This window comes from Sciurus carolinensis, chromosome X (genome assembly GCF_902686445.1).
Source record: "Sciurus carolinensis chromosome X, mSciCar1.2, whole genome shotgun sequence".
NCBI classification, from domain to species: domain Eukaryota; kingdom Metazoa; phylum Chordata; class Mammalia; order Rodentia; family Sciuridae; genus Sciurus; species Sciurus carolinensis.
Window position 1 is genome coordinate 96,322,888 of NC_062232.1, and position 72,089 is coordinate 96,394,976.

The window sequence follows — 72,089 nt, forward strand, 5'->3', positions numbered from 1 at the left end:
GCGGCGGGCAGCAGCATGGAAGAGGCGGGCGTGGGGAGGCCGCGCCGGGACAGGCTATGGAGGGGAGCGCGGCTCCCGGCAGGTGCAGGGGGCCCGTCCTGGGCGGTCTCGCGGGGCCCCAGAGGCAAGGTCCAGTAGCCAGGGGGAGAAAGAGGCGAGGCCAGGCCGGCGGCCGCCAGTGGGCCGGGCAAAAGCTAGGGGCAGTGGGCCTGCGGAGGCGGGCCGGTCTGCTGGCCGGCGGGGGGCCAGAGGGGAAGGGGTGGCCCAGGAGCCCGCCCGCCCCGGGGCAGCCGGCTGTGTGAGGGAGCCGGGTGCTCCTCTCCCGAGGGTTCCCGAGGATGCCAGGGGTCCGGGGCAGGATGCCCCTTGCCCAGGTCTGGCTTGGGAAGGGGGAGTGTCCCTTCAGGTGGTCCCAGGAACCGACCAGGGCACCAGCTCCAAGGGTCCTGGGCTCATCCGCCCCTCACGCCCCTTTCGGACCCCGAGCCCCAGACCCGCCCCACAAGCAACCGCAGGCCCACCATGCCCGAGACCGCTCCCGGGGAAACACTTCCTCCCTCACCCGCCCCCCCACCCCCCTCATCTTCCACAACAGATCCTGGGACGCAGGTGCGCGCGCAGGGGTGTGTGTGTGTGTGTGTGTGTGCGTGCGTGCGAGCGTGTGTGTGCGTGTGTCTGTGTGTGTGTGTGTCTGTGTGTGTTTGACAGAGAGGGGGCGTTCTCCAGTGCGTGTTGATGCGGGGGATTCGCGGAGGCGTTTCCTTCGTTCCTGGGCGGGGTGGGCCTTGCGGGGAGTGGCGTGTGGTAGTGGTGGAGCGGGGGTTGGTGATAGGTTGCTGGAGTCCTGGTGGTGGTGGTGGTGGTGTTGTTGTTGCTGTTGTTGTTGTTCCCGGCTGCAACTGGGGTTTGGGGAGCCAAATGTGAGAGGGCAGGGGCGGAGTCCCGAAGGGAATGGGTCCCCGTCCAGGGGCAGGTAGCCAGATGTCCTGTGGCTCCCATCCCCAGCACACGCGGCGAGGATGGAAAGGCTCGGGCGTGAGCAGTGCGTCGGCCTTCTCAGCCGGTTTCACGGAGGGCACTGGAGCCTTCCTCCTGCGAGTGGCCCTGGGCGAGCCCGTGCGGGATGTCAGGTGCGCCCCGGCAGAGGCCGCGAGTCCTTCGGCCGCTCACGGGCGGCAAGAGGTCCGTTGGGCGGGGACAGCGCCCGGGCGAGTGGGCGCGCCTGCTTGGGGACCTGCCGCCCCAACTGCCGCCCCGCTGGGATTCCTGGTGGCTGCCGAGGTCTTCCTGCTGGCCGCTTGGGGTGTTGCGGGAAGGAGTCCCCGGAGTGAGCAGAGTTTTGGCCTTGTCCCAGCGGTGGTCCCTCGACATTGAGATTGGTGCCAGTCTGCAGGCCGAGGGGCTCCTGGACGTGACACGTGGGGATGAGCTGCTTCTCAGGGGTGGGCAGTAGGAGCAGCACCTGAGCCTCTGGAGTCTGGCCCCTCGGGGGACGCTCCCAGGAGGCAGGAAAGGTCGGGAAGGGGAGACGTGCGGAGGCACACGCTTCCGGAGAGCAGGACCCTGGAGGACGGCGGGTCCCCCGCGGGCTCACGGGCATTTCCCTGGGCACCGTGTCACGATTCCGGGAAACACACGTCGGCTCCCTGGCTCCAGTGCCTGTGTGGGCCTGCCCTGGAGGAAGAGGACCAAGCCACAGTGGTGGCTTGGGGGAGCGTGGGGGAAGGAGGGCGGGGCGCGGCCAGGGGTCCTGGGGTGCCTTGGGCATTGGTGTGGGGGACCTGGGCTCGGGCTTCCCTGGGGCGTGGCTCCAGGAGTCTCTGGGTCTATTCTACCGTCCTCCCTGAACCTTCCGGGGCCAGCGTCCTGCTGAGGTGTGAAGGGGTCCTGGGCTGGGCGGCAGGAAGAGAGCCAGAGACACGAGAGGGTCTCCGGCTGGGGGTCCGGGGGAGTGGGGCGGGGAGGAGAAGTAGCAAAGGGGAGGATGTTGGGGGGGGGGGTTCGCCCGGGATGGGGTGTGTTGGGAGAGGAGAGGAGAGGGAGGAAGGGAAAGGTGCCAGGCAGAAGGGCCCGGGTCCCACACGTGTGGTTTGCTGGAGAATGGCAAGGAGGAGGCCTGGGTGGGCCTGTCCGAGTGCAGCAAGGGGCCAGGCAGGCAGGCAGGCAGCAGCGGCTGGTAGTGCTGTCCTTCCTTCTCGGGACAGTATACGTCCTCCAGGCCACTGCTGTGGGAAGCCCGTCGTGTCCCGTAAGATGAGCACGTGTGGTCGGTCTTCCCGGGTATCACACGCGGCCCAGGCAGGAGGAGCGGGCTGTCCCAAGTCCAGTAGATGGCCCAGCGGCAGCTGGCAGTGGGGTGGCTGCGGGTTCTGCCTTGGCTGTCCAGCTCAGGAGTGAGGTCGTTGAAACAGGAGGCCTCAAGGGTTCCCGCTGGTGGGCCCGCTGGTAGCTGGCCAGGGAGCCACTGAGAGTAGGCCGGGGTGGGAGGAGCGTGAGCGTGTGTGTGAGCGTGGGCGTGCGTGTGCGTTTGCCCTGGTGGCCCCCCAAAGGACAGACACTTGGCTGAAGGGTGTGTGGGGGTGGGGGCGGGGGAGGGGCCGGCCCCCCTGGTGCTGGGCGAGGAAATGGGACCGGGCAGCACAGTTTCAGCACACACCGGCTCCTGTGGGTGACCGTGCCCGTCCTTGAGCCAAGGGTGGAAGCGGCCCCACAGGGTGGCCCTGGAGCGTCGGAGTCCCGGTGCAAGCCGGGAGGGCACACGGTGTCCTCGGTTGCCACCGGCTGCCCGGTACTCCCCGCAAGCTGCGCGCGCGTGCGTGCCAGGCCCCGTGCCGGAAGCCAGGGAGGCGCAAGGCTCAGGCCTACTGGCTGTGCCATCGCCATCGGGGGCCATCCTCAGGCTTCCCGGCCTGGCAGGCCAGAGCCCAGGACACCTGGATGTGGGAGGCCGGGACAAGTGGGGACCTGGCCTGCCCGCGGTTGGCCAAAGCGGCACAGCCGCCGCCATGTCGGACAGCAAGAGGGACTCCCAACATGGCGCTTCAGCTGGGCAGCGGGCGGAGGGCGGGTGGCCCGCGGGACGGCGGCTTGACCTCCGTGGAGCCATCGTGCCGTCCAGAACAGGCTTCTGCCGTGCCGCCAATGCGGCGGGCAGCAGCATGGAAGAGGCGGGCGTGGGGAGGCCGCGCCGGGACAGGCTATGGAGGGGAGCGCGGCTCCCGGCAGGTGCAGGGGGCCCGTCCTGGGCGGTCTCGCGGGGCCCCAGAGGCAAGGTCCAGTAGCCAGGGGGAGAAAGAGGCGAGGCCAGGCCGGCGGCCGCCAGTGGGCCGGGCAAAAGCTAGGGGCAGTGGGCCTGCGGAGGCGGGCCGGTCTGCTGGCCGGCGGGGGGCCAGAGGGGAAGGGGTGGCCCAGGAGCCCGCCCGCCCCGGGGCAGCCGGCTGTGTGAGGGAGCCGGGTGCTCCTCTCCCGAGGGTTCCCGAGGATGCCAGGGGTCCGGGGCAGGATGCCCCTTGCCCAGGTCTGGCTTGGGAAGGGGGAGTGTCCCTTCAGGTGGTCCCAGGAACCGACCAGGGCACCAGCTCCAAGGGTCCTGGGCTCATCCGCCCCTCACGCCCCTTTCGGACCCCGAGCCCCAGACCCGCCCCACAAGCAACCGCAGGCCCACCATGCCCGAGACCGCTCCCGGGGAAACACTTCCTCCCTCACCCGCCCCCCCCCCCCCCTCATCTTCCACAACAGATCCTGGGACGCAGGTGCGTGCGCAGGGGTGTGTGTGTGTGTGTGTGTGTGCGTGCGTGCGAGCGTGTGTGTGCGTGTGTCTGTGTGTGTGTGTGTCTGTGTGTGTTTGACAGAGAGGGGGCGTTCTCCAGTGCGTGTTGATGCGGGGGATTCGCGGAGGCGTTTCCTTCGTTCCTGGGCGGGGTGGGCCTTGCGGGGAGTGGCGTGTGGTAGTGGTGGAGCGGGGGTTGGTGATAGGTTGCTGGAGTCCTGGTGGTGGTGGTGGTGGTGTTGTTGTTGCTGTTGTTGTTGTTCCCGGCTGCAACTGGGGTTTGGGGAGCCAAATGTGAGAGGGCAGGGGCGGAGTCCCGAAGGGAATGGGTCCCCCTCCAGGGGCAGGTAGCCAGATGTCCTGTGGCTCCCATCCCCAGCACACGCGGCGAGGATGGAAAGGCTCGGGCGTGAGCAGTGCGTCGGCCTTCTCAGCCGGTTTCACGGAGGGCACTGGAGCCTTCCTCCTGCGAGTGGCCCTGGGCGAGCCCGTGCGGGATGTCAGGTGCGCCCCGGCAGAGGCCGCGAGTCCTTCGGCCGCTCACGGGCGGCAAGAGGTCCGTTGGGCGGGGACAGCGCCCGGGCGAGTGGGCGTGCCTGCTTGGGGACCTGCCGCCCCAACTGCCGCCCCGCTGGGATTCCTGGTGGCTGCTGAGGTCTTCCTGCTGGCCTCTTGGGGTGTTGCGGCTAGCAGTCCCAGGAGTGTGGGGAGATTTTTGGCAATAATCACATGCCGGTTATATATCTGAAAAGTTGGAAGTCATTGAGAAATGGGCCTGTAATTTAAGGATTAATTGAAAATATTGTTTTCACATAGATCCTAAGAATCATGGAGAGAGTCCATCTCAGGAGGGCCAAGTGGAAAATAGCGAATTAACAATAGGCCCTTTTGGAAAGAGATGTAGTGAATGGTTGGTCCTAAACCATGAACTTCCTCCATTGGCAATTTGTCAATCAGCCCTAAATACCAATGGCACGTTTGAGTAATGATATCTCGGGTGTGGACTGTTTATCTCCCCAGGCAACAGTGAGTTTCGTCTTTTTGATAAAACCTCCTAAATTAACGTTTTAACCTGTTCAAGTAACCCGTAACAGTGAAAACTGCACATAAACAGTTCTCCCAATGATTACCTCATTGTACCCTATACAAACAAATCCCCTCTGTAAGTGATGGTCAAATCTGTGAAGAAATAAAGCCTTTTGTGAAGCTGTTAAGGTTTGGTTTTTGTCCCTTTGCTCTTATAGTCATGGGTATTGGATGGTCTATCCCAGGTGTGGAGGGTGGTTGGAGGGAATCTTCTGGCTTCTCTGCCTTGTAAGCCAGATCCTTGGAGAGGGAAAGTTTTTTCAGGGTGTGTGTTGGGGGGCAGTGTTTTCTCATGTTGGCTTTGGTGTCTCTCAGGGACCTCTTCTCTTTTGTCCTGGAGCCCCAGGCAACAAGAATTCTCCAGTTTGCCAGCCTTGGTGGTAACAGCCCTGGAACCCTTAGTGTGGCAGAATAAGGAGAAGGGGCGTTGTGGCTTCCCCAGGGTGGCCAAGAACTTTTCTCCTGTTTGAGTCTTAGTTTGTGTCCCCTGTCAATCTGGTTGGCCTTTTTTTTTTTTTCTTTTTCTGTTTTCAGTAAAGGGCAGTGGGCCCATACCCAAAGGAAGAGCATGGTAAGCATTCATGGAGCAATACTGCCATCAAGAGGAATGTTTTTTGCTGGCCCTCCAAAATGGCGGTTGTCTCGATGAATCCCGTGATTGGGAAGCGTTCAGACTGGCTTAAAAGGGGAATGTGTTTCTTTGCAGGTTCAGGAAAACTGTCCCTTGGAGGTGGATTCTAGGTAGAAGCCAGGGAAGATGATGCAAAGCCACAGGGGGCTCCATAAGCACAGTAGGCAGACACCCATTTTGGCTAGTAGGTCAGACACCGGAAGCCTAAGCTGAGGACTCCATTAGCAGCCAAGAGGGAGAAACTCCTAAGAGCTCTGAACATTGTAGGAACACCATCATTTGTCCCCCCTGACACTTCCCCCTGACACTTCCCCAGAAAGGAACCCACGAGTGTTGTCGGAGTGGCAGACTAGTTTCTATTATTGAGAGTATTGCATCAAACATGACAATCAGGCGTGGTGAGGCATGCCTGTAATCCCAGCAGCTTGGGAGGCTGAAACAGTTCAAATTCAGTCTCAACAACAGCGAGGCACTAAACAACTCAATGAGACCCTGTCTCTAAATAAAATACAAAATAGGGCTAGGGATGTGGCTAAGTGGTGGAGTGCACCTGAGTTCAATCCCTAGTACCCCACCCCCAGACATTTCACCGAAGAAGATATACAGGTGATCAACAAATATATGAAAAAGTACTCATCATCCCTAGTAATTAGAGAAATGCAAATTAAAACCACCCTAAGATTTCATCTAACTCCAATTAGAATGGCTATTATCAAGAATACAATAATAAGTGTTCGCGTGGATGTGGGGGGAAAGGCATGCTCATACATTACTGGTGGAGTTGCAAATTGGTGCAGCCACTCTGGAAAGCAGTATGGATATTCCTCAGAAAACTTGGAATGGACCCACCATTTGACCCAGCTATCCCACTCCTTGTTTTATACCCAAAGGACTTAAAATCAGCATACTACAGTCATGCAGCCACATCAATGTTCATAGCAGCTCAATTTATAATAGCTAGATTGTGGAACCAAACTAGAGGCCCTTCAATTGACTAATGGATAAGGAAATTGTGGTATATATACACAATGTAATATTACTCAGTCATAAAAAGAAGAATAAAATTATGGCATTTGCTGGTAAATGCATAAAGTTGGAGAACATCATGCTAAGTGCAATAGGCCAAGCCCCAAAAAATCAAAGGCTGAATGTTTTCTCTGATAAGTGCAGGACAATATATAATGAAGGGAGGTGGTGGGTGAAAGAGAAGAATGAAATAACTTTGGATGGTGCAGAGGAAAATGGGGTGGGAGGGGGTGGGGGACAGAAAGTTAGTAGAATGAAACAGACAGTATAACCCTATGTATATGTGTGATTACATGAATGGTGTGAATCTACATTGTATACACTGTAGAAATGAAAAGTTGTACCCCATTTGTGTACAATGAATCAAAAGGCACTCTGTAAAATAAAAAAGATTTTAATAAAAAAAAAGACAACCAAACAAAAAAAGAAGAATAAATCAAATTAAATAAAGTAAAACAAAACAAAAAAAAAGAAACAAGAATGACAACTCACCCTTTATTCCAGGTCTACTCCTTCTGCCTCCCAGGGACTCCTTAATGCCTCCCCACTTCCCCCACCCGCCCTTGACCCCAGCATCTGTGCTCAACACCCCTTGGATAGAGGAACACATCTCAATTCAGGCTGCCAGCACAGCCACCAAAGATCTTTGGGGCTATGATTGAACTTATGTGTGAGAGTGTTGGGGGTTGAGAGATGACACCATGGCCCTTGGTGGGGCCCACTGTGGAGAATAATTCCAGCTTATTCTAACAGAAGGGTATAGTTGGTAAACAGTCCAGGCACTGGTGATCCATCCAATCCTCACAGATCCTCAAAGATCCCTCACAGAGGAGCCTTCCACAAGATCCAGAGCCTAGGCTTCCGTGTTGGACTTGCCATTCAAAATGGCTTTCCATTTCTGCCCACTGCCTGCTTCCACACCCCACAAATGGCCAAGGGTCACCTCCCTTTACCCCAAACTCCACCAAATCCATCAGGGGTACCTTCCCTTGTCTCTCCTAAGCCCCATCCCCCCAAGACTTCCAGTAGGATTGGGAGGATAGGCAAATTATTTCCTCTTGATGACAGTATTGCTCCACTAATGTTAAACTGCTTTTCCACCAGGTCCTCTCCCTCTGCCCTTTGTTGAACAAAAAAATGCAAATCCGTGTCCAAGTAGTTTCTAACATGGCTGCAGTTAGCCACTACAGGCACCCTGGAGAGGCATAAACCCCACTCTCTCACTTCTCCCACATTGCAAGGTAGGGACCTAAGGGTCCTCACTTTACCTTGTTGCAGAACAAGAAGGGAAAAGCTACCCCCCAAGACACCCTAGCCTTGCATCTGAACTTTGGTATTCCTGACTATACCCTCTAGCACATGTAGCTTTCAGGAGACTTCAGGGAAAGGCTGGACACAGGACTCAGAGCTTGTAATTGGAAAGAAAGCTACCATGTGCCCTTCGGGGAAACACTGTGACTTGGACACTCACACAGGAGAGTGAGGGGCCATTTCCTCCCCAGGCCCAAGGGTGGTCCACAGACACACAGGAGCAAAATGTGTGGTGAAAACATGGTGGTTCTCCAGGGATGGTCAAGGGTAGGTTACGTGGGAGCATACCCAGATGCCCATCAAGATACCCACTGCTGTCTGGCACAGGGCCTAGGCTCAGTAAGTCCCTATACATCTCCCACCAGAAAGTGCATGAGTGAACATACAGAGGCTTGGCAGGCCTCCTGTTTGAAAGTCAGGAGCCTTGGAGTAGACAGTCAATGCAAAAGTATGTTGGTCTCAAGATAGACCCCCTGGGTTTATATTCTCTCATGAACACTTCACACAACATCAAGAGGATTTTGACAGTCCACTTCTTGTGCCTGAACCACATAAAAGCCAGAAGTATACTTAACCCTCGCTGAAAGATCAGACTGTCCACAAAAGGCCTGGAGGAATTACTACACTGTGAAAGAAGAAAGACTGCCAGGTGCTGTGGTGCACATCTGTAATACCAGAGGTTCGGGAGGCTGAGCAGGAGGATCGCGAATTCAAAGCCAACTTCAGAAAAAGATAGGTGTTGTGTCCTGCAAATCAGTGAGATCTTGTCTCTAAATAAAATACAAAATAGGGCTGTGGATGTGCCTCAGTGGTCAAGTACCCTGAGTTCAATCCCCGGTATCCACCCCCCTTCCCCCACAAAAAGAAGAAACAATATACTGCAATAGCTGCCTGTCCATTCCATTCCTGGCCTTGGACCACCAACTATTCATCCTTATGATTCTCCAGAGAAAACAATACCTGTATGTCCAGGTCCCCTAACCCTGCAATTCTCTCTATAGTTATCTTATTACTCTGCTTTGCCAAGCTCATCATTTCTATGTTTCTTTCTTCCCTGGCAATACACCATCCCTTACTCGAAAATGGGACACAAGTGTTGGAGGTTCTTAGAGGAAGTTATAACAGACTGGGTCTCCTCCAGACTTATATCAAAAACCCAGAGACTGTGAAGACATCACTGTCAAGACAGCAACACTGGCTTGATGCCTTTGCCCTCATATCCCAAATACTACAAGTCAAGTCATATTTGACTTGGTCCTATAATTCCTGGGAAGGCTGTCCCTGCCACTGGAGTCAATGTGGGTTTTGGGCACAGGGTGAGGAGAAAAGGGATCTTCACAAACTGTGAAAAGAAATGACACCACATGGTATTCATATCCAGACAGATATTCTCCAGAGGTATGGGACACTGAACTACTCTTTGGGACCATTTTGGCCTCATTCCATCCCAGGTCAATTTGACACCCAAGACGTGACCCCACACCAAAATCAACCTCCTGGGGAACTGTCCTGAGGGACTCACATGCCACTCCACACACATACTTCTATATCACACTAAGTCAAATCTCAATGGGTGCCTCTAAAATTCCTACTGGGCCTGCCTGGCAGGACACCTACAGGTCTTTTGTTGGGATACCCTGATCCCTGCAGTGGACAGTCAAGGCAAAAGCATACTTTGTGTTTTACTACTACCAACACCACCCCGACCCCTTCCCCAGTTGCTGCAATATTAAGTGGATTTTGACAGGTCACTTCTTTTCCCTGGACAACATTAAAGCTGGGAGTAACACCAACAAGTGCTGAACAGACAGGACAGGAAAGGCTCCCCACAACAGTGGTCTGGAGGAAGTACATACTCAAGAGAAGGATAGCACATACCAGCTGCTACCCGCCAGGCCTCTTCCTACACTTGGACCCCCAAATATACCTCACTGCCATTCTCCAGCAACCAACATGTATTGGACCCTAGCCCTGTCTGTCGGTCTTTCACTCTCCTCTCCTGCCCACCCAACCCCCCACCTGTTCCCCTTCTTCGTTCCCCATATCCATCCCTGTAGTACTTCTCTTTTTATCATCCAGCCTGAGATTCCCTTATCTCTGCTTTCTTCCTTTCACAGGACCCCTACAACACAAAGCAAGACACAGGCCATGGAAAGTTCAGAGAGGAATTTAGAGTACACTGAGACATCTTCAGGCAACAGGAAAGAAGAAAGAAACCACATCCCCATCACCAGTGCCAAGGCCACCCCATCAAACCTGCCCCACACCTCTTCCTCCTTCCCCCAGCCTCCCCCATTTTGACTTGGTCTTGTTCCTTCTGGTAAAGTAGATCCGCCACCGCAGCCATAGGAGCCATGGGGCCAAGGCGGGTGTCTGTCAAGCAGGAGTCTCAGATTCTTCTGCAGGGAGTGTGTCCTGGAAACAGCGCTGACCCCGGCACACGTAGCCCAGTGGATCCCAGTGGACCTTCTCTCGGGTGTGTGCCCCCTGCACCCCCCCCATCATCCTTTCAGGGGGTCTCTTCTGTCTCCTTGGCTCCCACCAGAGAAACCTAGTTTCTCCTCACGGGTCAGACTCCACAAGCTCACCTACTCCTTCTATTCTACACCCCCGAGAAATGACACATCCCAAATTCTGGACTCAAACATCATCTCAGAGGCCCCTTGGGGTTACCTGAAATGCACCTGCATTCAAATGAATAACTTGTAACGCGGTTGACACCACTGATGCTCGTGCACCCCCCCGGTGGCCAGGGCCACGGGTCACCAGCCCCCTGGCTTCTCTGCCTGGCCTCCAGAGCTGGAGGGACCTCCCAGGGAGGCCGCCCGCGCACCCACCCCGAGCCACACTCCCCTCCTTAGCCGGCCCAGGCAAGGGCAACCCTTCCCCACCCGCTAGTGCCAAGATGGCACCCGCCTCACTGGCGGGAAGGAAAACGAGTTCCTCTTGATGGCAGTATTGCTCCACGAATGCCAGCTGCATATGCCGCAGGGCGCTCCCTCCGCCCTTTGCTGAGTGAAAAACACCATCCGGTGTCCAAGCGGACACCAGCGTGGACTCCAACATGGCGGCGCCTCTGCCATCTTGGCCGGCCTGGGGAAGCCAGATGCTCCCTCCTCCGGCCTCCTTCGCATCCAGCCAGGGCTCTGGGTCTGGGGCGCGCCAGGCAGGGACGCCAGGGCAGCCCCGCCTCCCAGGACCTGGGGGACAAGAAAGGAAAGGGGCCCCTCCCACGCACCCCAGCCAGCACCCGTGACCGGCCAGCCTCAGGGGCCACACCTCCTGGCCCGCCACGGGGGCTGGGGTGCTGGTTTATGGGCTAGAACTTGCCCCTGAGGGCCCTATTCCCTTCTTGACAGCACTCCTGCCCTCTCACGATAACCTATCCAAACTCCACATCCACTTGAGATCCCTGGGGAAGCCCACCCCGAGGTCCACTAGAAGTAACCCAGCAGACATTGTCCAACACCCTTGGATGGAGGGACACACCCCCAAGACACCTCCCTCATGAACTCAGACACCAGTTTTCAAGAATCTGTTCAGCATGGTGAGGTGTCACGGTGAGGGATCCCGGGGAATGGTCTGGTAGCAGACTGGGAGTTGGTGGTCCAGCCACGGCATCTGGGATGTTAGACTCGGGTCTCTGAGACTGTCTGTAAAGACACGCCCCCTTCCTATGCCAGAAACGGTAAGGGGCGAATTGCCCCGTCCCCCAGGCCCAGAGTCTTGGATCCCTGGGATCCCTCGATCTCCCCGGGAGGGGTGCACCCCGATCCCTCAAACGAGGAGCTTCCACAGGACTCCTGAGCCTGGGCTTTTCATGTTGCATCCACCGCCATAATGGCTGACTCCCCTGGCGCTCGTGCACCCCCCGGCGGCCAGGGCCACGGGTCACCGGCCCCCTGGCTTCTCTGCCTGGCCTCCAGAGCTGGAGGGACCTCCCAGGGATGCCGCCCGCGCACCCACCCCGAGCCACACTCCCCTCCTTAGCCGGCCCAGGCAAGGGCAACCCTTCCCCACCCGCCAGTGCCAAGATGGCACCCGCCTCACTGGCGGGAAGGAAAACGAGTTCCTCTTGATGGCAGTATTGCTCCACGAATGCCAGCTGCACTTGCCGCAGGGCCGCTCCCTCCGCCCTTCGCTGAGTGAAAAACGCCAGCCGGTGTCCAAGCGGACACCAGCGTGGACTCCAACATGGCGGCGCCTCTGCCATCTTGGCCGGCCTGGGGAAGCCAGATGCTCCCTCCTCCGGCCTCCTTCGCATCCAGCCAGGGCTCTGGGTCTGGGGCGCGCCAGGCAGGGACGCCAGGGCAGCCCCGCCTCCCAGGACCTGGGGGACAAGAAGGGAAAGGGGCCCCTCCCACGCACCCCAGCCAGCACCCGTGACCGGCCAGCCTCAGGGGCCACACCTCCTGGCCCGCCACGGGCATGGCGCGGGCCGGGTTGCTTCAGGGAGTCCTCGGGGAAAGGCTGGGCTGACGGCGCCCCTTTGCGGCCAAGGCCAACGCCTGTCCTGGGGAAGCGGAAGCGTGCTGGCCAGGACACTCACAGGGCACAGTGGGGGGGTGGGCGGGGCGCGGGGGTGCTACCACCCTGGGATCAAGGACGGGCGCAGAAACCACGGGACTCAAGCCTGTGCTGAGACGGTGGTGCCCCCAGGACATCTGGTGGCCCAGGAACCCCCCAGGCCCCCAAACCTACCAAGGGCAGGTCCCTTGCCAGGATACCCGGGTGCCACCACAGACCCCCTCCCCACGCGTAGGCAAACACACACACACACACGCACACGGACACACACGCACACACACACAGGAGAAATGCTCCCAGCCACCGGGCCTGCTCTCGGTGGGTTCCTCCCCAACTCCCACCAGGCCTGCCGGGCTGGACTGCTAAAGGCCTCCGGTTTGGAGGCCGTGCCCCCGGGGGGTGGACAGGGGAGGCAGAATCCGATACTGGGTCTTCTTTGCTACACTACCACCACCACCACCACCTGTCCAGCTGCTGCTCCCACATCAAGTGGGCTCTGGCAGCCCACTTCTGCCGGGAGAATCCCAACACACCCTCGCCCCGTGCCCCACTCCTCCTGAGGAGACAGCACCGGACCATACAGAGTGCCCACAGGGCAGCCCAGAGGAAGTGTGGTGTCACGAGTAGAAGCACATTACACACAGGCTGCCGCCTGCCCGGGCTCGGCCTGCCCTCACACCCTCCACTAGGCCTCCTTGCCTTCAGCCCCTAACCAACATGTTCCTCTCCCAGGTCCAACCCTCCCGGTTTTGCCTACGGGCCTAGTCTACCTGTGTGTCCGTCTGTGTGTGTGTGAGTTTCTCTCTCTCTCTCTCTCTCTCTCTCTTTCTCTCTCTCGCTCTCTCGCTTCTTCTCACTCTCCATCCCACCCTGTCTCTCTCCCTTTCTCCCACCGCTTCTCCCTCCATCTCTATCTCTGGGGTAGTTCCTCTGCTTTTGCCCTGCCTGAGACTCTGGTGTCTCTCTGGCTTTCTTCCTTTCCGGGGACCAGAGCAGGACCCCCTCACCCCCAAGTAGGACACAGGTCGTGGAAGGGTCAGAGGGGCCTTTAGAATGGACTGGGGGAAGCCTGGAGGCCATCCCCCGCCCTGGCCCCATACCCAGAGCCCAGGTCCCCATCACCACTGCCAATGCCTCCCCAGCACCCCTGCCCGCACCTCTGCCTCCTTCCCCCAGCCCCCCTCAATCACATTTTCACTAGGTCTTGTTCCTCCTGGGTAGGTCCACCGAGCCACTGCAGCCTCGGGGGCCGTGGGGCCCAGGCGGATGTCCGCCAAGCGGGAGTCTCAGTTTCCTCTGCGGGCCGTGTGCCCCGGGAACAGCACCGACCCGGGGGGGCACACGCGCCCAGTGGATCCCAGTGGACCGTCCTCTCCGGGTGCGAGTGCCCATCATCCCTTCCGCAGGGCATCTTCTGTCTCCTTGGCTCCCACCACAGAACCCCGGTTCCCCTCACAGCTCAGACTCCACAAGCTCACCTCCTCCTTCTACTCTGCAGCCCTGAGAAGTGACCTACCCCAACCCGGGGCTTCGAGAGCCTCTTCTGAGAGGCCGCTTGGCGCTCCAGAGTCCAGGCGACCTCGGAGGGCCCTCGGAAGGTGGAGGGGCCACCCACAGGGTCGGCACGCAACTCTTCTCCCTCCAAGGAATCACTCCCTACCACCCACACCCACCCAACGATCTCAGAGGCCACCAGGAAACCCACCCGGGCGGCCCGGACCTGGGAACCTCCAGGTCGGATGACGCCCGGTGGGAAAAGGGCCAGGCGGGCACGCTCGGGCACGAGCGCGCGCAGGCACGACCACGCGCACCCCGGGGCGCTGTCCGCAATGGCCAGGCCTGTGGATGTGGCACCGCAGGACTCTGGGCCTAGGGCGGCCACCTGAGCTGCCGAAGGGGAGAGCGCAGGTGGAAGGTGCCAGTGCTCAGCGCCCATCGCCGACGGCCGCCAGGAAGCCCGGGGCGACTCCTGCCGTGTGCCACCCTCGGGGTCCTCTCCCCACACCCCACTCCCCCCTCCCCTACCCTCTGGACCTTCCTGTCGGCCTCGCCACGACAGCAGGCGGAGGGGAAGAGGAGGAACGCCTCCCCGCATCACTGATGCCCAGCTCTCTGCCCTCCCCTTTGGCGCTCCTGCCCTCTCCGCTAACCCCCCCATCCAATCTCCACATCCAAGGCAGACTCCCCCCCCTTCCCAGCACCCCGTGACCCGTGCCCCGTGCCCAGTTCCCCGGGGGAGGGGGGCACAAGGGCCAAGGCCCTCACGCCTGCTCACTTGGCCCACCCCGCACCCAACCCACACATACCCCTCCTGGACCAGGAACCCAGCAGACGTTGTCCACCCCCCTGGGATGGAGGGACACAGCTCCGGGCCACCCTCCTGATCCACTCAGTCAGCATCCCCCCAAGGGATCTGGGGGACGGGAGGGGGCAGTCGAGGCGGGGCGAGGGGCCTCGTGGCCAGGGGTCCCGGGAGGGACGCCCATGGCGGGGCCGAGGGGTGCCGGTTGGTGGGCCTGCGGTGGTGCGGGGGCGTGGCGGGCTGGGCTGAGCCAGGCTGTGCTGAGGACCCTGCCTAGGCCCCGACCCGCCTGGCGGGTCCCTGAGACCGCCGAAAGGACACTCCCCCTTCCTAAGCCAGAAAAGGGGTAAGGGGCGAACTGCCCCGATCCCGAGGCACGGAGCCCGGGGAGCCCGGGGAGCCCGGGGAGCCCTCGGAAATCTCGGTCCCCTCGGGAGGCCCGCACCCCGAGCCCTGAAAAGGGCAGACGCCACTGGACTCCTGAGCAGGGGCTTCCCGCGTCGCACCCGCCAGCCCCAATGGCCGCCCGACTCCCCTGGCGATCGTGCACCCCCCGGCGGCCAGGGCCACGGGTCACCGGCCCCCTGGCTTCTCTGCCTGGCCTCCAGAGCTGGAGGGACCTCCCAGGGATGCCGCCCGCGCACCCACCCCGAGCCACACTCCCCTCCTTAGCCGGCCCAGGCAAGGGCAACCCTTCCCCACCCGCCAGTGCCAAGATGGCACCCGCCTCACTGGCGGGAAGGAAAACGAGTTCCTCTTGATGGCAGTATTGCTCCACGAATGCCAGCTGCACTTGCCGCAGGGCCGCTCCCTCCGCCCTTCGCTGAGTGAAAAACGCCAGCCGGTGTCCAAGCGGACACCAGCGTGGACTCCAACATGGCGGCGCCTCTGCCATCTTGTCTGTCTGGTGAAACTAGATTCCCCCTTCTCCTTCTTGCCCTTCATCCAGGTCTCTGGCCTGCAAGACAAGGACCCTGTTAGTTGCTTTCTTTACCTATCCCTGGGAAAGAAAGGAATGGTTCCCCTTGGAGGTACCTCCGGTAGTGCTTGTAATAGTTGTTCCTCCCTGGCTCCACCTTGTGGCTCTTGTTTCTTGGAGGCGCCTTCTTTTGGTGTCACACATTCATGCATTAGCCAGAGTTGGCCCACCCAAATACATAGTGACTTGAATCTTCCATTATTCAGTATGCTCTTATTTGTTTTAGCATCTTAGTCATCCCACAGTCCCATTCAGTGTGTAAACAGTGTTCTCGACTGCTTTTTTTTTTTTTTTGTCTATTTGCTCTCCCTTATTTTTACAGTTGAATGGGGAAGAGTTATGTTCTCCACCAAGGGCACTCTTCTTTTTCATACTTTACCGTTAATCAATCATTCTACAACCTATATCATAATTTATGTAGTGTAAAGCACATATTTCCATGTGATTTTATGGATTTTTTTCCCCCTCTGAAAGGGAAGCCAGCCAAGACAATTGAGGAACAGTGAACATAATAGTTTGACTTAAAAATCAAGACAGGGCTGGGGACACAGCTCAGTTGGTAGAGTGCTTGCCTTGCAAGCACAAGGCCCTGGGTTCAATCCCCAGCACCACCAAAAAAAAAAAGTCATGACAATCTGAGGTAGCAATACATTAGAGTACACCTATTCCTTTCAGTGTTTGTTACCATACAGATTTATATTCCCCATGGAGACTTTGAGAAGAAAGTACACCATGTCACTTACTATCCCAACAGAGTAAACCCTATTTCTTGAACTAGGTTTTCTTTTGGATTTCCATTGGTACTTTTTTCATATGCCAAGAACACAGGGAAAACCTTGAAAACAAGGGTGACTGGCATTTCTAGGGCAACACTGCCAACAAGTAGACACTTTTAGCATGTAGCTTCCAACTCCTCTGCATGTATTCAGTGAGGAAAGTCTCTAATATGAGGAAGATAGGTTGGGGGCACTCAGGATATTCTGGGACAGGTCCTTGCTTCTACACCACTCACCTCAGAGTCAGTATGGAAGTTGCTGAGCTAGGCCTTCTCCCCAAGGACCCCAGGGTGGCCAGGCCTGTCAGGCTCAGGAAGTAATGAGGGCGCCTTGGTGGTTGCCATGTTTAACAATCATGAGACAAAACCACCTCAGGGCATTTGACTCCTTGATCCCTGGGCTTAGAGCAGGAGCAATGTTAGTCAGTGAGTGCCCTGCCCTGGGGTTCTCAGAGCAACAAGAAACCTGGAGTTCAACATCCCAGTAGAAGACCCAGGTCCAGACAAGTAAAGGGAAAGCTGGGGTGACCACCCTGTCAGGAGTAGTTTCTTGTGAAGAGGAGAAAGACTTTCCTGATTATCGAGTACTAGTTTGAAACAAAGAATAAGGCAGGTGCATTATAGTTTAAGTTTTAGCTTGTTCTTATTCCCTTCAAAGAAAGTCTGGGTCACAGATGCCAAGGGGATGCCACAGGATCAGAAGAAAGGGCTCCCTACCACGTCACCCTAAGAATGCAACTAAACATATCCAACCACAGTTTTATCTTTTCCCCTGACAATTGGATGAGATCATAGTAGCAACTTTAAAAAAAGCTGAATCTCCAAGAATGATCCCAAGTAGCTATTTGGGTCTAATGTTCAGAACGGAGCCTGGTAAGCCATTTATTGATTGCAGGGTCACATAGTACTTTGTATTTCTAGAAGGACCACAACTAAGCTTTGTGACCTTTCTGGCCCTGTTCCCATTCTAACTGCAAAGATAAACAGTCTCTGGACCTGACCAATGAACTACATCTGCATTTCTAGTAATATGTAAATGTTAATCAGGAATGGGTTTGGTTACTTACCTATTTACATAAAACAGACTAATCAGGATTGAGCACAATTGCATCCTTCATTTGCATAAGCCAACTAGAGCAGGTACCTGGCCCTTATATAGATGGAACTTAATCTATATAAGCTAGCCACTTTGCTTTTTTATCTAAGGCTGTCTCTCTCCAATTTACAAACTTTTCTGTTTTTAAAAATAAAATGTATCTTTTTATTTTTTATCTTAAGCTTTTTTCCTAGTGAGTTTTCATTGATAGTAGGTTCAATAACTTGACTCTTGGTACAAAGTTAGAACCAAGCTCAACCACTGCCCACCAAGGAACTTTCTGATTTGGGTATTCTCAGGAGTCACGGAAAGGCCTGCTTGACTATGAGGTTTCAGGAGGCCAGAAACAAAGGGCAGAGGCCCACAGATATCAAGAATGGGGTAAAAGCAGACTATTTCAAAGCCATGCAGACTAAGCACATAGCTCCTCTCCCATTGCTGTCTCCTGGTTTTCAAATACTATTGGTCCCACACTTAGACCAGTCAGGAGAGGAGCCAGAGGGCACACTAGAGTCATCTGTCCTTGCATCTGACCCAGGTTCAATCAATTATCTTCCATCAGAAGGCTTATAGTAGAAAACATGTAAGATGTACTGTGCTTCTGAGAACTCTTGTGTTTCATCTTAAAATGGAATGGTACATTGAAACATTATGCTTCTCTAGTTTCCCTGGTACATCAAGAGATAGACTAAGGGCCATGGAAGAGATTGGCCTTAAACTGTGCATGTGAGTGGATATCCCCTTCTTCAGCAAAGCATCCTCTTAATAGTCTAACAAGAGTAAGCTCCCCATCCTGACTGACCTGGTGGAGGGCCACAGTGCAGAGAGCTGTGCCAAACACAGATCACAATATGATAGGGGGAACAGTCATAGGAGGAAGGGAGCTACAGTCAATGCCAGGAAGGCAAAGGCCAAAAAGACCTGGCTCTCTAGGATGCCTGTTCTTTGTTTCTGAGGCATGTGGGGCCCAGTCATCTCTTTCCCAGGGTCAGGTGGGAAGTTCAAATGTTCTGTCAGTAATACATGGCCCCACTGGACCCAGGCACAAACCCTTTCCTCTCCCCACTACACTGTAGAACACTGGTCTTAAGTTCCAGGAACTGATTCCAATCCCCTTAGGTGGACACACATTCCCTGAATAATCATCCATGTGTCTCCTACTTTAGGTCTCACCATAGAGACCTCACTCAGGAGCTTTTCTATTAATCATGGCTGAAAATTCTGGAAGACAATACTATTGCCCCTATGCCAGAAATCTACCTACCTTGGCAGTCTCTCCTTACTAAGGAATGCTGACATACCACAATGATTACAGTTTTCATAGGATAAAATAGACAGTTTTTAAAAGTAGAAGGAAGAGATCAAAGATAACTCACCCACAATACCAACACTCAGAGATGATCCAGGATCACAGTGGCCTCCTTCCTCTCTGTGTGCTATTTCACCCTGCAACAAGACACCAGAATGTCCTTCACTTCACCTGGGACCACTAAAGTGATTGGTGGTCAAAAGGTGGTATTGTACATATCACCCAGCCAACCTAGAGAGTGCTTTCAGGCTACCATGTTGGTTTTTGGGTCAATTGTGATTTCTGAGGAAAGCATAGCAAGAAATCTACTCAACTTTGGGAATTTGTACGGATGCAAGTTGGGTTTTATTTTTTTGAAAGATGCAGCACAAATGAAATGGTACTTTGTAAAGTCAGATTATACACTGCCCTAAGATCTCATTTCTATTGGGAACCAAAGCCATTCCCTTGGGTATATCCTTAGAGAGTTTCCCTCCTCATCCCTGTATTTGTAATGATCATAGTTGAATAGCTATCAGAATATCATCACAAGCCTGTTTCCTCCACCACTCTAAAATGGAGAACCAGCCCTTGGACTGACCAGCAACTCATCTAGTTCACAGATGGATGAAGGAAACCAGGTATCTCCACTCTGGCTGTACAGAGATCTGCTGTGCTGACTTTCTATGCAAGGGTAAACATGTAAGGATTGAATGTGTCTCATTCTATCAGGCTACTCATTTCTAGTTGCACAAGGACATTATACCCATTGCACACACACTTAGTTCCTGTTGGAACTAGGACTTTGTACACAACCACATAACTAGCTCTATTTCTAAAAAAAAAGAGGAGAGAAGGCTGTGTGTGATAGATACCTATAATTACGGCAACTCAAGAGGTTGAGGCAGGAGGACCACAAGTTCTAAACCAGTCTCAGCAAGCTAGAGAGACCCTGCCTGAAAAAAAAAGAGAAAAGAGATGGAGAGGGAGAGGGAGAGGGAGAGGGAGATGGAGAGGGAGAGGAAAGGAGGGGGGAGGGGAGAAAGAGAGAGAAAGAGAAAGAGAGAGAGAGAGAGGAGAGAGAGAGAGAGGAGAGAGAGAGAGAGAGAGAGAGAAGAAAAAGAGAAACTTACTGTCCAGAGAACCAGAGAATTAGGACACCATAAATACACAATGTTCCCAACCCCAGGAAAAGACATGGGCACCCTGAGCAGTTGTTGGAGGGGAAATGGAAAGGATCAGTAGGATGCTTACCCTGAACAGATATTTAAAACCAGGAGACAAATATTTTATGAAAACAGTGAAATATAACATTCTATTATTTGTGAGCTTTGTGAGATCAAAGAGAAGGGCAAAAGTAGACATACCTCTATATTTGCTTAAGGAAAATTACATCTGGTTCTCCCAGTATGCAAGACAGCTGGAAGGGAAAGGGATAACATGAGAGCAGTCACACTACAATGTTATGGGCTATTGTAGGGGTGCCAGGCTAGCTCAGGTGCAGGTAAGGGCCACGGAGTCAAGACCCCAGACTCCAGGAGTTGGGTGAAAGCAGGCTTGTGGCGAGCAACCTGCAAACTCGTTTATTGCGGGAACAGGTATACATTTTATAAGTTTCTTGCCCAATCACAATGTGCCATGGGGGATCAGATCACCAGGCTCCTATACAGGTTCCCTTGGTAACACTAGGTCAATTTGGGGCAGTTGTTTACTTTCCTAGGTGGGAGAAGCAGAACGCTCCTCCCTGCAAGTTTACACACTTGAGATATTAACTGCTGCCAGCCAAGAACTAGGATTTCTCCCATCAGGCTATCACTTTCATTGGGAGAAATATCTATCTACTGTGGTGTCCTCTACAGTGATTGTAGGAGAACGAAGAATATGCACATATATACATACACATATACATAAGAAGGTAAGTGCGTGTGTTTACATGTGTGTATGCATTTACTTAGGAAGGACCGAATACTTGGGTACTTAATTAGAGAATACAATAGATTTCACATACAGCTTCCTAGAATGAGTTGTAAAGACAAAAGTGCTCACCAAGTTATGGGCCTATGTGGAGCCACTGGACCTTCTTTCTGACCCATGCACCCCCAACAAGGGGCAATCAATGGAAAGGGACCCCTTGAGACATGAGCTACTGTATCATCCTCCCTATCTTCCCATCTAATGTGGCCTCTGTCAATTCCTGCTGCTCCCATAATGGCCTACTCCCTCCCAGGCCTGCTCCTGCACCCTTAATCTGGATGAAGCCACATGGTGGACTGAGATCTCTGCTCTGTTCAACTCTTAGAAAACAGAAGAGAACATACACCTGTAATCCCAGTTACTCAGGAGGTTGAGGCAAAAGGATCACGAGTTCAAAACCAATCTGGGCAATTTAATGAGAATCTGGCTCAAAATAAAGTAAGGGTTGGGGGATAGCTCAGTAGTACAGTACTTGTAAGCATGCATGAGGCTGTGGGTTCAATTCTCAGTCCCACCAAAACCAAAACCAAAACAACACCCCCAAACAAAACAAACACAAAACAGAAGAGAGGCTTTGAGGGAAGAATGAAGGGAAAATTCAGGTTTTTCATCCTATCTCAAGCAACCACTGGACCCAAGATGACCCCACTGAACTCCTGAAATAACTATAATTATACCTAGCAAAATGGGTACAATTGTACCCAGCAAAATGGCTCTTAACATATTTGGATTTAAAACCCCAAGAAGATGATGTAGTAATGTATACATAGATGCACTTATTCCTTCATATATTTCCTCATAGACATTTATGCTTCCCCCAAAGCGTCTGAGAGGAAAGGACACTACCTCTTCTGGTACCCTAACACCTTAACGGGCAATTCTAGGGCTTGATGGCTTTTGGGTTGGCCTTTACCTTTTTTCATCTGCAAAGGGTGGAGGGAGAAGAGCAGAAGGCTAGGGTGGCTGGCATTTCTTGAGCAATAGTGCCATCAAGTGGAAACTTTATGAGCACAGTGTCCAGAACTTTGTTTCTGGAAGAAAGGTTTTCTGATATGAAGAAGAGAGAGAAAGAAGGGTGGGTTTGAGGCATGCAAGGAATTCTAGGATTGGCCTCAACCAACTCACTGAGTAACTCCAGAGTCAGCATGAAAGCCCTGAAGCCAGAATGACCCATGGAGGAGTTCTCAGCAGCTGGACTTGCTAGCCTTGGGAGGAGGTGGGGGACAGGCCTAGATGGCTGCCATGTTTGGTAATGAGGAGACAAGGCTACTACAGGGCATTTGGCTCCTTGATCCTTGTCCTTTGTACAGAATAAAAGTCAGTCAACAGTGCTGTGCTCTAGAGTCTCAGAGCCTTGGGAAACCTGGGACTCAATTGTGTATCTAATGGAACCAGGCCCAGCCAAGTAAAGGGGAATCAAGAATGACCACCGTGTCAGGGGTAGTCTCTTATAGAAAACATGGAGAATACTGATATGATTATTGAGTACTAGACTGAAAACAACAAGAGTAGAGCAGGTGTATTACTGTTCAAGTTTCCTCCGCTTTAATCTAATTCAGGTCAAAGACAATCTGGATCACACATCTTTTCAAATAGGGCAGGAGGTGGCAAGAATACCCACTAGGGACACATAAATCCAGGTCTGTTTTGTGCATGTGGTTATGGCTTCTGAGTGTGTGACCCAGTTTTTCTCCTTAGGGAAGACACCTGGTTCATGTACTCAGGGTGAGGGGAAGGGGGAGAGTTTATGATCTTCGAGCATGGCCATCTCACAGTGCAGCCCTAGACCAATGAATGGCACACAGAGACCACCACACTCACAACCTTGGGTTATACACTGCCCTGGGGCTTGGCAAATAAGGTTAGTTTGGCCCAGAAGGCTCTACACACATTAAGGTCACTTGACAACAACATTCTGAAAGGACAAGAGTATGAAATGAAGAGGGGGAGGAGAGCACTTTTTAGCCTGAGAGAATAAAAGAAAAATAGTAGAGGGCTGGGCCTTTAGACTTGCCTTGGGCAAGCACTGACCAGGGAACACATCCCCAGTTAGGCAGGAGCTGTCAAAGCACATGACTACACCAGAGGTTCTCCAGAAATGGAAATCAGGAATCCATAAGGAAGGGCTGTGTGCTCAGGAGTATGAATCTCATTCTACCCTTGGCAGACATGCCAGAATTAAGGTAGATCTTGGGGAGAGGTGTTAGGGAGATGGGGAGGAAAAGGGCTAAAAGAATAGGGATGAACAGGGGGTGGTTAGGAGGTAGTATCAAGACAATGACAGTGAGCTTTAGGCAGGCTCTCCTGCCCGCTTCTTGATTCCCAGCATGGAGTTCCAGACCTAGAGAGCCAGGAGTGAATAGGGTTCTAGGGTCATTACTGCTCATTGCCCTTAGGCTCCTGGATTTCCTGGGGAAGGGGACCAAGAAAGAAGTGTGTAGTTGCTGACTCCTATTATGAATTGGGACCTGGAACATTGAAGACAGGCCTCTATCAGAGTCCTGGAATCCCTCAGAGAAGAAAACACTGCATCCCAAGGGGCAGCAGGCAAAAACGTCCACAGTGGTGGGGTAAGGCTCTTTGTCAAAGGCTTCTGATAGTTCAGTTACTGAAAGCTTAGTTCTTGTTCCTGATCCCAATCCAATGATGAAGACATGGTTTTGAGAAAAAGGAAAATGAAGTTTTATTGCTTTGCTAGCCAAGGAGAAACCCAGGGGACTTCTGTCCAGAGGCTGTGATTTTGCCCACTGTGGGGAATGTGGAGTTTTTAAAGAAGTGATTCAAAGGCTACATTCCATGTGTTCTCTGTTGGGGGCTATAATTCACTTGTCAATTTGGGAGCTAGTCATTTCTGAGATCTTCTGGTTCCATCCCCAAAGTCTTAATTACTTCTGTCCTATGGTGGGTATGTGCTCAAGAACAGATAACTCTGCCTAGGATGGGAAAGAAAGGTAAATTCTTTTCCCCCTAAGATTAGGGAGGGGGAGAGAGGAAGAGAAAGAAGCATGTCCTTTTAACAATGAGTTAGAGTGGCAGAGCAGCAAGGGCTACATTTAAAGCATAAAGAGGACCTCTGTTATAGTTTTGCCCAGACATGACTACCATCAGGCTGAGAAGCCTGGGCTTCCTGTACCAGATCCCTAGGCATTGGATGTCTGCCTCCTCCTGCTGCCAGACTCTGATGCTTTAACAGCCCAGAATGTCCTTAAGCTATACTTTGCTCATGTTTCTCAAGTTCTGGACCCATGATGGAGTCCTTTACTTTGTCCTGTCTACAACACTGATTTTACTCCAATCTTACTGCTCCCCAGGAAGCTGAGACCAAGAAGGAGGTCCTCGGATTGAAAAGACAATCCTCTTGATGGCAGTACTTCTTCGGCCCTTGCCCCTCCATATCTTCCTACTCCAATGATTTCTACTGCAAAATGTTGCAATCTGTGCCTATTCTGGTTGAAACCTGAAATCTACTGGCTCCCAGATTTCCCCTTTGACCTTCCATCCTGAACAGCCTTGTGAGAAACAAAGTCCAATGGCCCATTTTCAGAATATAGTATTCAGCCTTAGCTGGATTTAATTGTAGCCATTTTAATTATGGCCCTTCCCTTTGTCCTACCTGATTTTAAAATTAGCCATTCACATAGACTGTACCCCTGAGTCCTCCAATCAGGGCTAAGGGCAGTGCTGTATACTTATATGTGGACTTATCTTATATACTTATACTTATACTTATATGTGGACTATCTGCCCAAGTGTCATTGCTAGTCAGGTTCTCTGGCATACCCTTCTGTCCCAAGTAAAAGTTTGCCTTGTCCACCCACTTTCAAGCACAGTGTTTTATTTCCTGTGGCACCTTATATTTCTAATAGCTTCTTCCCTGTAGGGTAGTTTTAGTTTTCCTCCTCACAATCAGGAGAAACGGCTCCTATTAAGTCACCCTAAGCATACTACTTAAACATGTCCTCCATAGATCTTGAACAATGGAGGTTGTGCGAGACTGTAGGAAGTATCCTGAATCTAGGCAGAGCTAGAGCCAAATCAACTCAACTGCGCAATGGAGATTCTTCTGATTTTTTTTTTTTAAGGGCAGCTTGACCATGAAGGGTCAGGTAGTTAGACATAAACGGTAGTGGTTCAGAGGCACCAGAATGGGTGTAAAGAGTAAGTAAAAACTTCCCTCTCAAGAAAACAGAACGTGAGCCCTCGTTCATCTGCTATGGCAGTCTCCTTGTCTTTAGACTAGGGTTCCACACTTAGAACAATCATGAAACGAGCTAGGTGTTACCCCAAAAGCATCCTTCCTCTTCCTACCTGGCCCAGGGTTAACTACTTAACAACTCCCATGAGAAGGCTTACAGGGAGAAACAGAGATGCATGAATGATTTTCAGGCAATACTTCCTTTAGGTTATATGATATATCAAGAGAGAAAATATGGAGAAATTCATGTCAGGCTGTGTGAGTAAGCATGTGTCCCTGGCCCTTCACCCTGATCACACTTTTAATATTCCAGTAACAGACAGCTTCATATCAATGGTCTGGTCTCAATCTACCAATCTACTCATCTCTAATGGACACAGATACCACACCATGTACCCCTGTGTCTGTCTGTCTCTCACACATACATACTTTCTATCATTCTCTCACCCTGTAGAGAATAGAACTTTATACACAGCCACATGACCAGTTCTATCAAAAAATAAAGGAAATATGAAAAAAGAAATATCCAACAGGTTAAGACACCATCCATAAATGATTCTCCTTCCCACCTGAATTGACAAATACACCTCGAACAGTTGTTAGAGGGGAAATGAGAAGGCAATCAGAGAGCATTCACTCTTCGTAGACATACAAAGTCTAGGCATGTGTGTTTTGCCAAAGCAGACCAATATTAAGAGTTGATTATGTGTCAGCTTCTTGGGGTCAGAGACAGCCACAAGTAAACACACTCAGATGTTTGTTTTCTTTAGCTGTACATACCAGAAACATAACACAAGGGAAAACTGATTCTCATTGTAGGGAAGGTCAGCAGGAGGAACCAAAGGCAGAGGGACAACATGGGAGTGGTCACTTTGCAATGTCAATGGTTATCTCTTTCACTGGGAGGAATGTCTACTCATAGTGGCATCTCCAAGGTGGTTATAGGAGAAAAGAAAAAGGAAATACTACATACATAAGAAGGTAAGTAAATGTGTGTATATATATGTGTGCATGTATTCAACTGTGAGAGAATGAATGAGTGCTTGAGTGGAGAACACAACCACTGTTCTAAATCGAGCTGCAAAAGCAAAGGCCCTTGCCAAGGTTACCTGCTTGCTTGAGGCCATTGGGCCTTCCTCTTTACCCAAGGACTCCCAATATGGGGCAATCATTGGATGGTGAACCCCTGAGATACCTTAGAGGTGAGCCAGGACATCAGTCTCTCTGTCTTCTCACCTGATATGTCCCCAATTAGGTCTTGCTGCTCCTTACTCCTTTTAAGTGCTGCTGCTCTTCACTCCTTAAACAGGATGAGGCAACTGATTAGGGATTGGTTAGATGAGGACAGAAGAAAAACAACAGCAAAATGATAAAAGGGAAAATCCAGGGACTTCAAACATTAAGTCTACTTCCCCCATGAAAGCACTAGGGCTTTATACAGACACCTGATCCATATAATATCCACAGATGAGCCCAGAAACCTAGGATGCTGTGAACAAGATATTTAGACTGACAACTCATAAGGAGATGATGTAGCAATGGTTATCCAGGTACATCTATTCCTTCTGGTGTTTTCCCTTAGATATCAACATTCCCTATGGAAAGCCTGAAAGGGACACCACTTTGCCGGGCAACTCATCTTAGTATTCCCAAATTTAGTGCCTGGATGGCTTTTTGCTTTGCCTTCAAAATTATTTTTGTCCACAAAGGATGGAGGAGAGACCTCAGGGCAAGGGGGGATGGCATTTCTGGATTAATGGTGCCATGAAATGGAAGGGTTTTGAGCATGGCCTCTAGTCCCTCTGTGTATTATTAGGTGGGGAAGCCTCTGAGGAGGAATGGTAGGTTTCTAGCACTCAGAATTTGGGGACTGGCCTTAACCACTCCACCAAGCTGCTCCACAGTCACTGTTGAAGCCAGGGGGCTGGATTGCTCACTGAGGAATCCTGTGTGTTCAGGCCTACCAGGCTCAGGAGGAGGCAGGTGAGAGTGTGGAGACTGGAGGAGTTTGGGGAGTGTGACAGTGTTGACAGAATGGTGGCTGCCATGTTTGGCAAAGGCAATTGAACTACTGAAGGGCAGTTGGCTTCTTGATCCTTGTCTTGGTACAGAAGCAAGGTTGACCGGTGGGGCCCCTGCACATGGGGTCTAGGACTACTGGCAACCTAGAACCCAATGTCACATCTGGAGGACCGAGGCCCAGCCAAATAAAGGGGCAACTTCTTATAGAAGCTGTCAGGGGCAGCTTCTTATAGAAAAGATAGATAATTACTAGATACCAGATCAAGGCAAGGAAAAGTAAGGCAGGAACATTACATCAACTTTTGTCAGCTTTACTCACATCATAGACTGGGTCATAGACCGCAAGGAATGATACTCTGCACATCTTCTCACACAGGATAAAGGGGACTGAGGATACCCATTTAGGATTGGTAAGTCCAAAGAAACACCATTCTCTGGAGTCAGAGACTCAGGTCTATTCTGGACATACATTTGTGATTTGAAACAGTCCAATAATGCCCTATTTCTCAATCTCGCAATGTTGGATGTGGTTCTTCTTGTTGGGAAGTGTTTTAGTCAGTCTTTTTGATTCTGTGACTAAAAGACCTGACAAGAACAATTTTAGAAAAAAAAGTTTTATTTGGGGGCTCCTGGTTTAAGAGATATTAGTCCATACAGAGTCGGCTTCATTCCTCGGGGCTCAAGGTGAGGCAGAAAAACAACATGGCGGAATAGTGTGGTGTAGGGAAGTACATGATGATCAGAAAGCAGAGAGAGAGAGGGAGAGAGAGAGAGAGACTCAACTCACCTGATACAAAATACATACTCCCCTTTTAGTCACATTCTACCTGGCTTCAGTTACCACTCAGTTAAGCCGTATCAGGGGATAAATTCACTGATTGGATTAATGCTCTCATAAACCAATCATTTCAACTCTAAGCCTTCTTACATTGTCTCACACAGGAGCTTGTTGGGGACACCTAATATTTAAACCATAACAGGAAGATACTAGGATTCACACATGGCAGGTCCAAAGTGCTGTTGTGGTCCTGCTGTGGAAATGACAAGACAGCACTCGGAAAGTAGGAGAAACCAAACTTTATTTTACACCAGAGGGCCCAGAGATTAGCATTCCAAACTTCTGAGCCCTGATCCAGTTTATCACAATATTTATAGGTTATCTGACATCATCTTAGACCCATCCTATCATTGGGACTTTTTTCTCTTTTTTAAAAAAAAAATTCCTAATCTATGTGGCTGAAGGCCTGCACAGGTCTCTAACATGAAGCATGCTCACAGAACAGATAAGAAGAAACAGCTCTTTTCACAGACATCCATTACATTTCAGGAGACAGTAGTCAGACTCTTAGGCAGGTTATTGACAATGCAAGAGGTAGGGACCTGTGGTTAACTAGGCTTCCTGGAAAAAGACTGAGAGAGGGGAGGGGAACTGACCCCTTCCCCAGGCACTGGACTCTTACTATAAGGTTTTTGTAATTTCATTTCACAACCAGGTCTGGTTTTGCCATCACAGTTCAGCTACCCCCCAGCCATAACTAAGGCCAAAGGAGCAAACTGACACGACTACACTCATGGCCTTAGTTTGGGGACATATGAGAACCCATGGATCCAGACCCTGCTGTCTGGGTCTTGGCAAAGAAGGTTGCTCAGATCCAAAATGCTCTGCCCACTTAAGACAATTTGGTAGCACTTTGGAACCTTCAGAAATGTGAAATTAAGGGGGACAAGGAATAGTTTTGTGCTTACATGTGGGAGACAGACAGACACAGACACACAGACATACAAACAATAAAAAAGAGGAAAGGAGTAGAGGGCTAGACCATGAGACTTTCTACTTGAGACCTAGACAAACACTAACCAGGGCACATAGCTTCAAGCAGGAGGGAGATGGGAAAAGGTAGCACATAGCCCAGAGCCTCGCCAAAAGTGGGGCATAGGGAGAGTCAGCATTGGCAAAGGAAGGCTATGTGCCTAGAAGTACGCATCTTATTTCTGGCCTTGGCAAGCCAGCATGATATGTGGGGCATCTGAAGGATATCAGGAGGAAGAATGTTATTCTGGCTATGAACACATAAATGGCTACTAAAGGCTGTGAAGTCAGTGGGAACTTCCAAACCCAACAGTAGTGAGTGTTATGCAGGATACCAGGATGTCCTCTTGATTAACATTTCCAGGGACATTCATGGGCTTAAAAACTTGAGAGGAACAAGTAAATATAAAGTAAGCCACTCTTCCTTATGACCCTGAGGATCCTAGGGTACAAGTGAAAAGAAGCCAAGAAAGGAGAAGTCTAAAATTAAAGAAGATGCAAACCAATAAAAAATCCTCTAGAGGGGTGGAATCTGGAACACTGAAGACAGCAATCTGCCAGAAGCTAAAAGTACTAGAAGACAGGAGCTCATACAGGGTTGCTGTCCAACTGAGAAGGTCTCAGGCCGCCCAAGAGCAGCCGAAGGACTCGCGGCCTCTGCCGGGGCGCACCTGACATCCCTCACGGGCTCGCCCAGGGCCTCTCGCAGGAGGAAGGCTCCAATGCCCTCCGTGAAACCGGCTGAGAAGGCCGACGCACTGCTCACGCCCGAGCCTTTCCATCGTCGCCGGGTGTGCTGGGGATGGGAGCCACAGGACATCTGGCTACCTGCCCCTGGAGAGGGACCCATTCCCTTCGGGACTCCGCCCCTGTCCTCTCACATTTGGCTCCCCAAACCCCAGTTACAGCCGGGAACAACAACAACAGCAACAACACCACCACCACCACCACCACCAGGACTCCAGCAACCTATCACCAACCCCCGCTCCACCACTACCACACGCCACTCCCCGCAAGGCCCACCCCGCCCAGGAACGAAGGAAACGCCTCCGCGAATCCCCCGCATCAACACGCACTGGAGAACGCCCCCTCTCTGTCAAACACACACAGACACACACACACACAGACACACACACACACGCTCGCACGCACGCACACACACACACACACACACACACCCCTGCGCACGCACCTGCGTCCCAGGATCTGTTGTGGAAGATGAGGGGGGTGGGGGGGCGGGTGAGGGAGGAAGTGTTTCCCCGGGAGCGGTCTCGGGCATGGTGGGCCTGCGGTTGCTTGTGGGGCGGGTCTGGGGCTCGGGGTCCGAAAGGGGCGTGAGGGGCGGATGAGCCCAGGACCCTTGGAGCTGGTGCCCTGGCCGGTTCCTGGGACCACCTGAAGGGACACTCCCCCTTCCCAAGTCAGACCTGGGCAAGGGGCATCCTGCCCCGGACCCCTGGCATCCTCGGGAACCCTCGGGAGAGGAGCACCCGGCTCCCTCACACAGCCGGCTGCCCCGGGGCGGGCGGGCTCCTGGGCCACCCCTTCCCCTCTGGCCCCCCGCCGGCCAGCAGACCCGCCCGCCTCCGCAGGCCCACTGCCCCTAGCTTTTGCCCGGCCCACTGGCGGCCGCCGGCCTGGCCTCGCCTCTTTCTCCCCCTGGCTACTGGACCTTGCCTCTGGGGCCCCGCGAGACCGCCCAGGACGGGCCCCCTGCACCTGCCGGGAGCCGCGCTCCCCTCCATAGCCTGTCCCGGCGCGGCCTCCCCACGCCCGCCTCTTCCACGCTGCTGCCCGCCGCATTGGCGGCACGGCAGAAGCCTGTTCTGGACGGCACGATGGCTCCACGGAGGTCAAGCCGCCGTCGCGCGGGCCACCCGCCCTCCGCCCGCTGCCCAGCTGAAGCGCCATGTTGGGAGTCCCTCTTGCTGTCCGACATGGCGGCGGCTGTGCCGCTTTGGCCAACGGCGGGCAGGCCAGGTCCCCACTTGTCCCGGCCTCCCACATCCAGGTGTCCTGGGCTCTGGCCTGCCAGGCCGGGAAGCCTGAGGATGGCCCCCGATGGCGATGGCACAGCCAGTAGGCCTGAGCCTTGCGCCTCCCTGGCTTCCGGCACGGGGCCTGGCACGCACGCGCGCGCAGCTTGCGGGGAGTACCGGGCAGCCGGTGGCAACCGAGGCCACCGTGTGCCCTCCCGGCTTGCACTGGGACTCCGACGCTCCAGGGCCACCCTGTGGGGCCGCTTCCACCCTTGGCTCAAGGACGGGCACGGTCACCCACAGGAGCCGGTGTGTGCTGAAACTGTGCTGCCCGGTCCCATTTCCTCGCCCAGCACCGGGGGGGCCGGCCCCTCCCCCGCCCCCACCCCCACACACCCTTCAGCCAAGTGTCTGTCCTTTGGGGGGTCACCAGGGCAAACGCACACGCACGCGTACGCTCACACACACGCTCACGCTCCTCCCACCCCGGCCTACTCTCGGTGGCTCCCCGGCCAGCTACCAGCGGGCCCACCAGCGGGAACCCTAGAGGCCTCCTGTTTCAACGACCTCACTCCTGAGCTGGACAGCCAAGGCAGAACCCGCAGCCACCCCACTGCCAGCTGCCGCTGGGCCATCTACTGGACTTGGGACAGCCCGCTCCTCCTGCCTGGGCCGCGTGTGATACCCGGGAAGACCGACCACACGTGCTCATCTTACGGGACACGACGGGCTTCCCACAGCAGTGGCCTGGAGGACGTATACTGTCCCGAGAAGGAAGGACAGCACTACCAGCCGCTGCTGCCTGCCTGCCTGCCTGGCCCCTTGCTGCACTCGGACAGGCCCACCCAGGCCTCCTCCTTGCCATTCTCCAGCAACCCACACGTGTGGGACCCGGGCCCTTCTGTCTGGCACCTTTCCCTTCCTCCCTCTCCTCTCCTCACCCAACACACCCCATCCCGGGCGAACCCCCCCCCCAACATCCTCCCCTTTGCTACTTCTCCTCCCCGCCCCACTCCCCCGGACCCCCAGCCGGAGACCCTCTCGTGTCTCTAGCTCTCTTCCTGCCGCCCAGCCCAGGACCCCTTCACACCTCAGCAGGACGCTGGCCCCGGAAGGTTCAGGGAGGACGGTAGAATAGACCCAGAGACTCCTGGAGCCACGCCCCAGGGAAGCCCGAGCCCAGGTCCCCCACACCAATGCCCAAGGCACCCCAGGACCCCTGGCCGCGCCCCAACCTCCTTCCCCCACGCTCCCCCAAGCCACCACTGTGGCTTGGTCCTCTTCCTCCAGGGCAGGCCCACACAGGCACTGGAGCCAGGGAGCCGACGTGTGTTTCCCGGAATCGTGACACGGTGCCCAGGGAAATGCCCGTGAGCCCGCGGGGGACCCGCCGTCCTCCAGGGTCCTGCTCTCCGGAAGCGTGTGCCTCCGCACGTCTCCCCTTCCCGACCTTTCCTGCCTCCTGGGAGCGTCCCCCGAGGGGCCAGACTCCAGAGGCTCAGGTGCTGCTCCTACTGCCCACCCCTGAGAAGCAGCTCATCCCCACGTGTCACGTCCAGGAGCCCCTCGGCCTGCAGACTGGCACCAATCTCAATGTCGAGGGACCACCGCTGGGACAAGGCCAAAACTCTGCTCACTCCGGGGATTCCTTCCCGCAACACCCCAAGCGGCCAGCAGGAAGACCTCGGCAGCCACCAGGAATCCCAGCGGGGCGGCAGTTGGGGCGGCAGGTCCCCAAGCAGGCGCGCCCACTCGCCCGGGCGCTGTCCCCGCCCAACGGACCTCTTGCCGCCCGTGAGCGGCCGAAGGACTCGCGGCCTCTGCCGGGGCGCACCTGACATCCCGCACGGGCTCGCCCAGGGCCACTCGCAGGAGGAAGGCTCCAGTGCCCTCCGTGAAACCGGCTGAGAAGGCCGACGCACTGCTCACGCCCGAGCCTTTCCATCCTCGCCGCGTGTGCTGGGGATGGGAGCCACAGGACATCTGGCTACCTGCCCCTGGAGGGGGACCCATTCCTTTCGGGACTCCGCCCCTGCCCTCTCACACTTGGCTCCCCAAACCCCAGTTGCAGCCGGGAACCGCACCACCACCACCACCTCCACCACCAGGACTCCAGCAACGTATCACCAACCCCCCCACCACTACCACACGCCACTCCCCGCAAGGCCCACCCCGCCCAGGAACGAAGGAAACGCCTCCGCGAATCCCCCGCATCAACACGCACTGGAGAACGCCCCCTCTCTGTCAAACACACACAGACACACACACACACAGACACACGCACGCACACGCTTGCACGCACGCGCGCGCACACACACACACACACACAAACACACACCCCTGCGCGCGCAGCTGCGTCCCACGATCTGTTGTGGAAGATGAGGGGGGTGGGCGGGCGGGTGAGGGAGGAAGTGTTTCCCCGGGAGCGGTCTCGGGCATGGTGGGCCTGCGGTTGCTTGTGGGGCGGGTCTGGGGCTCGGGGTCCGAAAGGGGCGTGAGGGGCGGATGAGCCCAGGACCCTTGGAGCTGGTGCCCTGGCCGGTTCCTGGGACCACCTGAAGGGACACTCCCCCTTCCCAAGCCAGACCTGGGCAAGGGGCATCCTGCCCCGGACCCCTGGCATCCTCGGGAACCCTCGGGAGAGGAGCACCCGGCTCCCTCACACAGCCGGCTGCCCCGGGGCGGGCGGGCTCCTGGGCCACCCCTTCCCCTCTGGCCCCCCGCCGGCCAGCAGACCGGCCCGCCTCCGCAGGCCCGCTGCCCCTAGCTTTTGCCCGGCCCCCTGGCGGCCGCCGGCCTGGCCTCTTTTCCCCACTGTGCTTGCCGCTTGCCGCACTGGTCCAGGGCGCCTCCGGAGGCGGAGCCTCAGAGAACAGAGAGGTTGAGTGAGCGGGACTGAGGGCCAGCTGGCGGGGGCAGCGGCAGGAAATTGGTCGCCAAGCTGGAGACTGCCAAGTTGGAGAGTGGCAAAACTGTCACACAGTGCGGCAAAGTTGCTAAGAGAAGTCACTGAGTTTAAAATGTTTCTATTCTCCTGGCGAATTTTAACTTGAACTCATTCCTGATGCTTGATATCCTGGTTAAAAACAATTCAGTAAAGCATCTTGCCTCAGAATGACTTTCATATCATCCTTCATGTGTTATTCCAAGGTTTTTCCACAAGTCATTCAGGTTTTCTCGCTCATACCCAGTGCCTTTCATGAATAAAACAATAAAATTCGATTGTTAAGCTACAGTGTTGGAACCTACTTAGTAAACAGTAAGTTGTTTTAATGTGATTCTTGATGCAGTATGAATAATTAGGTTAAATCTGTGTAGGTTGGGTCTAGATTTTGTTAACTCTAACATGTAAGTGTAGTTAGCATAATTTAAAATTTGGAATCTTAAGGTTTTTATATAGCTAGGCACTTTACTACTCTTGAATTGAAAGCACACTCCATTATACGGTCATGTAACTGTCCTGTAATAAGATGCTTATAAATGGAACATGGCCTTTTATCAACACCTTTAGCCCTGGAAATTTTGAAGTTTCTGAATACACAATATAAGCAGAGATGCTTATACATAAGTCACAACATTTTAATGATATTATTTCTATTATACTACCTTGGATTTTGCGTGTGGGAATACAACCTAAGATCCTATTTTTAGAAGGAAAAAAACACTTGGTTTTAATCTGTATAATTAAGATGTTAATAATTATATGGCGGGGACCATTTCAGTTATGATGCTTGACAAGGTCCAAGCATGGGGAAGGGCTCTGCAAGGCCACCATTCCAGAAAATTGCTGCTATCATCTCTCCTAGGAATTGGGTGCTTCTTGTAATTATCATACTTATAACAATTGCAACTGCAAATCATATTCCCTGGATCATTGTGATAAGAATTCAACCTCAATGAGTCTTTGGAGCTTGGGGAAGATGAGGATGCTTTAAAAAACGTACCATAGCACACATAATAAGTCTAAAAATACAGAGTACAGAGTTTGAGGAGTTCAGAAAACTACAGTTAAAGGAATTGCTTGCTACTATGCTGACCACACCTGCCCCAGTTAATGCTTTACCAGTAAATAGCCTAACAAACACAAAAGGAGACTTATTGTCCCCACAGTACTAGGACTGCCCTACTTAGCTTACAAGATTGGGGGCGTTTGTGGTATCTACCTAGAGGGAAACCAGCAAATAAGTATAAGGACACACCTCTCACAGATCCATTTCTTCTCTATACAGGAGTGTACAATGAAAATGATGAATGAATAATTAATATTAATGGTAAATGGACAAACGTCCAATATTTGTCTTTCCTTCAAAGGCTTAGACATCAAGGGCCATCCTGGAAACGTAGGACTAAAGAGCAAAGAAACAGCATAGGCAAACAACTAGAAAAATATTATCTTAAGATCAAATGTCCTCGTTGCATGTTAACTGGTTAAGTAGTTTATGCTGGCTTAGGTCTCACATTTGTATTACAGTAGGTATAGGATAAATCAAGAACAAAGAATATTAGGATAAAAATTAAGCACTCACACTGATTGTTTGATAGTAAATAACCTAACTTAGTTTTAACTGACCTTGTTTAGGTAATAGAGTAGACCTTTAAGGTTAAATAAAAAATATAATAATATGAGCTAAAGATTAGTGCATGTTTTGCTTAGCAGTTCAGTAAAATTAGCTTAAAACGAAAGAGTTGTTATGCTGACAATAGGTCTGATACCAAAGGGTAAACAAAGGCCAGTAGGGTGAAAAGAGGAAAATATCTTTCACTCTAATATGCTTATATGAGTAGTTTTAAGTAAATATAGGAAGTTGGCCTTAATGTACCCTCTATGTGTTAGACACCTGCTGGAAAGTGTGGTTAATGACAAATCTTGTGTAATTGCTCTATAACTTTTATCTTGTTTAATCCTACTTTACTTAATACTATAAAAGAAGAGTTAAAATAAATCTGAGCAGCACTTGCTTCAAGTTGCTTCAGGGGTTCATGTCGTTCCTCTTCGCGGACTCCACCCATCTTTCTGGGAACCGGTGAGTTGCTGGGGTTGGCTCCCGGCAATTATATAAAAAAGGAAACTTTCAAAACTCTATTGTGACTTCTAGCAGCATGGGGCAGTATTCCTAAGATTAATCAGTCCCTCTTCTCATTGGAGAAAATGTTCATATCTGGGGAAAAAAATACACCTGTAATCCCAGCGACTCAGGAGGTGGAAGCAGGAGGATCACAAGTTAGAGACCAGACACCATCCTCCACAATTTAGGGATACTCTGTCTCAAAGTTAAAAAAAAAAAAAAAAAAAAAAAAAAAAAAGGAGGGCTGGGGAATTGGCTCTGTGATAGAACTCTTGAGTTCAATCTCCAGTTTGCGCCACAGAGCAAAAAACAGAAAAGAATTATTATTTTTTCTTCCCAGACTGGGGATGGAACCCACGGCTTCAACATGCTAAGTAAGCTTTCTTCCAAGGAGCTACCTCACCCCCGTCCTGTTTTTGTATTTTAAGACAGGCCTTGCTAAACTGCCATCTCCTTGCTTTGAAATTCCAGAGTTACAGGTGTAACCCAGAGGCGAGATGCATTTACCGAAAACGGATATTGCCACTCCCAACCTAACATATGAGTACCCTAGATATCTAATTGATTTTATTTATTTATTTTTGGGGCGAGATGTTAAACAAAAATGCGGGTGAAAATGTGAAAGCTCTTGTTCGATGCATCTGTGCAAACACAGCTGTATTTCTCTCTTGGTCATTCATTAAAGGAAATGTTCCCGATCTGTGAGTACGGTTCCTGGGAGCTCAGGCCTCTTGTTCTTAGGACCGCGGTTAACCCACTCAGCTCAAACCGACCTAGTTCACTGTGGGTAGCGGGAACCCTGGCGGGATGAAAGGATCTGCGGCGCACCATCTCCTCCCACTGGCCCCCCCCACCCGCCAGCCACGAGAGAACGTTTACAGGCCCACAGATCGGGAAGGCCAAAGGAGTGCTCCTTCGAGCCTCTCTCTACACTGTCAGAGCAGAAAAATTAGGCAGCGGTAAAAGCTCGGCGCCCCCAAACGCAAGACCACATGGCCCTGCCTAGATCACTGGTTCTTCAGATGCGCTGGAGACGTACCATCGGCCCGCGGCCACCATGCGGAAGGTTGAACAGGCATAGGCACATAAAAGTGGAATTTATATTCCAACATTCAATGAAACGACCAAGAAAATGGGCTCTTCAGAAAGCTGCACCTTTTATAATTTGTATGTACATGGGTTATTTCTGCTGAATGTGCTATCGTAATTAAAGATTTTTTTTTTCGTCATTTAGAACTGGTAGCCAGTATATGATGTTAAAATAAATGAACTGGAATGAGATCCAGATTCATAAAAATATAAAAACTACATTAAACAGGGCTTAAGGGAAATTAAAATAGAACTACGAGAAAAATAATGTTATACTGTATAGTATCACATTTCTATATAGATTTTCTGTTATGACAGATTTCTATATAGATTTTATGTTATGTGGTTGCAATAACATTCATTTTGTTTTCATCTGTGATACTCAAGGATGCTTTTTTTCTTCTTGGGGTACTGAAATTGAACTGGTAAAAAAAAGTCGGTTGAACATTGTTTTAATTTCTTTCTATAATATTTTCCATCTGGTTTGTTGGACACTGGAATTAAAAGTTTTAATTTTCTTCTAAAAATGGAGATTTAACAATAGCTAGTCTCAACTGAACAACATAGTTCAATTTCACACACAGACTTTATTGCACACAGATTGTTAAAAATATTTTTATGTGTGTTACAGTTATACATAATAGTGGGGTTCATCTTGACGTATTCAAATATAATTTCCTCCATTTCAATCGATGAAACCATAGTACAAAATCAAATCTGAAATGAAGTAGATACTGGATTTTTTTTTTTTCCGTTGCTGAGGATGGTACCTAGGGTATTGCGCATGCTAGGCAACAGCTCTCTACCACTAAACTCCATTCCCGGCCCGGGGTGAAAATTATTTTCCCACTCTATGAGCTGTGTTAATTCTATCTTCAATAGTCCTAACGTATGAATACCCTTGATACCTAATCGATCTTATTAATTTATTTTTTGGGTGGAATGTTAAACAAAAATGCGGGTGAAAATGTGAAAACTCTTGTCGTTCAATGCATCCGTGCAAATGCCGCTGTATTTCTCTCTTGGTCATTCATTAAAGGAAATGTTCCCGGAAGTACGGTTCCTGGGAGCTCAGGCCTCTGTTCTTAGGACCGCGGTTAACCCACTCAGCTCAAACCGACCTACTTCACTGTGGGTAGGCGGAACCCTGGCGGGGCGAAAGGATCTGCGGCGCACCATCTCCTCCCACGGGCCCCCAGCCCGCCAGCCAGGAGAAAACGTTTACAGGCCCACAGATCGGGAAGGCCAGAAGAGTTCTCCTCCGAGCCTCAGAGCAGAAAAATTAGGCAGCGGTAAAAGCTGTCAGAGCAGAAAAATTAGGCAGCGGTAAAAGCTCGGCGCCCCCAAACGCAAGACCCGCGCGGGTCCACATGGCCCTGCTTAGATCACTGGTTCTTCAGATGCGCGGGAGAGGTACCATCGGCCCGCGGCCACCATGCGGAAGGTCGAACCAGCACAGGCACATAAAAGTGGAATTTTTTATGTGCACATAATAGTCAATGTAATTCCGCAGTTCTTCCGCTTTTCCATCTTTCCGCTCCCCCCACGACCCCCTTCCTCTACTCCATTGTAGGAAATGGAAAGGCCCCCACCAAGAAAGGCCGCTCGGATCCAGTGCCCAATCGGGAGTCCTCCCTCATCAGGGAAAGGAAAGGAAAAACAGGTTCAGGAGATTTACCTGGGTGCAGCCACGCGCCAGCGGGAGAGGCCTGGCAGCTCCGATCTCCGCGCGCTGGGGCCAGTTGAACCCCACTGCGTCCTTTGCGGTAAACGGTGCCTGCGTCATGGCGGAGCAGGTCGCCCTCGGTTTCGCATCAACAACGTTTCGGTTTCCCGGAGCGCAGGGGTCTGTAGGCAAGTTGGAACAGGAATTGGGAATTCGGGTTTCAGATGTCGGCCCCGCCTAGGGGCGGAGTGGAACCTCCTAACAAGATGCCTGAAGGGAGGGGAAAGGGGGGCCTGGGAAAGTCAGGTGGGAACTATCTCATAGTTGCTAGTTGCTCAGGATAACCTATTTGTCTCCTTTGAGTAAGTTGCCTGTTGGGAAGAAGGCAGAAGATGACTGAAGGAACAACAAAATCTTAGATTTACCAATCAACATTCACAAAAATATTTGGAGAAAAAGTTTAAGTGAGTACCTTTTCAGCGGGATATGGTGCACACCTGTAATCCCAGCAACTCGGAAGGCTGAGGCAGAAGGATCGCAAGTTTGAGATGGCCTCAGCAATTTAGTGAGACCCTGTCTCAAAAAAGGGGGGCTGGGAGAGTGCTGGGGATGTAGCTCAGAGGTAGAGCACCCTTGGGTTCAATCGCTAGTACCACAAAAAGTACCCTTTCAAATGATGTTCTAAGTTTATGATTCGTATACCTAAGGTTATTAAAACTTTAATTGGTACCTCACAGCTGAGAAGCTAGTTCCTAAGACCAGGCACTCCCAGCGCTGTCACCTTCCGCTCTTTATGGGGACCAGCACCTTTTCTGAGGCCTTCCAGGGGCTGCTGCAGGTGGAGTGCACACCGCCTGGCCATTGTGTCTACTTTCCTTTATTTTGAAAAAGGAATACCTCCTCTTCCACCTGTAAGTGTATATAAGAAAACGGAAGATAGCCCACGATGACCCCCACACTAAGAGGATTGTTGAATCGGGCTTGTATCCTCCCAGCACTAAGATCTCTAAGAGGAGTGGGTGTGGTGGAGGGAGGGAAAGAAATGCAAATAAAGTCCGTTAAAACTGTTATGTGCAGAGCTCTCTAGGCTCTGTGTAGCCTAGGGCTATTTGGTTACTAAACAATTGACCTCCAAGATATTTTCCTTGTTGTTAGTCCTTGACTTTTACTATTTTTTTGTTTTTAGACTGTAATGGGAATTGAATTCAGGCCTTAGGTGCAGGCTAGGCAAGTGCTCTACCACTGAGCTATATCCCAGTTCCTTTCTTCCCTCCCTCTTTTTTAAATTTCAAGACAGGTGGTCTCTAAGTTGCCCGGACTGGTCAGGAACTTGTGATCCTCCTGCCTCAGTCTCTTGAGTGGCTAGAATTACAGGGCAGTGCCACTGCACCAGGCTCCCCACCTTTTATTTTTTTTTTTTAAGAAAAATAATTTCCACAAATGCAGATACCTTACAGAAGAAAACAGGAATCACACCTGCTCATGTCCATGCTCATGTCCTTTGTAACCATTTTTAAAGAAACCCATAGCCTCTGCATCAACCTCCAGAGCAGCACACCTGGGCATTGATTGCCTGTAACTCCTCCTTACTTCCTGCCTCCATCCCTCTCTCCACCAACTCTGCAGCTGATCAGCATCTGAAACACACACCCCCAAGACCACCTGCTGACTGCTACTTCCAGCCTTGGGCTCAGCTCTAATTCATAGCCATTTTTTCTTACCCTTTCCCTTTTTTCTTATCCTTTCCAAAGGTTGGTGGAAATGATCAGATCAAGAGAAGGAGGAAAATGAAGGCCTTGAGGTTATTACCCTTGCCAGGTAACTTTTTACATTTTAGGTCAATATAAGAAATCTCATAAATCCCAGCTGTCTTCTGGTGAGGGGTGGGTTGGGGAAGAAGTTAAAACTCCACCTTATAGGAGGTAAGAAAGGAAAAGAGTTTCCAACTCCCCACACAGGGAATTAAACCTCAAAGACCCGGGCTGTGAATCTCAGGGCTCCTTTTCTGGAATTTCTCCCTGTTTTCCCTCCTCCTTCACATTAGGAAGTAATGGCCATTCCCCTACAAAAAGAACCAAGTCAAAGCCATTTTTCTGTCTCCATTCCCTGCACTGACAGATTTAGTTAACTAACTCATTGTGCTAGGAAAGATTCACAGAGGTTAAATAATTTTGCCAAGGTGAATCATGGTGAATTCACATGTACAATGCTCCTAGGATGCAAATACTTTTGCTTTCTCTATACAAGGAAAGGTACTCAACATTACTAGTCATTAGAGAAATACAAATCAGAGATGGGGTTGTAGCTCAGTGGTAGAGCACTTGCCTAGTATGTGTGAGGCGCTGGGTTTGATCCTCAGCACCACATAAAAATAAAGGCATTGTGTCCATCTACAACTTAAAATATTAAAAAAAATACAAATCAAAACCATAAGTGGATATCACTTCACAGCCAATCAGATAGCTACAATAAAATAGAATAGAAAACAACAAGTGTGTTGAGATTTTAGAGAAATTTTGGAATTCTCATACACTGCTGTGAGAAATAAAAATGATGCAAACACTGTGGGAAGCAGTTTGGTGCTTCCATTAAAAGTTAACATGTTACCACATTATCCCAATTCTAGTTATACAACCAAGAAAATTGAAAGTGGACATTCAAACAAAAACTCGAATGTTTATGGCAGCATTATTCATAAGGCCCCAAAGCAGAAACAACACATTTGTCAGCAGATAAATGTTTAACAAAATGTGGTATGTTCGTACCATGAAACATTATTTTGGGCTGGGGATGTAGCTCAGTAGTAGAGCACTTGCCTGAGTGGTCCTGAATTTGATTCCCAATACCACACACAAATCACCTTGAATTATTATTTAGCCATAACAGGGATAGATTCATGACACGACATGGATTAACCATGAAAATATTATAATATGTTAAAGACACTAGACACACAAAAGAATGCATATTGCATGATGGCATTCACATGAAATATCCAGAGTAGGCAAACCTATACACGGACTTTTTTTTTTTTTTTTTTTTTTTTTTTTTTGCAGTGCTGGGGATTGAACCCAGGGCCTTGTGCTTTTGAGGCAAGCACTCTACCAACTGAGCTATATCCCCAGCCTATAGACAAAAAAGTGGTTTAGTAGTTGCCAAAAGCTAGGAGAGGAAGGAATGAAGAATGACTGCTAATACATAGTCTTTCTTTTGGAGGTGATAAAAAATGTTCTAAAATTGATTGTGGTAAGGATGCACATGTGAACATGCTAAAAAACAGTGACATGCCTACACTTTACGAGGGCAAACTATATGGTGTGTGAATTGTATATCAATAATAAAAATAAGATAATTAGCACATAAGTTTGATAACAACATTTAGGAAAAATATTGATGGGAAATTACACATGAGTGAATCAATGTGAGAATATTGTGGCAAAAATGTACAAAATATTGTACAGCAAAAATGTACAAAATATATGTTTTGAGTGTGATATAATGCAACTGGAATACAAAACATCTACTCTGATTATTCTTGCCCAAAATTGCACCTCGGTTTAACCAATCCATAGATTGAACTTCAAGAGCTTCTGTTCATGAAGGAACATGTTTTGCACAAGGATGTAAAACACTCTACAATGAAATGTAAGAAAGTGAATATTTACAGGACAAATAATAAGCCAGTCTCTCATCAAAGGAATGGAAAATCAGGGGGCTGTTATGTATTAAAAGAGGAATGGGAGATATTTGAATCAATACTACGTGTAATACTTCTTTGGGTCCTAATAAGTACAAATCAAATTTAAGAGGTATATTTATTTCAAACAGGGAAATTGGGCATTTGTGTTTTCATGTACCATTAGAGAGTAATTGTAATTTTTGTTTGATGCCATGAGGGTATTTTGTTTGTTTTTTTCCCAAGTCTGTACATATGCTATGGATTGCATAGTTTTTTAGATTTCATGCATAAAGTCATATGATACTTGGAATATACTTTGAAATACACCAGTAAAAAATAGCAAATGAAACATAATTGGATGGATATTCATTACTGTTGAAGCTGGTTGGTGGGCACATGGAATTTTCCATATGTTGTTTTATTGACTTTGTTTTAAAGTATCCATGATAAAGAGTAAACAAGAACAGTTGAGAGTAGTAATCTGAATACATTACTGACAAATATGAATGAAAGAGTTGATTATTAGCAGGGCATGATGGAACTCACCTGTAATCCCAGCTACTTATGACGCTGAGGCAGGAGGATCGAAAGTTCAAGGTCAGCCTGGGCAATGCAACAAGACCCTATCTCAAAAATAAAAAATAGGACTGGGGGTGTTGGTTGGGTGTGTCTCCACGTAGGAATAGAATCAGATCATTCTTTTCCAGAACTGTAAAATTATTCAACACCTTTTGAGGGATATGGCATTCATTTTTAATAACTCATACCAGAGTATAAATATGTGGAAGGAAATTCTGAAAGAAGTACATGGTAGTGTTAACAGGGTCATTTCTGGGAATGATATCAACACTAAGGTTTTCTTTTGCCAAACATGACATTCATTCCTTTAACAAACATTTATTGAGCACTTACTATGTGTGAGATATCTTCATGCTGGAAGTACAACCATGAAAGAGACAAAACAGTCACTGCTCAAATGGGCTTCACATTCTAGTAGGGGAGATTAAGAAAATAGAGTCAATAAGATACCAATACACCCTATAGGATATCAAAGACCTGACTGAGAAGGCCACACCAGAGTAAAGACCTGAGGGAGGTAACAGAGTTGGAGATCTGGGGATGAAAGTTGCAATGACAGGCACTGCCTGTGCTTTCTACAAATTTTCCCCTTTATTATTGATAGAGAGCATTGCCCTCCTATTTTGATACAAGAAGCACTATTTTGTTGTCATTGTTTGGCAGTAGAGATTGATCAGGATAAGTTCAGAATTTCCAGGAAGGTTCACAGTGTGGGCATGATTTAAGACCCTGGACACTCTGAACACATTGAGGCTATAGACACACACAGTAAGTGTGTATGTTTCTAAAAATTGAATCTTTTTGGAATGCATGTATAAGCAGATCCTTCCATTAGCCTCTCACTTAAGTGGCTTACTTCAGTGTTGTAAGCTGTTGTTACTGTGTGTGTGTGTGGTGCTAGGGATGAAACCCAGGGTCTCGTGAATGTTAGGGAAGTGCTCTACCACTGAGCTGTACCTCCAACCCATCATTTACATCTGCTCTAGTAACAGTACTGTACAAAATCCAAACTGGTGCTTGACACCTGGTACAGGGATAGCAACTATTATTGGGATCAATAAGTTAGGAGTGGGAGGGCATTTCTGTATCTGTGGATGTAGGGCTAAAAGGCTATCTATTTCATTGACTTCAGGGACATGACTTAAGGGAGCAGAAAAGGCTGATCTGTACTTTGACCATAAACTTGACTGCCAGGAGAATACAGGGTGAAGTCACTAAGTGGTCACAGTGGATTACATCACAATGGGCTCCTTGCTATAAAATCCAGAGCATCTCTAGGCTGAGGTTATTTCTCCTGAGGGTCTGTAGTGGCAAGCAGGGTTCTGGGTGGTGGTGGTGGTTGTTAAATAGTTTTAAAAAGACTGAGTTTTTTGAAAAATACTGAATTCCTACTTTGGAAAATTGGTTTGTATTTGTGGCTTAGGTATTTAATAATACTTGTTTTCTTTTTCAGGTCACAGTATTGTAAACACATCAGAGTGTGATTTACAGCTACTGCCACCCTGCAGTGGTTTGGACTCACTTCAAGCAGATGAAAATTGGATGCTGATTTCACAGCATCTGATAGGTATGTAATACAATTCTCAGTTGTAGTTTTGATTGTTGTACCACTTCTGTACAATACCCTCCTGTTTAAAGGTAGGTCTCTCACTGAATTTCCTTTGTTAGTATTGGTGTAGGCACTGTGTCCATGTATAATCAATAGCTATTACTGTTAATTATGATGATGGCGAGAATCTTCTCTGTGTGACTGGAAAGATCAACTTAATTTGGTAAGTTCCAACACCCCTGATCAGTTTAAGCTCAAAACCATTATTTTACAAGAGCTGAATACCTTGATTTTTAGAAGCAAGACTTTCTGAAATGTTTTAATCCAGTTTATACTGGTTCCATGGAGGGTTGGTAGGAATAGTGTGTCCATTAGGCTTCAGTCAGTACCATAACTTTGTTCTTAGAGCTCAACATGGAGTAAAGAAAGACAGGGCCATTTCAGTACCCTAAGACCTTTAGAGGTTTATTACAGCCAGATATGAAGCCTTAGAGCTAGGAAAGAATTTGAGGTGATCTTATGTGTCCTCTGGATTGCTGATGAAGGGTCTTCTATCATCCTACATTGAAATCTTTGAAGGCTGATGTGAGACTTCCCTTGTGAAATGTCCTCGCCCTTCTAGGTAAGTAGTTTTATCTACACCTAACTGAAATAGCTGTTGTGAGGGATCAAGTGTGAACTCATTTGTCATGTCTTTAAAGGGAGAAACCTAGAGATGTCCAATCCCAATCATATATTCTCTTCTCCATAGCACACACAGGGCCAGCTTAAAGTAATATTTTCAAAGTGAATGACTTATTTATGATATATCATTTTTTGTGATTTTAATATCAATATATACTTATTGTAGATGATTTTGAAAGCTTAGTCAAGTTTGATGAGGGAGTCATAAGAAACTACCTTTAAATCTTTATATTAGTTTATACTCTTATGGATCACAAGGTTGACACACACTCTCTTGGTGACTTGGGTTAGTTGGCTTAAGGTTCAGCCATCATTGGCCTTTTGTACTGTGTGCCATATTCTTATGATTCTGCTCTATTAATCAATCAAAACCATTAGTGTAAGGACAGGTAAGGGGCCAGGTGAGAAAGGGTGGTTAGCATCAAAAACCCATTGTGACATCATCTCTGATGTTGAGTCAATAATTTTACTTAGTTTCAATTTCCTCAACTAACGGAGAGTCAAATGTTTCTTAAAATATTATGACCACACACACAGGACCAGCTTAAAGTAATACTTTCAAAGTGAATGACTTATTTATGATATATCATTTTTTGTGATTTTAATATCAATATATACTTATTATAGATGATTTTGAAAGCTTAGTCAAGTTTGATGAGGGAGTCATAAGAAACTACCTTTAAATCTTTATATTGGTTTATACTCTTATGAATCACAAGGTTGACACACACTCTCTTGGTGACTTGGGTTAGTTGGCTTAAGGTTCAGCCATCACTGACCTTTTGTACTGTGTGCCATATCCTTATGATTCTTCTCTGTTAATCAAAACCATCAGTGTAAGGACAGGTAAGGGGCCAGGTGAGAGAGGGTGTTTAGCATTATAAACCCATTGTGACATCATCTCTGATGTTGAGCCAATCATTTTACTTAGTTTAAATTTCCTCAACTAACAGGAGAGTCAAATGTTTCTTAAAATATTTTGACCAAGGACCTTTTTGAGAAGCTGATAAATGGTGTGGAAATTTTATTTTTATGAAAGCACATGTTGACATACACACAAAAATTCAGGAATTTCAAAGAAACCATTCTTGGTTTTGAATACCCAGACTTAAGGGGCATGGTGTTTCTTCCAGTTTCATACATCTGTGATTCTAGTGTCATCTGTTGTTCAAATCATATCAGTTCCCTGCCTAAAACTCTTCAGTATTTTCCCTTTAAATTAGAATTTAAAATAATGACACACCACGGCCAACAATCGACAAGATCTGGTTATATTTTGCCATCACCACTCAGTTTTCCTCCTTAGCTACTTTGCCCTAGCTAATCAGGTTTTGTTTTTTGTTTTATTTTTATACCAGGGATTGAACCCAGGGGCACTTAACCACTGAGCCACATCCCCAGCCCTTTTTATATTTTATTTTAAGACAGGGTCTCCCTTAATTGCTTAGGGCCTTGCCAAGTTGCTGAAGCTGATCTTGAACTTGAAATCCTCCTGCCTCAGCCTCTTGAGTGCAGTGGTGCACACTTGTAATCCCAGCAACTCAGGAGGCTGAGGCAGGAGGATCATGAGTTTGAGGCCAACTTCAGTGACTTAGCAAGGTCCTGTTTTAAAACAAAAAAGATAAAAAAGGTTGGAGATATAACTAATGTTAGAGCAGCACCCCTGGATTCAGTCCCCAGTGCTGAAAAAAATTACAGCCTGAAATATGGTAATTATCTAATATATATATATATATATTGTTTCAACTTTCAATAGAGTCTTGTGTGCATTAACAAAAGTTGAAGGAAGTCATAAACAAGAAGGAGTACAATTTTCAAGAGGTAAGGCTATTAGTATTAGATATATTTGGTTTTCAAATACTTTAATATCACATATCCTTTCTTTTTAGAAGATTTCAAAAAAAATTTTTTGGTACCAAGAATTGAACCCAGTTGTACTTAATCACTCAGACACATCCACAACCCTTTTTAATTTTTATTTTGAGACGAGGTCCCCCTAAGTTGCTGAGGCTGGCTTTGAACTTGTGATCCTCCTGTCTCAGCCTCCCGAATCACTGGGATTACAGGTGTGCATCACCACGCCTGGCAGTAGTTCTAAGTTCTGATCTCAGTTTTGCTACTCATTGACTATGGCTTTAAATCACTTCTACCCCTTGGATCTGAGATTCATCATCCTTAAAAGGAGTGTATAGGATTAGTGAATTTTAAGGCCTCCCTCATCTCATACAGTTCAGACGTGTGTGATTCTGATTCAAGTCATTTCCTGTTAGCCAGCTGAAAACTAGGTTGGTTGCCTTGTTCTTACCCTTCCACAAACAAGAGAAAAATGTTATCATAAGGTTTTATAGAATCCAGAGAGAAAATGAATGAAATTTTGGATAGCTGAATTTAAATTAGAATTGTGAGCCTCTTTGCAAAAGTACCAATGAACCATTTACAGAAGCAAACTGGATAGCATGCTTGTGTAAGCATGAAGCTCAAAGAGCACATGAGGAGAAACTAACTTTAGGGAGGGGAGATGGGAGTGCATATTCAGCGAAGTCTTCACATAGATAGTCCTACAGTCAGACAAGCTTGCATTGGAGGATCTCCATCTTTTCAGTGAACTAGCATACAAGGTCATTCACTGGCCGTGAAGGCCCTGAGGTGGGTTTAAAATTTATAGTAAGAGAGTACAGAAGATTTGGATCAGCTAACCTGGAATATTTCCCAGGGACTTCAGTATTAATAAATAAAACAAGTATTTCAAATTTGAGTCCAGATACTTATTAACCAGTTTGCTTACCCACTCTTCCTTCAGACTTGGATATGAAAGACTTTTATAATTTATAAAGGTCAGATACATATTGAAGAGAATCAACAGCGAAAGCACTTTGGGGGGCATCAAATCATTTTATTGAGAGGATGGGGCTGAGGAGGACAATGAGATCTGATAGCCTTGGCAGGGCCAGATCTCTCCTGCCTCACCAATGCTGAAAAGCTGGAAGCACTTTTTGTTGTTCCACATACTCAAAAGACAATCCTGGACAAAGAGATCTATCACTCTGATAAACAGGAGGAACATCTTTGGGATTTGTGTATAGTCTTCTAGAATCACAAGGTAACATTGACAACCAAGGGCAAGTAAGATGTTAACAATATCTCTCTTCAACTGAACTTAAACAGTGTTCTCTCTAAGTGTTCAGGTTTGTTTGCACTGTTTAGAGACTTGGTTGAGGTAGGAGCTGTGGCTGGACACTGCAGAAGAATGTTTACCATGACATGGTCTCTAGCAGAGCACAGTATTGTACCTTCTTTGAATTCCCTCTCATAACATTGTTTTTTGGAGTAAGTTGATTAAGGACCTTCATTTATTCATTCAACAAATACATCTTAGGTGTCTTATGTGTAAGACACTTTACAAGATACAAATATGGGAAAGACACAGTGTTACCCTCAGGATAATATAATCTAGAATCACAGAAAAATTAATCTTATAACATTTTATACATGTGTTTTGGTTAGCTGCTTCAAGGAGAATGTCATTATGGCATATATCATTCTAACATCTGATTTTGAGGAGCAGCTCTTTGATTGCTAGATAATTATAAGGGTTCCATAGAATACTTTTGTATTAACATGCATTAAATTCAGTGTTTCAGAAGGTGCAATCTCTTTTCAAGATTAAATACAGTTGAGAAATTGAACCTACTTGATGGTTTATTATTAGGTTTCATTTTCTAATTTATTTAACTTAAATATAAGGTGTATAACATTAAAAACAGATCAGTTATTAAAATTTAATTTTTAACAGCAAACCAGTAACGATGCCCATGATAGTTAAGATAAACTCCTTCATCCACCTATTCTTTTTATTGTATTCTCCCCCAGGTGTAAGAATAGGTTTCCTTGCTATGGACCAAGGCATATTTCTTCATTACTACTACTAAAATACTAACAGTAGCTCCACTCCTACAGAGGTGCTTAATATCTTGAAAATAGTCATGGCTAAAGTCCTGGGAATCCATGAAATGAAAAAATGTTCTATTTATTTCACCTATAATTTTGTTTAAAGTTTTCTGGAAACTACATTATTTAAAAAAATTTGTAGTTATAGATGGACAGCATGCCTTTATTTTATTTGTCTATTTTAATGTGGTGCTGAGGATGGAACCCAGTGCTTCACATTTGCTAGGCAAGCGCTCTGCCACTGAGCTCCAGCTCCAGCCCCTAGAAACTACATTATTAAGTGTTCATTTATGGTGATGATTATTGCAGATAATGAAGAATTCAAAGCCGAGATATAAAAGCAAGAAAAGAAGCCAGAAAAGAAAGAGAAATCGAAGAAATTGGAATAGAATTCCTGTAACACCAAGTCCAGGTAATCTGACATGATGTAAAGGAATGTATGACCAGAATTGGGCTTTCTGGCAATTTACCTTTAAATTTAAATCACTCTGCAAATTTGATTTGTATACTTAAATACTATGATATAGTCGTGCATCTTAAGTTACATGATTAAGAGAACACACACACATACACATATTGAGAATAAGGTTAAGGTTAAGTGCTAAGATCTGCAATGTGACTTAGGAAGCTAGAGGCCTAGGAGAACCTGGATGCTTTAGTTCTGTATCAGGTCATCTGAAGGTTTGCATGGCCTAGACCCAGAATGAGCCAGTGTTTCAGTTTGAGTCCAGAGGCTGGGGAAAAGCTGATGCCCCAATTTGAAGGCAGTCAGGCAGGAAGACTTTTCTCTTATGAGGGGAGAATCTAGATTTTTGTTCTATTCAGGCCTTCAACTAATTGGATGAGATTTATCCCACATTAGGGAGAACCAACTGCTTTACTTAGTATACCAGTTTAAATGTTGATATCATCCACAAACACTCAGAATAATTTATGACCACATACCCTGACATTCCATGGCCAAGTCAAGTTCACATAAAATTAAGCATCCCAAGTCCACCTCTTATGAACTTGGTAGGTATATACATATACTTAATACTTAATTTCTAAATAAAGATAATAACAAGGTCATAATTTTGTCTAACATTGAATAAATATTCTGTGTATAAACAAAAACCATGAAAAGGAGGTAGTCTTTCAGTCATGTTTATTCTTTTCCTTAATGTTCTATAATTTGAATACCATGATTTAACATGAACAATACTTAAATACTATGATAAAAAGTGAGTACACCTTAAGTTACCTGATAAGGAAATAAGAGGGAAGAAAACAAAGATATCTGAGATATACACACACACTCACTTAAAAAAAATGCCCAGGAACCCCACAGCTCAGTCAAGTTGACACATAAAATTAATCATCACAACTATATTTCCTTTCATGAAGAAAACCTTCACTCATCTAAAAGATCCTCAAAGCTTTTGTAGACCTCTGTAATCTTGACTACCATTAGGTCAAACCTATAAACTTTACATTTCCACTTATATTCTGTTTGACTAAAGCTCCCATGCATACTTAAAAATTTAACTAGGTGGTCTATACTTCAGAACTGCTTAAGTATTCTCCTCAGGACAGATTATATATGGAGGGAATATGTAGAAAATGAACATTACATCTTAAAACATTGTATATACAAGGCCCAGGCCATATAGAACACATTTTTGTGTATGTTTATCATAAAGTCTGATTTCTCAGAGCCTGGCACAGTGGTGCACACCTGTAATCCCAGCAAATCAGAAGGCTGAGGGAGGAGGATGGTGAATAAAGCCAGCCTCAGCAATATAGTGAGGCCCTAAGCAACTTAGCAAGACCCTGTCTCAAAATAAAATATAAAAAGGGCTGGGGATGTGGCTTAGTGGTTAAGTGTCCCTGGGTTCAATCCCTGGTACCAAAAAAAGTCTAATTTTTTAATTGATTGTGGCATTGGGAATTGTACTCAGAAACTTGCACATGGCTGGACAAGCACTCTATCACTGAGCTACCTCCCCAGCCCTATAATTTTCCATTATTTTGGAATAGTGTTTAACAAGGCTTTTGAGGATGCCAACTTTCCTAGCAGAGTTTTAGCAGAAGTAGTACTATTGTCAACATAGTGATTGCTCACCATGTTGCCATCATTCTACTAAAGAATTGTGTTAATAATCAACAGTGAACTCCGGGTGACTTAATCTGGTGGCCATCTCCTAGCCTCACACTGCTTCACTATATTTATATTTGATTATTTTCTTCAATTAAGATTTAATTTTTCCTTTCTATTTGCTTCCCTTTTCACATCTCTGAGAAGTTATTTTTCATTTTATTATGCCCCAAATAAGGACATTTCCCCAGGTTTTGTCCCCAGCTCATGAAAAATAACATTTATTCAGGTAGAAAGAAAATTGAATTCTTACACTAACTTCATGACCTTCCATCAGTTACTTAAACTTAAGGAATTTCAGTTTCCTCATCTATACAAAATGAAATTAAACTACTTTTGCTACCTATTTTATAAAGTTATAATAAGGACCAAAAAGGGATAATAGATCTAAAAATTTTGATAAGGATATATTGCTATACAAATGGTTGTTTCTTATTGTTAACTGTTGGTATTAGAAGATGGCTGAGTTAACAGTGCAATGAGACATACTCTGTACAAAGCTAATTGCCCTCCAGAGGGTGAAACCCATGACCTTGTATTAATTCTCCAAATTTGAATCAACTAATCAAAGAGGCCCAAACCATTTAGAACATGTATTTGCTTCTATTTATCATGAAATCTAATTTTTCATTATTTTGGAATAGTAGTTCAATAACACCTTTGATGAGGTTGCCAACTTTCCTTGCATTAAATTTTTAGCAGAAATAGTTACTGTGCAGAACTTGAAATGCTTATCAATATCTAATTCTTTTACATTTACTATTATTTATTTGAATATTTATAAATTAATAAAATCATATAACCTCAAAAGCAATCACAAAAATTCACTGTTATGTATTCTGATTGTGTATATTATTGAAACAATTCAAACATGTTTCTTACCACTTATATTATAGGAATGTGGATCCACAGGTTCATCGTAGCTTCCAGAATTTCCTTCATTGAATCTACAGGTGGATGGAAGGCAGAGGAGTTTCTCTTTGTCCAGTTTTTTTACCTGGAATAAATGGGAAACCACCCTTAACACTACTACCTTTGTTCGAGGACCTCCTTTTCTAACACCATCTTTGTTGGGGGAGCCTCATACTCCAGAATTGTTGCTTGTTCTAACATATGAAATGAAGCTGAAATAAATGTATAAACCCTGAACTTCATGTACAGATTTTTGAACTGCACAACTTGAGAATTAGTTGATCAAAGGCATAACTTTGACTACAGTTTAGAGTGTTTTTCTAGTCATTGGTGATCTTTCATGTGTGGATAACTCTGCAGTTGTGTACAAGTATAGGTTAATGTTAGAGAATATGACTGCTAACATTTGATTTTCTTTGTCGGTTCATTGTCTTATATTCTTTTCTTAGTATAGTATGTCAATAATTGGAAACTCCATGGAGAATATGGGATTCATATAGAAGGCAAAGGGGCATCCATAATGTTGTATGAGGGCAATTATATCATTTTCCTAGAGCTGTCCTAATAAATAACCACAAAGAATTACCACAAACCTAATTGGATTTTGATGTGGTGTATAAAGTGCCTTTTTCCTGTATATTTTGCTTAATTATCATCAGTGTTTTTAAAAATGTTTATTTTAAAGGTCAACACAGTCCCCATTAACTATGAACTAACTTTCTAATAAAAAATTACTTACCCAGCCCACCAAATGGGGAAATGATTCATCCATGTATATTTCCTATAAAGGAAAGTAGAATGACAATTTCATTTTTTGGTTTAGTTTACCATTTAAATATTTATACCTGGCAACAGGAAGATCTCATGAATGAATGTCGTATATTTTGGCAGTTCAGTTTATGTAGCTTTGATGTATAATTTGTAATAACACATTCTATTTCCTCGCCATTGTGCTTCATTGATTTTCATTCTCTGGACAGCCTTTCTGGGATCTGTTCTAATTAAGTACAGTTCTCAGGATATTCTCTTTGCTTTGAATTCATGTATGCATTTCTGACTTCCTGCTTACCTACCACTCAATAAATTTATCTGCATTTCATGGTGTTAAAAAGATAATGAACATTTGTATATTCTTTTTCCTGCAGGAGAAGCATAGACAGGTGAGTTTTTAACTTTTAAATTCCTTGATATTATAAAATTACAAATATGTCAGTTGATGTTGTGAAGCAGTATCCCCCTTCTCCACTTGGGGTGTTTATCTAGCAGGCAAAGGGGGGTCAGCTTGACAAAGTAGTGTTTCCTCACCCTTTCAACTAGAGAATAAGGAACAGATTTTGGAAAGCAAATATAGTGAATTTTTATAATTTTATGCTGACTCATCATCTACTTTAAATATGTTTCTTTCTTATACCAGAAACAGGGCTTCATCATCCTTGATACAGTTTTCAATATTATATTTCCTCCTAGTTTCTAGTATGGTTGATATAGATATTTGCCTCATAAACTGCATCCTGGTAGCCAACTTCCTATAAGACAGATTATAATCTTCTTGACTCACCCCTCTGACCCCATACTCCATGTGGACTGTGCATATATGCCATAGTGACCACTACTCAATTATAGTGTGACCCCCCACAGAATTTGTGCTTCATTCCTTTAAATACAGTAAGTAAGACACTCCCCAGGAAACCTACTTAGGTAATTCCCAATAAAATATTGGCCTATGGGTCAGTCTCTCTCTTTCTCCCTCTCCCCCCATCCCTCTCTTCACCCATTAGTTGAGCATACATATTAGTTTATAATAAACATGAAGGGAAGATCATTTGTTGACTAGAGCCTCTAGTGCTGAGAGTGAAGTTTGAAATGCATTGGTTTTTGGATCCTGTACTTTCTTAGGAACATTCTGTCAAAGAGATAGAAAGCAGTAACTTTCCAATAACCTCTCTCATGTATGATGGTTATCAGGGCCATTTGCATAGTCTCTGAAATCCCTTTTTGTTCATGGAGTTAATTCCAAAGGGTTTTCCAGGTAGTCAAGGAGTCTGGGGGAAGGGTGACCTCCCCACTACCCAGCATCTATGTTGCCTAGACTGACTTGAATTTCTGGACTCAAGTGATTGTCCTGCATTAGCCTCCCCAGTAGCTGGGATTACAGGTGCAGGCCACCACATCTGTCCATCTTTTTTTTTAAAAGGAAAATTTGTTGGTGGCTAATTTTTTCCTTCTTTCTTTGAATGTTTACCTGATGATCTCCTGGTGTTACCAAGTGACCCTTCTTGTAAGTGGTGGCCTCTGACTTCTTCCTGTTTGACAGTAAGCAACCAACACCTTCTTACAGTGTCCCAATTGACCTCATCTGGGTTTGGATCATCCCCTAGTAGTGCATTGGTGGTAGGATCATTTGGCAAGGCCCCAACCCTTACCAAGAGTGAGACTAGGGTGTTAACATGTTGATGAACTGCTGCTTTCAACAGAGCTCAGGGACCCTGGATAGAGATTTACATTTCTTTGACACTTTGCCAACTTCCTTAGGGGTCTTGGGAGGGGGAGGGGAAGGAGATATTTTAGCCTTTAGTTTGGATTATCAAGTTCTTTGGCACCACAGGTCAGGAGTTAGACCCTCAATAACCCAGAGGATGGAGGGATGAAGATGGCAGAAGTAAGAGGAAGTCAAAACATAGAGACTGTAGGCCTTCATCATATTTCCCTCTGAGCAGCACCATTGATTTTTGGTTATAAGTTTATTCCCCTTGTTGGGGTTAGGGTGTACATAGTTTGGATATGACCTCTTCATTAGTGGTCACAAGGGGAAGTCTTCCTCTTCCCTTGCTACAGAAATTATGTCCTCGAAACCTTTAGCCCTTAGTATTACCTGGGGTAGAAGAAGTAATCTTATGATCCGATCCACCCTCCTTGGCTCTTCTTGACCCAATCTGTGGAGGGACCCCCTCCTCTTGAAGCAAGTCTACTTACAGTGTCTCTATTAAAGTGTTGCTGTTGCCATTAACAGAATTTCTCCTGAAGAGAGCAAAACAACCCAGCACTTCTAGGGTCTAACAATGATATCTGACTCTGATGATGCTCCTAATTGGACTAGGTAAGTCTTGATGGATGCAGACTCCACTCACTTGGAAGTCAACTAGTATACCCTGGAAAGGAAAGTGGCTGCCTAGGAGGTGGGCAAACATAGAGAGTATCCCTAAATTTTATTAACCATTAGAAAGGTTAAATCATCAGGGGGACATAAGGAAACAGAGATGGAGAATAGAAATTAATGGTTGAAAAACAAAATTTTCTCAAAATTTTTGTTCAGTAGAAAGGCCAAAAGGGAGACAACTGGTTGGTTCAGAACTACAGTTTACCCCTGATGAGCTGTACCAACTGACAGGAATTTCTAAAGATTCTAAAATCCATAATCTGTTAACAGTCCTACTGGACTCAGTGCAAATTTTCTGAGGCTAGGACCCCCAGAGCTATCCTACAAGGGAGGCCGATTAAGTACTTGCAATGTGGATAAAGATGGGGATAGAAACTCAGCCCAATGATGAGTACAAGAACACCCCTTCCCTTTGTTGCTCCATAACTGTTATTACTGCCAAGACCCTCTGTAAAGGTACCACCTGGGAGGAGGCCCATCTTTTATTACACAAAATTAATAATGGTTTAGTTGGTCTATAAATTTTACAAACATTACAGTCCCAATGAACCCCTCTTTCCAACCCAGAGGAGTCTACACTAAGCCATGGATTACAAGAGAACTTCCAAAAGGGAGCACCACCAAATTCCTAGTTGCTTTCCTACATTTCATTGAAAATTCAGGTACAATGCAAACTGCTTTAGGTCATATTGCTGTGGTTGCTCACCATGAATGGACCCAGCATCCTGATGCCCAGTTCTTGTTTACAGGGGTGCCTTATCTGGATAGGCCACTCCACCCAAGATTCCCCATAAGTAGACTGTAGTAGGCTCTGAGCCAGGCCATAAAAATCCAAATAAGCAGAGGCTGTGCTTCAGCCTCTCTTCAGTGAGGGGGAGGGATATCTTTGAACTCAACATTGGAGTGAATTTCTATACCCATTTGTTGTTGTTGTCTTTACAGAGAAGGGTTTTGCTATGTTGCCCAGGCAGGCCTTGAACCCTTGGGCCCAAGTGTTCTTCTGTCTCAGCCTCCTGAGTAGCTGAGAGTACTGGTATGTGCCACTTGAACCAGTTCTATCTACCATATTTATTCACTTTGTGAGAGATAACTGGGGGGTCCTGGCCTCAGAAACTTCACACTGAATCCAGTAGGATCTTTTAACATATTATGGATTTTAGAAATTCCAGTCAGAGGACTAGGGATGTAACTCAGTGGTAAAACCCTTGCCTAGCCAGTGTGAAGCCCTGGATTCAATCCCAGATAACACAGAAACCAAATAAAAAAAAGAGAAGTTTCTGTCAATTGGCTCATCTCAAAAGGGGTAAATAGTAGGCCACATCATCATTTCCCAAGGGTCCCTTGAAGTACCCCTCAGGCCCAGTCTAGAAACCCTGCTGCCCTGTTACACAGAAAGGAACACCCCACTACATCTGCTTCAAGGACACCCCCTATTGGCAACTATGTTGGATGAGGGTACCTAATGTTTTAATATATGGCAAACCAGAAAACAAGTTCATTTTTTTCCCAAAGGGTCTTATTGTCCCTCCAAAGCCCCGGGGGGTTGAGGGCCTTGTTCAGAAACCTGGGCCCCACCCCAAAGAATAACCTATCAACATCAATGCCACTGTGAAATGAGCTTCTTTATTTAACCCTGGGTAAAGATAGGAAGACATTCTTTCATTTCTGTCTTTTGAAGTCTAAATTGATCTTGTATAGCATGGAAACTTAACAGGAATGTATATGAAAGGGCAGAGTGTCAAATAAAGGGTTCTTCTGGAATAAAAAAGCATATCCTTTTATTTCAGTTTTACAAAACACAAGGTTATAGAAATCTGTAGGTATAAAACATCTGTGATAATCTAGGCAAATGCTTCCCTCTAGTGGGGATGTTTGATAAAGCCAAACAGTACTGGTGTAAAAAGACCAAGAGTTGAATCTTATTCCATTCTGGCTGCTCTAACAAATGTCCTAGAATGGGTAACATAAACTTAACAGAGATTGCTCACAGTTCTGGAAGGTGGGAAATCCAAAATCAAGCTTCTGTTAGACTTGGTACTTGGTGAAGGCTTATTTCTTGCTTTGAAGATGACACCTTCTTCCTGGATCTTCACATAGTAGAAAGGGCCCAAGAGCTCCATCGAGACTCTTTTATAAATTTATTAATCCCATTCATGAGGACAGAGTCCTCATAAGCTAATCAACTCCCAAAGGCCATGAACTCTTAACACTGTAACATTAGGGATTTAGTTTATTTTGGGGGCACAAAGCATTCAAACCATAGCATTATTTCTTAAATAAATCATAATTATTGTAGGGAAAATTTTTTGTGCTTCATTGGAAAATTATGCATTATTCACAGCACAATTTGGGTACCTCATTCTGGTTATTTGAATTACATTAGGGTTCTCAAGAGAAACAGCATATATATATAAATTTATTTTTTGTACTGAGGATTGAACCCAGGGCCACTTTACCATTGAGTCACATCCCCAGACCTTTTTATTTTTTATTTTGAGATAGGGTCTTGTTAAGTTGCTTAGGGACTTGTGAAATTGCTGAGGTTGGCCTCAAACTTGCAGTCTTCCTGCCTTAGTCTCCCCAGTTGCTGAGATTACAGGTGTGTGACATCATGTCTGGATCTATATCATTTTTAAAATAAGAAATTGGCTCACAGAATTATTTGCTCATCTGGTTGAGTGTTGTCCCTTGGCCTCTGCCATCCTGGGATCCATTGCCTTTAACTTTTCCAATTTAGTGATTGTAGTTCTCCTTGGAAGATCTGGACTACAGAGAAGAATAATGATTGAGATCTTCAAGTCTGCTAAGGCTCCCCTAGTAAGTTTAATTCTTACAGTTGTTGTGAAATGTATGTCTTCTGGACCCTAGGAGACTGGGTAAGGACTTCTCAAATGACAAATTCATTCTCCCAAAGACTTCAAACCAATCTCCCTGAGCCTTCAAATTCTTTCCTCTGCAATAAACCAAGGCAAAGTATGGCATTTTTAGTTTGTTTACTGTGTATAATCTCTTGGTCCCTGTTTCAGCTAACCAATCAACAAAACTGCTAAAACACTTTTCAATTCTTCAAGATACAGCATTAAGAGCAGATTCTTTGTTTAGTGAGCCCAAATAAATTCAGACTGGATGAACTTCATGTTCTTTTCCCATTATTCTACATATTTAGTACCCATTCCTACATATGTTTCTCAGATTTTGGTCTCTATAAATCTGAAAACAAAACATTCAAACCATAGCATTATTTCTTAAATAAATCATAATCATTGTAGGGAAAACACAGTAGTTCTTTTATAGTATATCTAATTATGGGTTAATATCATATATATCTATATATCTCTCTCTATATATGCACACATATAGATGACTCACAAAACCCAAAAGCAAAACACCCTCCCAACCTGATTAAAAATTGGGCAAAAGATCTGAGTAGACATTTCCCAAAGAAGACATAAAAATGGTTAACATTTGTAAAATGCTCAACATCACTGATCATCAAGGAGAAGCAAATTGAAACCACAATGACATATCCCCTTCCATCTGTCAGGATGTTAGGATGGCTATTATCCAAAAGATAAATGAAAACAAGTATTGGGGAGGGCATGAAGAAAAGTGAATCCTTATACACTATTGCAGGAATGTAAATAAATAAGGCCATTATGGAAAACATCATAAAGTTTCTTTGAAACACTGTAAATAGAACCACCATATGATCCAACAATTCCTCTTCTGGGTATACAACCACCAAAATGAAATCAGTATGTGAGAGAGAGAGAGAGAGAGAGAGAGAGAGAGAGAGAGAGAGAATTGATCTGCATTTATATTCATTGCAGCATTATTCATAATAGCCAAAATATAGAAACACTGATGTCCACTAACAGATGAATAGATAAAGAAAATGTGGTATATATACAATGGATATTATTTAGCTTTTTATTTTTATTCATTTTTATTCATTGTACACAAATAGAGTATAACTGTTGTTTCTCTGGTTGTACATGAAGTCGAGTCGTACCATTTGTGTAATCATACACATACATAGGATAATGATGTTTGTCTCATTCTGTTATTTTCCTTCCCCCCACCCACTCCCACCCCTCTTTTCCCTCTATACAGTCCATCCTTCTTCCATTCTTGCCTCCCTTCCACCCCCTGATATGTATCATCATCCGCTTATCAGAAAGATCATTCGTTCTTTGGTTTTTTGGGATTGACTTATCTCACTTAGCATGATATTCTCCAACTCCATCCATTTGCCTGCAAATGCCATAATTATTCTTTATGGCTGAGTAATACTCCATTGTGTATATCTACAACAGTGTCTTTATCCATTCATCAATTGAAGGACATCTAGGTTGGTTCCATAATCTAACTATTGTGAATTGAGCAGCTATGAACATTGATGTGGCTGCATCACTGTAGTATGCTTATTTTAAGTCCTTTGGGTATAGGCCGAGGAGTGGGATAGCTGGGTCAAATGGTGGTTCCATTCCAAGTTTTCTAAGGAATCTCCACACTGCTTTCCAGAGTGGCTGCACTAATTTGCAGCCCCACCAGCAATGTATGAGTGTACCTTTTTCCCCACATCCTCGCCAACACCTGTTGTTGCTTGTATTCTTGATAATTGCCATTCTAATTGGGGTGAGATGGAATCTTAGGGTGGTTTTGATTTGCATTTCTCTTATTACTAGAGATGTTGAACATTTTTCCATATGTTTGTTGATTGCTTGTAGATCTTCTTCTATGAAGTGTCTGCTCATTTCCTTAGCCCATTTATTGATTAGGTTATTTGCATTCTTGGTATAAAGTTTTTAAAGTTCTTTATAGATTCTGGAGATTAATGCTCTATCTGGAGTATGTGTGGTAAAGATATTCTCCCACTCTGTAGGCTCTCTCTTCACATTGCTGATAGTTTCCTTTGCTGAGAAAAGCTTTTTAGTTTGAATCTAACCTAATTATTGATTCCTGCCTTTATTTTTTGCTTTGGGAGTCATGTTAAGGAAATCTGATCTTAAGCTGACATGATGAAGTTTTGGACCTACATTTTCTTCTATAAGGTGCAGGGTCTCTGATCTGATTCCAAGGGTCTTGATCCATTTTGAGTTGAGTTTTGTGTAGGGTAAGAGATAAGGGTTTTGTTTCATTTTGCTGCATATGGATGTTATTTAGCTTTAACAAAGAAGGAAATCATACCACTTGCAAGAACATGGATGAACCTAGAGGACATCATGCTAAGTGAAATAAAGAAGACACAGAAAGACAAATACTGCACGATCTCATTTATGTGTGGATTCTAAAATATTTAAGTATATTGAAACAGACATTAGAATGATGGGTACCAGATTTGGAGATGTAGGGGACATGGGTTGATTTAGTTAAAGTGTCTAGAGAAATAATGTACAGAATAATGACTATAGTAAATTATATTGTATTCTATAGTGGCAATTTGCCAGAAGTGTAGTTTTCAGGTGCTCTTGACACATGCACATGCACACACATGCACACATGTGCACATACAGGGTGACTCTGCCAAGAGTTGGATATGTTAATTTGCCCATAATGATCATTTCAGTATGTATATATACAACAAAGCATCATGCTGTACACCTTTATTTAAAAAATCTAAAAATAACTCAAAATAGGTAGACAATTATAATATAAAAGTAAAAGCGATAATATTCTTGGAAGAAAACATAGTTTGAAATTTTCATTACTTTGGATTAGGTAATGGACTCAGATATAACACTAAGAGCACAAACAACAAAATAAAAAAAGAGAAATTGGACTTCATCAATATTAAACACTTCTGTGCTCCACAGGGTGCCATTTATAAAGTAGAAACACAATGCACAAAATGGGAGCAAATATTTGCTAATATCATACCTGATAAGGGAATTGTATGCACAATATATAAAGTCAATAGTAAAAGACAAATAACCCACAAATTAAAGGCAAAATATTTGAATAGGCATTATTCCATGAAAGATATGGAAATAGCCAATAGGCACATGAAAAGGTGCTAATGTCATCAATCAGTAGTGAAATATAAACAAGTTCAAAATGAGATAATACCTCACACGAGCTTATATGCCCACAATAAAAAAAATAGATGATAACATGTAGCCAATGGGAACTCTCATACATTGCTGGTAGGAAGGTAAATGGTGCATCTTCTTTGGAAAAGAAACTGGAAGTTCCTTAAAACATTTTAACATGGAGTTTCTTATTACATAGCAACTAGACTCCTACGTACACACCCAAGAGAATTAAAAACTTATGCCCATACAAAGATTTGTACAGAAATGTTCATAGTAACATTATTCATAATAGCCAAAAACCAAGAAGAAAAAACAACTCAAATGTCCATCATCTGATAAATGGATGAACAAAATGTGTTGTACCCATTCAATAGAATATTATTTGGCAAGAAAATATGAAGCACTGATACATGTTGTAACATGGATTAACCTTTAAAACATTATGCTAAGTGAAAGAAGCCAGAAACAAAAAGTCACACATTGTATGCTCCTGTTCATATGAAATGTCCAGAATAGGAAAATCCACAATATAAAGTTGAAAGTGGCAGAGTGGGTGAGCGTGGAATAAGTTCTAATGGACACTGGGTTTGTTTTTGCTTTCACAAATCTTTCCTGAAATTACGTAATGATGATGGTTCCATAGCCTTGTGAGTATATTAAAATGTACTCCTTTATGTATGATTTATCAAAATGCACAAATGCATTCTATTGTCATATATAACTAATTAGAACAAATAAAAAATTAAATATTATATACACTTACCCCTTTAAAGGGTGACATTTTTGTTGTAGTCATTTTGATAAAAATGAGGCATATTTAATTATAATTATCACTAAATATTTTATGAAACATAACATTTTAGCAAAAAATAGGAATAAGAATTTAAGATATTCCCATATAGACAAAAACTGAGAAGAGTTATTGCTATTAGACCTATCTTATAAGAAAACTAAAGGAAGTCTTCCAGTTGAAGGGACCCTATTAACTCAAATATACATGAAGAAATAAAGGTCACCAGTAAAGGTAACTACATAGATAAACACAAAAAGTGTAAATATATTTTTGTTTATCTCTTTTTCTCCTAATTTATTTTAAAAAGAACTTTTAAATATAAAACACAATTATAAATCTGTGTTGATAGGCATACAATGCATAAACATTCAATGTTTGTTTTAATAACAGTATAAAGGGAAATAAATTTGACAAAATTATGCTATGCGCATGCATAAATACACCACAGTGAATTCTATCTTTATGTATATCTATAAAGCACCAATTAGAAATAAAGAACTAGAAGGAAGAACAATAGAGGAAGGAGAATAGGGAGGGACGAGGGGAGAGAAAGAGGAGGTACCTGGGACTGAAATGCAGTAAATTAAATTCCATGCATGTATAATTATGTAAAAATGAATCCAACTATTATGTATAACTGTAATGCACTAATGAAAGCATTAAAAATAAAAAATAAATTAAATTAAAAAAACCCAACAGCATAAAGGGAAGGGGTATGGAGCAAAGATTTTGTTTCCTATTGAATAGTCCTATAATAAGTGAAGATACTAAATTCATCATAAAAATGTTCCTACAAAGCAAAGCCTAGTACAAGATTGTTCTACTGACAAATTCTTCCAAACATTAAAAAAATACTAATATCATTTTTATATAATTTCTTCAAGAAAACAAATGTGAACACTTCCCAACTCATCCTATCTAGCAAGTATTACCCTGATATTCAATGAGATGAAGTAATTATAATAAAAGATGACTGTAGACTAATATCTTTTTACAAATATAGATAAAAAACTTTCAAAAATATGAGCAATCTGAGTCCAACAACACTATAATAATAAAATCACAGTTACACAGTTAATGGAGAAAGCTAAAAATTTTCACTTTAGGGTCAAGATAAGTAAGTCTACTCTGGCCTCTTCAACTTTATATTGGAGGTTTTTGCCAGGATAACTAGGGAAGAATAAAAAATAAAAGATACCCATATTGGAAAGGTAGAAGTAACTCTATCTTTATTCATCAGTTCCTTGATCTTTTGCATAGAAAAACTGAGGTAATCCACCAAAAAACAAATTCAGCAAGGTTGCAGGACAGGAGACTGATATATAAAAATCAATTGTACCAATGAACAATCCAAAATAGAATTAAGAAAATAATTCCACTTATGATAGCATCAATCCACTAATTTTAAAATAGATTGTCCATTTTATTTTCTTTTTTTTTGACTTTTTTTATTGTAAACAAATGGGATACATGTTGTTTCTCTGTTTGTACATGGAGTAAAGGCATACCATTTGTGTAATTATAAATTTACATAGGGTAATGTTTGATTCATTCTGTTATTTTTCCCCTTCCCCCCACTCCTCCCACCCCTCTTTTCCTTCTATACAGTCCTTCCTTCCTCCATTCTTGCCCCCTCCCTAACCCTAACCCTAACCCTAAAACTAACCCCTCCCAACCCCCATTATGTGTCATCATCCACTTATCAGCGAGATCATTCTTCTTTTGGTTTTCTGAGATTGGCTTATCTCACGTAGCATGATGTTCTCCAATTTCATCCATTTGCCTGCAAATGCCATAATTTTATCATTCTTTATGGCTGAGTAATATTCCATTGTATATATATATCACAGTTTCTTTATCCATTCATCAAATGAAGGGCATTTAGGTTGGTTCCACACTCTGACTATTGTGAATTGAGCAGCTATGAACATTGATGTGGCTGTATCTCTGTAGTATGCTGATTGTAAGTCCTTTGGGTATAGGCCAAGGAGTGAGATAGCTGGGTCAAATGGTGGTTCCATTCCAAGTTTTCTAAGGAATCTCCACACTGCTTTCCAGAGTGGCTGCACTAATTTGCAGCCCCACCAGCAATGTACAAGTGTACCTTTTTCCCCACATCCTCGCCAACACCTGTTGTTGCTTGTATTCTTCATAATCTCCATTCTAATTGGGGTGAGATGGAATCTTAGGGTGGTTTTGATTTGCATTTCTCTTATTACTAGAGATGTTGAACATTTTTCCATATGTTTGTTGATTGCTTGTAGATCTTCTTCTGTGAAGTGTCTGTTCATTTCCTTAGCCCATTTGTCAATGGGGTTATTTGTATTCTTGGTGTTGAGTTTTTTGAGTTCTTTATAGATTCTGGAGATTAGTGTTCTATCTGAAGTATGATTAGCAAAGATTTTCTCCCACTCTGTAGGCTCTTTCTTCGCATTGCTGATAGTTTCCTTTGCTGAGAGAAAGCTTTTTAGTTTGAATCTATCCCAGTTATTGATTCTTGCTTTTATTTCTTGTGCTATGGGAGTCCTGTTGAGGAAGTCTGGTCCTAAGCCAACATGTTGAAGATCTGGAGTTACTTTTTCTTCTATAAGATGCAGGGTCTGTGGTCTGATTCCGAGGTCCTTAATCCATTTTGAATTTAGTTTCGTGCACGGTGAGAGATATGGGTTTAGTTTCATTCTGTTGCATGTGGATTTCCAATTCTTCCAGCACCATTTGTTGAAGAGGCTATCTTTTCTCCATTGCATATTTTTGGCACCTTTGTCTAGTATGAGAAAATTGTATTTATTTGGGTTTGTGTCCGTGTCCTCTATTCTGTATCATTGATCTACCTGTCTCTTTTGGTACCAATACCATGCCGTTTTTGTTACTATTGCTTTGTAGTAGAGTTGAAGTTCTGGTATTGTGATACCCCCAGCTTCATTTTTCCTGCAAAGGATTGCTTTAGCTATTCTGGGTTTCTTATTCTTCCAGATGAATTTCATGATTGCTTGTTCTATTTCTGTAAGGTACGTCATTGGGATTTTAATTGGAATTGCATTGAATCTGTATAGCACTTTTGGTAGTATGGCCATTTTGAAAGTATTAATTCTGCCTATCCAAGAACATGGGAGATCTTTCCATCTTCTAAGGTTTTCTTGAATTTCTTTTTTCAGTGTTCTGTAGTTCTCATTGTAGAGGTCTTTCACCTCTTTTGTTAGATTGATTCCCAAGTATTTTATTTTTTCAAAGCTATTGTGAATGGGGTAGTTTTCCTAATTTCTCTATCTGAAGATTCATCACTTATGTATAAAAATGCATTAGATTTATGAGCATTGATCTTATATCCTGCTACTTTACTGAATTCACTTATGAGTTCTAAAAGTTTTCTGGTGGAATTTCCGGGTTCCTCTAAGTATATAATCATATCATCAGCAAATAGGGATAGTTTGAGTTCTTTTTTTCCTATTCGTATCCCTTTAATTTCTTTGGTCTGTCTAATTGCTCTGGCTAGAGTTTCAAGGACGATATTGAATAGAAGTGGTGAAAGAGGGCATCCCTGCCTTGTTCCAGTTTTTAGGGGGAATGCTTTCAGTTTTTCACCATTTAGAATGATATTAGCCATGGGCTTAGCATCGATGGCCTTTACAAAGTTAAGGAATTTTCCCACTATCCCAATTTTTTCTAGTGTTTTGAGCATGAAGGGGGGCTGTATTTTATCAAATGCTTTTTCTGCATCTATTGAATTAACATGTGATTCTTGACTTTAAGTCTGTTGATATGGTGAATTACATTTATTGATTTCCTGATGTTGAACCAACCTTGTATCCCTGGGATGAAACCCACTTGATCATGGTGCACTATCTTTTTAATATGTTTTTGTATGCAATTTGCTAAAATTTTGTTGAGAATTTTTGTGTCGATGTTCATTAAGGATATTGGTCTAAAATTTTCTTTCCTTGATGTGTCTCTGTCTGGTTTAGGTATCAGGGTGATATTGGCTTCATAGAATGAGTTTGGGAGGGTTCCCTCCTCTTCTATTTCATGGAATACTTTGAAAAGTATTGGAATGAGCTCTTCTTTAAAGGTTTTGTAGAACTCAGCTGAGAACCCATCTGGTCCTGGACTTTTTTTATTGGTAGGCTTTTGATGACTTCTTGTATTTCATTACTTGAAATTGGTCTATTTAAAATTGTGTATGTCCTCCTTGTTCAGTTTAGGCAATTCATATGTCTCTAGAAACCTGTTGATGTCTTCGAAATTTTCTATTTCATTGGAGTATAGATTTTTCAAAATACCTTCTATTTATGTTTTGTATTTCAATCTTGTCTGTTGTGATATTTCCTTGTTCATTCCGAATTTTAGTGATTTTGGTTTTCTCTCGTCTTCTCTTTGTTAGTGTGGCCAAGGGTTTATCAATTTTGTTTATTTTTTCGAAGAACCAACTATTTATTTTGTCAATTTTTTTGAATTGTTTCTTTTGTTTCAATTTTGTTGACTTCAGCTCTGAGTTTAACTATTTCCTGTCTTCTACTACTTTTGGTGTTGGTCTGTTCTTCTTTTTCTAGGGCTTTGAACTGTAGTGTTAGATCGTTTATTTGTTGAGTTTTACTTCTTTTATTGAATGCGCTCCATGAAATAAATTTTCCTCTAAGTACTGCTTTCATAGTGTCCCAGAGATTTTGATATGATGTTTCTTTGTTCTCGTTTACCTCTAAGAATTTTTAAATTTCCTTCCTAATATCTTCTGTTATCCATTCTTCATATAATAGCATATTGTTTAATCTCCAGGTGTTGGAGTAATTTCTGTTTTTTACTCTTTCATTTATTTCTAATTTCAATCCATTATGATCTGATAGAATACAAGGTAGTGTCTCTATCTTCTTGTATTTACTAACATTAGCTTTGTGGCACAATATATGGTCTATTTTACAGAAGGACCCATGTGCTGCTGAGAAGAAAGTGTATTCGCTCTTGGTTGGATGGTATATTCTATTAATGTCCTTTAAGTCTAAATTATTGATTGTGTTATTGAGTTCTATAGTTTCTTTGTTCAATTTTTGTTTGGAGGATCTGTCCAGTGGTTAGAGAGGCGTGTTAATATCACCTAGTATTATTGTATTATGGTCTATTTGGTTTCTGAGATTGAGAAGGATTTGTTTGACATACATGGATGAGCCACTCTTTGGGGCATAGATGTTTATGATTGTTATGTCTTGCTGATTTATGCTTTCCTTAAGCAGTATGAAATGTCCTTCTTTATCCCTTCTGACTAACTTTGGCTTGAAGTCCACATTATCTGAAATGAGGATGGATACCACAGCTTTTTTGCTGAGTCCATGTGCATGGTATGTTTTTCCCCATCCTTTCACCTTTAGTCTATGGGTATCTCTTTCTTGAGTCTCTTGTAGGCAACATATTGTTGGATCTTTCTTTTTAATCCAATCTGCCAGTCTATGTCTTTTGATTGATGAATTCAGGCCATTAATATTCAGGGTTATTATTGAGATATGATTTGTATTCCCAGTCATCTGACTCATTTTATTTATTTATTTATTTATTTTTGACACGACTTGTTTCCTCCTTTATTTACAGTTCCTTTAGGATAGCTCCTTCCTTTGCTGATTTGCTTCTTTGTTTTTCATCTCTTCCTCATGGAATATTTTGCTGAGAATGTTCTGTAATGCTGACTTTCTTTTTGTAAATTCTTTTAGCTTTTTATCGTGGAAGGATTTTATTTCATCATCAAATCTGAAGGTAAGTTTTGCTGAGTATAAAATTCTTGGTTGGCATCCATTTTCTTTCAGGGCTTGAAAAATGTTGTTACAGGCCCTTCTAGCTTTTAGGGTCTGGATTGAAAAATCTGCTGATATCCGTATTGGTTTCCCCCTGAATGTAACTTGGTTGTTTTCTCTCACAGCCTTTAAAATTCTGTCTTTATTTTGTATGTTAGGTATTTTCATTATAATGTGCCTTGGTGTGGCTCTGTTGTAATTTTGTGTATTTGGAGTCCTATAAGCCTCTTGGACTTGATTTTCCATTTCATTCTTCAGATTTGGGAAATTTTCTGATATTATTTCATTGAATAGATTGTTCATTCCTTTGGTTTGTTTCTCTAAGCCTTCCTCAATCCCAATAATTCTCAAATTTGGCCTTTTCATGATATCCCATAGTTCTTGGAGATTCTGTTCATGATTTCTTACCATCTTCTCTGTTTGGTCAACTTTATTTTCAAGGTTAAATATTTTGTCTTCAATATCTGAGGTTCTGGGGGCTGGGGAGATAGCTCAGTCGGTAGAGTGCTTGCCTTGTAAGCACAAGGCCCTGGGTTTGATCCCCAGCACCCAAAAAAAAAAAAAACTTATTTGAGGTTCTGTCTTCCAGGTGTTCTATCCTATTGGTTGTGCTTTCTATGGAGTTCTTAATTTGGTTTATTGTTTCCTTCATTTCAAGGATTTCTGTTTTTTTTTTTCAATATCTCTAACTCTTTATTGAAATGATCTTTTGCTTCCTGTATTTGCTCTGTTAACTGTCGATTGGTGTGATCATTCAGTGCCTGCATTTGCTCTTTCATTTCATCATTTGCTTCCCTTATCATGTTAATTATGTACATTCTGAACTCCCTTTCTGTCATTTCTGCTGCCATGCTGTCATTGGATTTTATTGATGTAACATCTAGATTTGTTTGAGGTATTCTCTTCCCTTGTTTTCTCATATTGTTCAGGTATCAGTGGACTGCTGAGATGTTGCAGATTTCCTCTATTGACTTATAATGTCCCTGAAGATTTCTAGTATATCCCCTCTTAGCCTTCAGTAGCCTGAAGTCTTGGAGGAAGTTGATAATGCCGTGCTCCACAAGGAAGCTGCCTCTCTAGGGGTGGTGGCCTTCAGGTGGCGTATATTCCCTGCTAGTGGGCAGAGGTGCCTCCACTTGTTGACCGATGATCATCCAAAGGGGAACTAGGCTGCGGGCTGAGGCAAGGCCTGTTTGGGCCTGTGTTTCTGGTTGTACCGTCCTTGTGGGAAAACCTCATCCGGCAGGGAAGACTCACCCAGTGGGGAGGTCTCGCTGGTCAGTTCCCTTCCTAGAGGTTCCCCTCAATCCACAACTACCGCCTGGGCAGGGCAGCCTTCCTAGGCAATGTTTCCAGGGGCCCGGACCTACCTCCTGGGCCTGGGAGCCTCACCCTTCGCAGACGAGTCTCCTTAGGCTGCCTCTCCTCAGAGAATCTGCCCACAGTCCTGGAACCTTCGCTCCACCCCTCAGCTTGTCTCTGCAGCTCTCCACCAAGAAGCCACCTAGGTCCTGGGACCCTGCTCTGCACCTAATCGCCTGGCTAAGCAGCCCCTCCTCTGGGCAGCTGCCCAGAGCCCCAGTGGTTGTTCCGAATCCAAGCGCTGTGTTGAGCAGCCACCTCTACGATGCTCCCAGTTGTCCATGTTCACTGCTCCTGTGGGGGGAGGGGTGTCTCGCCGGGCAACTCTACTTCACAAAGTTCCCTGCGTTCCGGGACTACCGCCCCATTCGGGATGCCTCCCCAACAGGAGAGACTCACCCGGTGGCTTTGAGTTGGTCCCAAGTCTCTCAATATCTCCTCTTTTGAATCCTGAGTCCTGGAGCAACATGAAATGCAGCCACCCTCTAGTCTGCCATCTTGAAAAAAACCTGTCCATTTTCTTTTGAAATTATTTCTGGGATACTTCTTCAACTTTATTTTTAACCATTGTACTAACATTTTCTTCTTCTGCTATTGTTTTTCTTCTTTCCTTCTTTCAGAGTACTAGGGGCTGAACCCAGTGGGGTTCTACCATTATGCTATACCGTCAGACCTTTTATTTATTTATTTTTAGACGGTGTTTTGCTAATTTACTGAGGCTGGCCTTGAACTTGCTGTTCTCCTGCTGCACCTTCCTGAGTAACTGGGATTACATGTATGAGCGACCATGTCCAGCTTGTATTGACATTTTCATTTCCACTATTGTGTTTCTAAAAACCTCTGTTTTGGTTCTCTATTTTGTCCTTTTCTCATCTCTACAACAATATGAGTGTATTTTTGAGGTTTTCTTCTACTCACATAGCACCAAATAACATGCCTTTCGTATGTTTTTTTTTTCAAGTGTTTAATTTGGTCTGTCATTGATGTTTGAGGGTTTCCTGGCATATCTGGTGATCCTTGGCTCTTTGCTTATATTTAAAAACAAATAACATTGATCTTTGGTTATAAATGATCTTTGCTCATAAATAAGTGCAGATAAAGTTTCTTTAGTTTAATCCTAGTGCCATGAAGCTATTATAATATTTCTGCTTTTTTTTTTTTTTTGAGACAGGGTCTTGCTAAGTTACTTAGGGTCTCACTAAGTTGCTGAGACTGGTTTTGAACTTGTAATCCTTCCACCTCAGTCTCCCAAGACACTGGGATTACAGGCATATGCCACCATGCCTGGCTATTATATTTCTTTTCTTTTCTTTTCTTTTTTTTTTTTTTTTTTTTTTTTTTTTGGTGCTGGGGATTGAACCCAGGGTCTTATGCTTGCAAGGCAAGCACTCTACCAACTGAGCTACATCCCCAGCCCCAGCTATTGTATTTCTTGTGAGTCAAATTGCTGTGATAATTTTCCAAATTATCATTTAAAGATTATTAGTCTTCTATTAGCATTCTGCCAACAGAATAAGGAAAGAGGGATTTGCAAAGATGGTTTCAGCATTCATTTTTAAAGAGGATCTTTCATTTAGTTCTTCAGTTTTCAGTAATGTACCTCTAACCTCAAGTATGCCTGGAAACCCTCCTCTTCTCACACTGTAGAACATTTGTTTTACCTTCTCTGGAGGGTAAGCCTCCAGTCTTTTGCTTTCATTTGAGAGGGTAAATTGCCTGGTTGATTGTGTTTGGTAGAGAAACTGTTGGTCTTATTCTTAGACATATTTTTGCTAAATCATTATCTTTAACTCTAGCTTCATTGCCATTTCCAGAGGTACCAGTGATCAAACATTTCTGAGTGTATGGTAAGGGTTTCACATGCCACTGCTGGGACAGGGCTCACTTTTCTCAGGTCTGCTAAGTCTGTCACATTTTTTTGCTATTACATTTCCAAGTATCCTTGATACTGTATTCCCACTAGTTATACCTAGTTATGTTAAAGGAATAGTTAATGGATGATTTTCTTTGCTTTCTATACTCATCTGTGTGTTTCTTTTGAGGATATGTACAAAGTTTGAGCTTTAGAAGCATTGCTATATAACAATCCAGATTATGAGAGTCCCTTTTTGACCTGTATTTCATTGTATGAATATGTCACTATTTAGATCAATAATTTCATATTTTTTGAAATACAGGTTATTTATTTTTTAAATATAAGCAATGATATTTTAAATTTCATTATACATCTGCTAACTCATGGGAGAAATTCTTGATAACATTTTTAACTGCTGAATCGAAGGGCATGATCATTATTATTTTAACAAATGGTCAATTTTCCATCGCAATGGCTTCAGCAATTTATATGTTCATGAACAGTATATGATGGCGCCTATTTCTACATATACTCGTACAGTGAGAATGTTATCAACTTAAACATTTTTTCCAATGAAATAAGGAGAAAATGACAGTTCATTCTCATTTTGTTATTTCTGTGGTCATGAGTGATATGGGAGATCTATTCATTTAATTATAACGGGCTTTAATTTATTCTTTTATAAGTTTTGCTTTTCCTCATTGTTTTCTAACTGCTTCTTTCCTTAAAGGTTTATAGGCATTTGTTATAGAAATTAATGTTTTATATGATACTATTGTTTTCTCTTAATTTGACATATGATATTTTACCTTGTGATTTTTTAAATTTATGTTTTTATTAGTACATTATAATTTTACATAGTTGTGGGGTTCTTTTTAACATATTTATGCTCTATTTCAACCTCAAATACTACCACCTTTTGTCCCCTCCTCCTTCCCCTCAATCCCCTACTTCTACTGGTCTTTCTTCTATTTATTTATTTTTAATTGGTGTACTATAGTTATACATAAAAATAGAATTCATTGTGATATATT

General features: G+C 45.4%; 2 long non-coding RNA genes across 2 annotated transcripts; one reads left to right on the top strand and one right to left on the bottom strand.

The window, feature by feature from the left end:
* Positions 1-18,862: 18,862 nt before the first annotated feature.
* Positions 18,863-38,766, bottom strand: LOC124972150 (uncharacterized). Its single transcript, XR_007106441.1, has 4 exons — positions 38,604-38,766; positions 26,196-26,259; positions 20,158-20,210; positions 18,863-18,948 (listed from the first exon to the last, which is right to left on the bottom strand). It is a non-coding gene; the product is annotated as an uncharacterized LOC124972150 (long non-coding RNA).
* Positions 38,767-38,922: 156 nt separating this feature from the next.
* LOC124972687 (uncharacterized) lies at positions 38,923-53,054 on the top strand. Its single transcript, XR_007106489.1, has 5 exons — positions 38,923-39,055; positions 40,343-40,409; positions 44,303-44,416; positions 49,340-49,442; positions 52,064-53,054. It is a non-coding gene; the product is annotated as an uncharacterized LOC124972687 (long non-coding RNA).
* Positions 53,055-72,089: the final 19,035 nt, after the last annotated feature.